The sequence below is a fragment of the Barbus barbus genome, assembly GCF_936440315.1.
Source record: "Barbus barbus genome assembly, chromosome: 11".
Lineage (NCBI taxonomy): Eukaryota > Metazoa > Chordata > Actinopteri > Cypriniformes > Cyprinidae > Barbus > Barbus barbus.
The window spans coordinates 31,465,086-31,537,174 of NC_136739.1; the positions used below are offsets into that span (position 1 = coordinate 31,465,086).

At 35.5% G+C, this 72,089-nt stretch overlaps 4 protein-coding genes and 1 long non-coding RNA gene across 10 annotated transcripts in view; 1 reads left to right on the plus strand and 4 right to left on the minus strand.

Moving 5' to 3' along the window:
• Positions 1-825: 825 nt before the first annotated feature.
• il1rl1 (interleukin 1 receptor-like 1) lies at positions 826-20,999 on the minus strand (the record flags this gene model as incomplete). Its single annotated transcript, XM_079429224.1, has 9 exons — positions 826-2,556; positions 2,652-2,816; positions 11,646-11,783; positions 12,956-13,089; positions 13,259-13,382; positions 14,531-14,753; positions 18,334-18,493; positions 18,699-18,951; positions 20,984-20,999. 9 exons carry the CDS (start codon positions 20,997-20,999, stop codon positions 2,174-2,176), a joined length of 1,596 nt encoding a protein of 531 aa, XP_079285350.1. The 3' UTR covers positions 826-2,173.
• Positions 21,000-21,957: 958 nt separating this feature from the next.
• Positions 21,958-37,608, minus strand: il1rl2 (interleukin 1 receptor-like 2). Of its 2 annotated transcripts, XM_079428672.1 has the most exons (11): positions 37,457-37,608; positions 36,925-37,006; positions 33,428-33,653; positions 32,170-32,332; positions 28,996-29,155; positions 28,166-28,222; positions 26,142-26,259; positions 25,868-26,007; positions 25,640-25,780; positions 24,387-24,545; positions 21,958-23,557 (listed from the first exon to the last, which is right to left on the minus strand). In XM_079428672.1, the coding sequence occupies exons 2-11, from the start codon at positions 36,968-36,970 to the stop codon at positions 23,121-23,123; spliced, it is 1,647 nt and encodes a 548-aa protein (XP_079284798.1). In that variant the 5' UTR covers positions 36,971-37,006; positions 37,457-37,608; the 3' UTR covers positions 21,958-23,120. The 2 variants fall into 2 exon arrangements, with proteins under 2 accessions (XP_079284798.1, XP_079284797.1); XM_079428671.1 differs by lacking the exon at positions 37,457-37,608 and having other exon boundaries at positions 36,925-37,098.
• Positions 37,609-39,904: 2,296 nt separating this feature from the next.
• Positions 39,905-50,695, minus strand: LOC306877137 (interleukin-1 receptor type 1-like). Of its 2 annotated transcripts, XM_079428673.1 has the most exons (6): positions 50,376-50,695; positions 47,403-47,547; positions 44,848-44,993; positions 42,978-43,121; positions 42,613-42,777; positions 39,905-40,739 (listed from the first exon to the last, which is right to left on the minus strand). In XM_079428673.1, the coding sequence occupies exons 2-6, from the start codon at positions 47,492-47,494 to the stop codon at positions 40,348-40,350; spliced, it is 939 nt and encodes a 312-aa protein (XP_079284799.1). In that variant the 5' UTR covers positions 47,495-47,547; positions 50,376-50,695; the 3' UTR covers positions 39,905-40,347. The 2 variants fall into 2 exon arrangements, with proteins under 2 accessions (XP_079284799.1, XP_079284800.1); XM_079428674.1 differs by lacking the exon at positions 50,376-50,695 and having other exon boundaries at positions 47,403-47,575.
• LOC306877140 lies at positions 48,428-49,809 on the plus strand. The gene is made up of 3 exons (XR_013784870.1): positions 48,428-48,560; positions 49,358-49,457; positions 49,683-49,809. It is a non-coding gene; the product is annotated as an uncharacterized lncRNA (long non-coding RNA).
• Positions 50,696-63,131: 12,436 nt separating the features above from the next.
• The window catches only part of LOC306877138 (interleukin-1 receptor type 2-like), an 18,808-nt gene continuing 9,850 nt past the window's right edge, over positions 63,132-72,089 (minus strand). For all 4 annotated transcript variants that reach the window (XM_079428678.1, XM_079428675.1, XM_079428676.1 and 1 more), the window contains 5 exons: positions 67,612-67,864; positions 65,881-66,061; positions 64,495-64,660; positions 63,704-63,766; positions 63,132-63,454 (listed from right to left, as the gene is read on the minus strand). In XM_079428678.1, the coding sequence (XP_079284804.1) occupies positions 63,435-63,454; positions 63,704-63,766; positions 64,495-64,660; positions 65,881-66,061; positions 67,612-67,864 (683 nt within the window). In that variant the 3' untranslated portion in view covers positions 63,132-63,434. The remainder of the gene's footprint in view (positions 63,455-63,703; positions 63,767-64,494; positions 64,661-65,880; positions 66,062-67,611; positions 67,865-72,089) is intronic.

Below are 72,089 nucleotides of genomic sequence, written 5' to 3' on the forward strand. Positions count from 1 at the left end.
CAGCGTTTATCGTTTAAGTTTCTGTGTAGACCTGCTTTGCCTGCTCTTGTTATTTACCTACTCAGTGAGCAAACCGGTGGGCGGGGCTAAACAGGCAGTGATGTAGAATCAGTGGGTGGGGCTAAACAGGCAGTGATGTAGAATCAGTGGGTGGGGCTAAACAGGCAGCGATGTAGAATCAGTGGGTGGGGCTAAACAGGCAGTGATGTAGAATCAGTGGGTGGGGCTAAACAGGCAGTGATGTAGAATCAGTGGGTGGGGCTAAACAGGCAGTGATGTAGAATCGGTGGGCGGGGCTAAACAGGCAGCGATGTAGAATCGGTGGGTGGGGCTAAACAGGCAGTGATGTAGAATCAGTGGGCAGGTGTACATCACAATACAGTGATGTATTATTTTTTTTACTGTAATACAAATATGTATTTTGGAATTATAATTGTTTGGGGGGGGGGAAATATGACAATCACATATCTCACAGAGATTGCACTGTCATAGTGGTCGGGAATATTCATGCATAATTTTAACACAATCACATGATATCAGATATAAAAATGTAATATTTTAGAGAATGCAGCATCATGGTTGTTTGAACCAATGAGAATTAAGCTGTGTCATCAGCAAGTCATTTCCCATCATGCTTTTGTTCAGTGCAGCTGGGGGCAGGGTTTCTACAGATGTGAACAAGTTTAATTTAATAAGACTTTTTAATACCAATTTAATACCACCTTCTATGAAATTTAAGACCTAAACCTGTAATAGAAATACACATTATATTACATACATATATGTAATATTTAATGAGTTTAATGTAAAAAGAAAACAAAATATCACTGTCAAAAATGCTATTTATTATTACGAGATACAGTGAACTTTTCATATCAGCAGACGATATTCCATACAAAATATCCCCACAACAGTATTGCATCAACAAGATTTTTTGGTGGTGTAAACAATTTATTCTGAAACAATATTTTCATCAGTGTTCTATGAGTTTTTCATACTTAAACCTGCATATTTCTATTTACTTTTATTTATTTTTAACCTTTTAAAATGTATATGTATCATCTTTCATATCAAATTATTACAATTTATCAATAAATACAATATACACTATAGGGCTGTTACCAGCAAAATTACAACTGCAATAAATGTTATGAGAATAATGTTTTAAAAACATTTATGAATATACAAAATGTTTGGGGGGGGCATACTTTTCAACATACTAAACCACCAATAGATGGCGGTAAATCAATGAATAAGTGAGTCATTGAATCATTCAACCGATTCGTTCAAAACGCGGAATCATTCAGTAACAAAACACCACGAGATTGTGCAATACTTCTGCTGTGATCTTTGTTTGGAACTATTTTCGTTGGTGAAATGGGACAAAGCAGTAAATATTGTGTCTAAAATGTAAGTAACTTAGTAACTTTGACTACTTAACTACTTGTTTATTGAACTAAAATAATTTGCAATGACAAGAATATTTCGCAAAATAGCTCCCTTGTCATGGTATGCTACTTAACTATATCATGTTATGAGTAAACTAAGCATTTTGAATTTTTACCTCAGCGTGTTTCTTTATGTGTGCTGTTGTTTTGAAGTCTTGTAAAGCGACAGAGAGCCTCAAAAGTGCGACTTTGATACCAGAAATACACTATCCATTATCAATCGCTGTTTATACTGAATGTAATAAAATCAGAAGAATCATTCTGTCTGATGACGCATTAACTACAAACAAAATATATTTTATTGGTAATGTGGCCAAAAATTTAAGACCCATCTTGCTTTTCTCAAACGAGGCTAATGTAGAATCGGTGGGCGGGGCTAAACAGGCAGTGATGTCGAAGCAGGCCTTGATCTTGTTCTGTGGAGGCGGTGCTTATGCACACTATTACATCACAGAGTAGAACATTCCACAAGCTGTCGTTTTGGCAGACTGCCTTCAATATAAGCTGTTTTTGGACTAATGACAAAGTTTTGAATTCTCATACTTATAGGATGTTTTTATAGCACAGTGACCTCTTATATGTCAAAAGATAAAGGGAGGTTTGATTTCTCAGTTCATGACCAATTTAAGAATTGGTCAAGAATCGCACTTCGGAACATTCTTATGAATTTATCTTCAGATGCTTCTCGTGAATCTGGCCCCTGGACCTGAGATGCATCTCTTGCATCAAACGAGTAAACCCTGACACGATGTCGTCAGCGATCTACTCTTCACACGACTCCTCTGATAGGATGACGCAGCAGGCATCCGATATCGCACTCGTTTCCAGAACCTGGAGTTTGGTGAGGATTCACCGTCTCTCCAAAGCAGAGGTGAATTCTTACAGAGAAGATGTTGCAGTCCGAGAGGCAGGTGTGTGTAGTCCTGCATCTGTCCCATCTGGATGAGAATCACACCGGTTTCACCCTGGGCCAGAGCCTGATGGAGCCCTACCTGCAGAGCATACGCTTCAGGAGAATTGTTGCTTTTCTCTGCACTTGCTCCTGGGGTTAAAATGATGATAAGTCTCCGGCTGAGCTGGATCGTAGTCTGGATCAGGTTCATGCAGTCTGGTGAAGATACAGGAAGATACGATGGTGAGGAACAGAGTGAGAAAAATCACGCTACATATTAAAAAGCAATGTTTAAATGTATAGAAGCGTACCTTCCCCGGGCAGGTCATCTCTGCCTTGAATAAACAGTTTAAAGCCATAGTAGCTCTCCAGCACTGTCAGCAGAGATCCACTGACAAAGTCACTTACAGTTTTGCTGGTCATCTCATCCAAGTTGTTTCTTTGGTAAATCACATAAGCGTCATACATTTTCCCATCTGTCCAAATGAGAAACGCAGTAAACAGTATATATAAAGTAAAAAATATGCACACAAAAAAATGCAATACAAAATAATGATTTTCTTACTCCGTATGTTTGACTTTTTTCCAGCACAAATATCTATCAGTTCTTAAAATCAATGTACGTTTACTTGAAAAGCAAAATGACTTATTTTGGGGGGGGGGGGGGGAAATATATCAAAATTAATGAGTTTATGCTTAAAACATGAATACAAATATCTGCCAATAAGGTCACAAAAATAAAAACTTAATTCAAATAAAAGTTTTTTTTTATCTCACTGGTAGATAATTGTTATTGTTTTAAGGAAAAAAATATTAGCTGTTTTTTTTATATAACAATATTACAATATAATAAACTGTACATTTTAATAAGTAACACTAATGTATATAATTATTTATTAGGGCCCAAGCCAGTAAGGCGCAGGGCCCTATTGTTCTTCTAAGGATTATTATTTTTTTTTTTTTTATTTTTTTTTTTATTTTTTATTTCAATCATCCGGGCACTTTTGGGGGCCTTAACGTGCCCGAAAACTCTCGAAAATTGGCACGCACATTGGAACCTGCGGCCATTAGGACGCCGCTGAGGCTGGGACCCGGGCGTGGCACAGGGGCTCTACGGCGCCCCCTGGAAAATTGTCAGAAAACACGATGTATAGCTCACACATACTTGCACGTATTCATATGAAACTCGGTACACATATAGAACTCATTGAGCCGAACAACTTCCGCGCAGCATGTCTTAGGCTCCGCCCAACAGGAAGTCGGCTATTCAGGGCTGTTTAAAAAGCGCATGCTCTGGAATTTGATATACTCCTCTGAGGATTTCCATACGATTGCCACCAAACTCGGTGAACATGATCTCAAGACATTGGGGACGCTAAATTGCGAAGATATTTTTGATATGTCGAACGGTTTGCCCGTGGCGAGGCGATGAAGTTATGGCGAAAAATGAGACCCAGGAAATGCCTAATAACGTCCACATACATTGTATGATGTAGATCAAACTTCAGTGATTTGTTCGTTGTATGATGCCGATCGGATAGATGTGACTATTATGACTGAAAGTTATAGCGCCACCAACTGGCTGCAGGAAGTGTGTCGTTTTCAAAATGCTTTGAATTCAGCATCTTATTTTTACTCGATTTGCTTCAAACTTCACCAGAATAATGTCAAAACACGGCCGATGTAAAACTGTGAAGGGAATATTGATATCTAAAATTATGTTGCCATGGCAACGTGTCAAAGTTGAAAATTCGTTTCTGGTGATTTTGAGGCAGATAACATGTTTAGAATGTCATGAAACTCAACACACATATGAGTATTAATGATAGTTAGACACTGGAAAAAGCTCATAAACGGGCGTGGAAGAGGCACTCTATAGCGCCACCTTTTGTCAAAAATGGGGGGGTTAGTTTTAGCTACAGACACCAAACTCGGTACATAAATTGTTCTTATTAATCCGGACAACTTTCTAATTTACAATCATTAGCTACGACCAACAGGAAGTCGGCTATATTTATTTTAATGTGGGTTTTTTTAAAAAACAGGCTGTAAACAAATTCATACTCCTCCAAACAGAAACACGGAAATCACACCAAACATTTTTTCTCATGATGCCAAAATACTGAAGATGCTAAATTGCGGACGGATTTAGGATATCTTGAACGATGATTTAATGGCAATTTATTAAAGTTACAGTAAAAAAGAGAATTCTTTTTTTTTTTTTTTTTTTTTTTAAGAGCAGCTTCCAAACACTTCATAAAAAATTACATACACAGAACAATACAGTCTGACGATATGTGATTAATTTCATGAATTTACAATACACTATGCAGAGGAGAAAATTTTAAAACTATCAGAGCTGCTTCTGAGTGAGAGCTCCCTGTCACTGCAGCTGAGTGAGGGGTGGGGGTGGGGTGGGCTGTCAGTGACTGTGTGAGTGACTGTGTGGATTGAGCCAGTGGGTGAGAGAGAGAAAGAGAGAGAGAGGGTCTGTTTTTTAAAATCTTAAAAAAATGCTTATAAATCATTAAAGATTTTGATAACACTTTATAATAAGGTCTCATTTCTTAACATTAGGAAATGCATTATTTAACGTGAACTAACAATGAAAAATATATTTTTACAGCATGTTAATTCTTCCATGATAGTATGAACTAACAAAGAACATTTTTTTTTAAAAGCATTTATTAATCTTTTTAATGTTAGAAAAATAGTCATGTTCAAAAGATAAACTTTAAAATTTAATAATATATTAACACATTTTGGAATTAATATTGATCAACATTAAATGGTATATAATTATTAATGTTTATATATATATATATATATATAATGATAGCTACAGACACCAAACTCGGTACATAAATTGTTCTTATTAATCCGGACAACTTTCTAATTTACAGTCATTAGCTACGACCAACAGGAAGTCGGCTATATTTATTTTAATGTGGTTTTTTTTTAAAAACGAGCTGTAAACAAATTCATACTCCTCCAAACAGAAACACGGAAATCACACCAAACATTTTTTCTCATGATGCCAAAATACTGAAGATGCTAAATTGCGGACGGATTTAGGATATCTTTAACAGTGTTTTAATGGCAATTTATTAAAGTTACAGAAAAAAGAGAAAACTTTTTTTTTTTTATCTTTTAAGAGCAGCTTCCAAACACTTCATAAAAAATTACATACACAGAACAATACAGTGTAAGGATATGTGCTTAATTTCATGAATTTACAATACACTATGCTTAGGAGAAAAATTTAAAACTTAGAGATATCCTGTCACTGTACTTCTAATGTGTGCGGTAGGTGACTGGGTGGGTGACTGACTGTGTGAGTTCAGTGAGTGTGGAGGGGGAGAGAGAGAGAGATAGAGAGAGAGAGAGAGAGAGAGAGAGAGAGAGAGAGAGAGTGAGTCTGTTTAAACTTCTCAATAAAATCCTTAAAAAATGCTTATAAAGCATTACAGGTTTTGATAACACTTTATAATGAAGTCTCATTTGTTAACAGTAGGGAATGCATTAATTAACATGAACTAACAATGAAAAATATATTTTTTACAGCATGTTAATTCTTCATTGATAGTATGAACTTACAATGAACTAACAATGAACAAAATATTTTTAATATTAGAAAAATAGTCATGCTCAAAAGATAAAACTTAAATTTTTTTTAATATTGATCACCATTAAATGGTATATAATTATTAATAATGTAAATTAACAACAGTTAAATAATGTTGTTTTTTAACATTGGTTAATTCACAAATAACATTAAATATTAACAATATATTTTTTACTTTATTTATTTGTGTTAGTAAAAATTATTCATGTTTGTTAATGGAAAAATAAATCATTAAAAAATGCTTATAAATCATTAAAAGCTTTGGTAACTAATAATTTCTCATTTGTTAACATTAGTAAATGCATTAACTAACATCAACTACCAATGAAAAATATATTTTGACAGAATTTAAAGTTTTATATGTTGTTCTGTGTGTGTGTGTTTCACTGAGTTGATGGTTTGGATTAACCCTTTAATTGCCGTATCCCTTAAAACCAAACTGCCAGAGGGTTACTGTATTGTGTGTGCTCGCTGGGCACCGTTTTTCGATGCCACCGGGGTGGCGTATGCACTGGCGGCTTGGGCCCGTCATCGCTGCTCGCAGCTATATTATTTTTTTTTTTTTTTTTTTTTTTTTATTATTTTTTATTTCGACTATCCGGGTACTTTTGGGGGCCTTAACGTGCCCGAAAACTCTTGAAAATTTGCACGCACGTTGGAACCTGCGGCCATTAGGACGCCGCTGAGGCTGGGACCCGGGCGTGGCACAGGGGCTCTACGGCGCCCCCTGGAAAATTGTCAGAAAACTTGATGTATAGCTCACACATACTTGCACGTATTCATATGAAACGCGGTACACATATAGAACTCATTGAGCCGAACAACTTCCGTGCAGCATGTCATAGGCTCCGCCCAACAGGAAGTCGGCTATTCAGGGCTGTTTAAAAAGCGCATGTTCTGGAATTTGATATACTCCTCTGAGGATTTCCATACGATTGCCACCAAACTCGGTGAACATGATCTCAAGACATTGGGGACGCTAAATTGCGAAGATATTTTTGATATGTCGAACGGTTTGCCCGTGGCGAGGCGATGAAGTTATGGCGAAAAATGAGACCCAGGAAATGCCTAATAACGTCCACATACATTGTATGATGTAGATCAAACTCCAGTGGTTTGTTCGTTGTATGATGCCGATCGGATAGATGTGACTATTATGACTGAAAGTTATAGCGCCACCAACTGGCTGCAGGAAGTGTGTCATTTTCAAAATGCTTTGAATTCAGCATCTTATTTTTACTCGATTTGCTTCAAACTTCACCAGAATAATGTCAAAACACGGCCGATGTATAACTGTGAAGGGAATATTGATATCTAAAAGTATGTTGCCATGGCAACGTGTCAAAGTTGAAAATTCGTTTCTGGTGATTTTGAGGCAGATAACATGTTTAGAATGTCATGAAACTCAACACACATATCAGTATTAATGATAGTTAGACACTGGAAAAAGCTCATAAACGGGCGTGGAAGAGGCACTCTATAGCGCCACCTTTTGTCAAAAATGGGGGGGTTAGTTTTAGCTACAGACACCAAACTCGGTACATAAATTGTTCTTATTAATCCGGACAACTTTCTAATTTACAGTCATTAGCTACGACCAACAGGAAGTCGGCTATATTTATTTTAATGAGGGTTTTTTTAAAAAACAGGCTGTAAACAAATTCATACTCCTCCAAACAGAAACACGGAAATCACACCAAACATTTTTTCTCATGATGCCAAAATACTGAAGATGCTAAATTGCGGACGGATTTAGGATATCTTGAACGATGATTTAATGGCAATTTATTAAAGTTACAGTAAAAAAGAGAATTCTTTTTTTTTTTTTTTTCTTTAAGAGCAGCTTCCAAACACTTCATAAAAAATTACATACACAGAACAATACAGTCTGACGATATGTGATTAATTTCATGATTTTACAATACACTATGCAGAGGAGAAAATTTTAAAACTATCAGAGCTGCTTCTGAGTGAGAGCTCCCTGTCACTGCTACTGAGTGAGGGGTGGGGGTGGGGTGGGCTGTCAGTGACTGTGTGAGTGACTGTGTGGATTGAGGCAGTGGGTGAGAGAGAGAAAGAGAGAGAGAGGGTCTGTTTTTTAAAATCTTAAAAAAATGCTTATAAATCATTAAAGATTTTGATAACACTTTATAATAAGGTCTCATTTCTTAACATTAGGAAATGCATTAATTAACTGAACTAACAATGAAAAATATATTTTTACAGCATGTTAATTCTTCCATGATAGTATGAACTAACAAAGAACAATTTTTTTAAAGCATTTATTAATCTTTTTAATGTTAGAAAAACAGTCATGTTCAAAAGATAAACTTTAAAATTTAATAATATATTAACACATTTTGGAATTAATATTGATCAACATTAAATGGTATATAATTATTAATGTTTATATATATATATATATATATATATATAATGATAGCTACAGACACCAAACTCTGTACATAAATTGTTCTTATTAAGCCGGACAACTTTCTAATTTACAGTCATTAGCTACGACCAACAGGAAGTCAGCTATATTTATTTTAATGTGGGTTTTTTTTTTAAACAGGCTGTAAACAAATTCATACTCCTCCAATCAGAAACACGGAAATCACACCAAACATTTTTTCTCATGATGCCAAAATACTGAAGATGCTAAATTGCGGACGGATTTAGGATATCTTGAACGATGATTTAATGGCAATTTATTAAAGTTACAGAAAAAAGAGAAAACTTTTTTTTTTATCTTTTAAGAGCAGCTTCCAAACACTTCATAAAAAATTACATACACAGAACAAGACAGTCTGAGATATGCGATTAATTTCATGAATTTACAATACACTATGCAGAGGAGAAAATTTTAAAACTATCAGAGTTCTCCTGTCACTGCTTCTAATGTGTGCGGTAGGTGACTGGGTGGGTGACTGACTGTGTGAGTTCAGTGAGTGTGGAGGGGGAGAGAGAGAGAGAGAGAGGCTCTGTTTAAACTTCTCAATAAAATCCTTAAAAAATGCTTATAAAGCATTAAAGGTTTTGATAACAATTTATAATTAAGTCTCATTTGTTAACAGTAGGGAATGCATTCATTAACATGAACTAACAATGAAAAATATATTTTTTACAGCATGTTAATTCTTCATTGATAGTATGAACTTACAATGAACTAACAATGAACAAAATATTTTTAATATTAGAAAAATAGTCATGTTCAAAAGATAAAACTTTAAAATGTAATAATATATTAACACATTTTGGAATTGATTTTGATAAACATTAAATGGTATATATTTATTAATTATGTAAATTAACAACAGTTAAATAATGTTGTTTTTTAACATTGGTTAATTCACAAATAACATTAAATATTAACAATATATTTTTTACTTTATTAATTTGTGTTAGAAAAAAATTATTCATGTTAGTTAATGGAAAAATAAATCATTAAAAAATGCTTATAAATCATTAAAACCTTTGGTAACTATAATAATTTCTCATTTGTTAGCATTAGTAAATGCATTAACTAACATCAACTACCAATGAAAAATATATTTTCACAGAATTTAAAGTTTTATATGTTGTTCTGTGTGTGTGTTTCACAGAGTTGATGGTTTGGATTAACCCTTTAATTGCCGTATCCCTTAAAACCAAACTGCCAGAGGGTTACTGTGATGCTTGTGCTCGCTGGGCACCGTTTTTTTATCTTTTAAGAGCAGCTTCCAAACACTTCATAAAAAAGTACATACACAGAACAATACAGTCTGAGGATATGTGATTAATTTCATGAATTTACAATACACTATGCTTAGGAGAAAATTTAAAAACTATCAGAGAGCTGTTAGACTGCTGTGTGAGAGCTCCCTGTCAGCCTGCAGCTGAGTGAGGGGGTGGGGTGGGGTGGGCTGTGAGTGACTGTGTGAGTGACTGTGTGGATTGAGGAGCTGGGTGAGAGAGAGAAAGAGAGAGAGGGTCTGTTTTTTAAAATCTTAAAAAAATGCTTATAAAGCATTAAAGATTTTGATAACACTTTATAATAAGGTCTCATTTCTTAACATTAGGAAATGCATTATTTAACGTGAACTAACAATGAAAAATATATTTTTACAGCATGTTAATTCTTCCATGATAGTACGAACTAACAAAGAACATTTTTTTTAAAAGCATTTATTAATCTTTTTAATGTTAGAAAAATAGTCATGTTTAAAAGATAAACTTTAAAATTTAATAATATATTAACACATTTTGGAATTAATATTGAAAAACATTAAATGGTATATAATTATTAATGATTATATATATATAATGATAGCTACAGACACCAAACTAGGTACATAAATTGTTCTTATTAATCCGGACAACTTTCTAATTTACAGTCATTAGCTACGACCAACAGGAAGTCTGCTATATTTGTTTTAATGTGTTTTTTTTTTTTAAACGGGCTGTAGACAAATTAATACTCCTCCAAACAGAAACACGGAAATGACACCAAACATTTTTTCTCATGATGCCAAAATACTGAAGATGCTAAATTGCGGACGGATTTAGGATATCTTGAACGGTGTTTTAATGGCAATTTATTAAAGTTACAGAAAAAAGAGAAAACTTTTTTTTTTTTATCTTTTAAGAGCAGCTTCCAAATACTTCATAAAAATTACATACACAGAACAATACAGTGTGAGGATATGTGCTTAATTTCATGAATTTACAATACTCTATGCGGAGGAGAAAAATTTTAAACTTAGAGATCTCCTGTCACTGTGCTTCTAATGTGTGCGGTAGGTGACTGGGTGGGTGACTGACTGTGTGAGTTCAGTGAGTGTGGAGGGGGAGAGAAAGAGAGAGAGAGAGAGAGGGTCTGTTTAAACTTCTCAATAAAATCCTTAAAAAATGCTTATAAAGCATTAAAGGTTTTGATAACACTTTATAATTAAGTCTCATTTGTTAACAGAAGGGAATGCATTAATTAACATGAACTAACAATGAAAAATATATATTTTACAGCATGTTAATTCTTCATTGATAGTATGAACTTACAACGAACTAACAATGAACAAAATATTTTTAATATTAGAAAAATAGTCATGTTCAAAAGATAAAACTTTAAAATTTAATAATATATTAACACATTTTGGAATTGATTTTGATCAACATTAAATGGTATATATTTATTAATGATGTAAATTAACAACAGTTAAATAATGTTGTTTTTTAACATTGGTTAATTCACAAATAACATTAAATATTAACAATATATTTTTTACTTTATTCATTTGTGTTAGAAAAAATTATTCATGTTAGTTAATGGAAAATAAATCATTAAAACCTTTGGTAACTATAATAATTTCTCATTTGTTAGCATTAGTAAATGCATTAACTAACATCAACTACCAATGAAAAATATATTTTCACAGAATTTAAAGTTTTATATGTTGTTCTGTGTGTGTGTGTGTTTCACAGAGTTGATGGTTTGGATTAACCCTTTAATTGCCGTATCCCTTAACTGCCAAACTGCCAGAGGGTTACTGTGATGTGTGTGCTCGCTGGGCACCGTTTTATCGATGCCACCGGGGTGGCGTATGCTGACGGCTTGGGCCCGTCATCGCTGCTCGCAGCTATATTTTAAATTGTATTTATTATTTATTAAAATGTATTAAAATATTTATAAAATATTATTCTTTACCCTCTTTACTGTAGAGCTTGACAAAAATTTCCCTTAAGAACAGCACTAGATCCAATGAAAACCACTTCAGTAGTCCACCGACCAGCAGGAAAACAAGAAATGTGCAAATGCATGCCAGAATCACAGGGAGCACTGATGCTAAAATAAAACAAAGAAATACAATCCGAGAATAAAACAGCACAAGAAAATAAAGCTTCGATTTCTTGCATCTTATGACTTATTTCGAATAAGTGTTTATATTTTGAAATAAATTATATATATATATATATATATATATATATACTGAACAAAATTATAAACGCAACACTTTTGTTTTTGCCCCCATTTTTCATGAGCTGAGCTCAAAGATCTAAGACTTTTTCTATGTACACAAAAGGCCTATTTCGCTCAAATATTGTTCACAAATCTGTCTAAATCTGTGTTAGTGAGCACTTCTCTTTTGCCGAGATAATCCATCCACCTCACAGGTGTGGCATATCAAGATGCTGATTAGACAGCATGATTATTGCACAGGTGTGCCTTTGGTCTTTTATTGTGGCCAGCCTCTCTAAAATGTGCAGTTTTACTGTATTGGGGTGGTCCAGGGGGGTCCAAAAACTAGTCAGTATCTGGTGTGACCACCATTTGCCTCACGCAGTGCAACACATCCCCTTCGCATAGAGTTGATCAGGTTGTTGATTGTGGAATGTTGGTCTACTCCTCTTCAATGGCTGTGCGAAGTTGCTGGATATTGGCAGGAACTGGAACACGCTGTCATATACGCCGATCCAGAGCATCCCAAACATGCTCAATGGGTGAGGGTGAGTATGCTGGCCATGCAAGAACTGGGATGTTTTCAGCTTCCAGGAATTGTGTACAGATCCTTGCAACATGGGGTCGTGCATTATCATGCTGCAACATGAGGTGATGGTGGTGGATGAATGGCACAACAATGCTCCCTCAAAACTTGCGACATCTGTGGCATTGTGCTGTGTGATAAAACTGCACATTTTAGAGTGGCCTTTTATTGTGGCCAGCCTGAGGCACGCCTGTGCAATAATCATACTGTCTAATCAGCATCTTGATATGCCACACCTATGAGGTGGATGGATTATCTCGGCAAAGGAGAAGTGCTCACTAACACAGATTTAGACAGATTTGTGAACAATATTTGAGAGAAATAGGCCTCAGCTCATGAAAAATGGGGGCAAAAACAAAAGTGTTGCGTTTATAATTTTGTTCAGTGTACATAGCATACACATATTTTGAGTAAAATAATGCATTTGTAATCCAATTGAACTATATTCATAAATAAGATTAAAAGATCTCACCTCTACTGTTCAAAGTGACTGACACAAAAATCACTTTAACTGAGTCTTTAGCCTTGCAGCGAAACTCTGAATGGAGGTCCGACTTAGAAACTTTATTGATGGTCAAAACTGACTGAATGGTGCCATCTGTCTCTCTGGAGAAAAACAGAAGATCTTCATCACAGCGTTTCTATTCATATTAGAGATACTACAAGAACTAGAGCAGAAGATCAGCTGTGTTTAGTGCAAAAAATTATTTTGTGCCCTTCTGAAAATGTAGCTCAGCTACAGTTTAATTATATAGTTGTAGTTTGTGGTTCCCACCTGTATTTCGACTTGTATCCATCGAACCCATCCAACAAGTTCCCATTCCTCTCCCAGTGAATAGAGCACTGATCACACACAGTCAGTCCAAAGAAGACCGAACAACTGAGGATCACTTCTGAACCTGAGAAACAAGAGCAATCAAGGCTTTCAGACAAAAATACTGGTTAACCTAGGATGCTTTTCTTGAAATTGTGTGTCTATTTCTCGTGAACATGCTTGCAAAGTTTTGACACTCTGAAGTGTTGTGGGCACGAGGGTATTTACATTTTTATTTATGCATTTGGCAGATGCTTTTATTTGAAGAAATGTACACTGTGTAACTTTTTATCAAATAATGCATGCTAATTTTACTAATAGTCTTGGTGTTGCGAGCGCCATACTCTGTTTGAGCTTCAGGAAAATACACACACACACAAAAAAGTAAAAAAATAATAAAAATATATATATAATTAAAAAAATAAAAAAATAAAAATGTACAATTTTTTTTTTTTTTAACTACATTCTCATTATTTGTAATGTGTCATAAATATTAATGTTACATGTTTACTGTTTTTAACTCTGTTTTATTTTTGAAGATTTTTATAAATTCACGCATGTGGATTTGGCTGGGAATTGAACCCATGATCTTGGTGTTGTGCCAAGTATTACTTTGTGGGCTTCAGGAAAGTACACAAATTTTTGTATATGTATTTTTTTTTTTTATAATTCAATAGTATTTTAAATTCTATTTATAATATTGCCATTTTGTGAAAAAAAACGAACAATTGTTTTAAAAACAGATAAATAGTTTTCAAAATCATAGGTTCTCATGCTTATTTCTTAGAAATGTGTGAGAAGTATTAATGTTAATGGTTTATTGTTTTTAACTGATTTATTCAGTTTTTAATGGTGTTATTTTTGTGATTAATAATGGTGTTATTAATTGTGTTAATAGCAAAAATAAAATTTAAAAATAAAAGCATAAAACAAAAATAAAAAAAATAAAATCATAAAACACAAAAAAAAACAACAACAAAAAACAAATCTACATTTAAGAAATATTCAAAGTACTGTTTATAATATTCACATTTTGTGCAGAACATAAAATCGTGTTCATGTTATTTATTAAAAAAAAAATTTAACATGGGAGAAGTATAAGTATTAATGTTAAAAGTACAAAAATTGTACAAAATCCAATTCAGGTGGTACAGAGAATTTTAACATAGCAGGGTTAAGAGAGAAAGATAAAGCAGCGTTATGATGATAATTGATCTGAATGTGTTTCCTCACCCACATCAACGATCACAATGGAGTTATTGATGGGCAGCAGAAACTTTGGAGGAGTGTTGATGGTCTGTGGTTTGATGCTCAGGCTGCGGGATCCAGAGGAGTTGTGCTTTATCCCGTGATGCTCCCAGGTGCACACGCAGGTGTAAATGCCTTCGCTTTCTTTTGAAGAGTTTTGAATTCGTAAAACATTTCCTGGCTCTTGGTTTGGAATAAGAGAGAAATTCTACCACAAAAGAAAGCAACCTTTGATCAGCAGATGTAAACATCACAGTGTAATCCACACTTTACACGATTAGTTCATTGCAGCAGCTGTAAACAATCGTGTTTCAATAGTTTCACATGAATAATGCTTATTTCATAAGCAGAGATGTTAGACAATCACAGCAGTGGGCATTTATGTTCACGTCTTAAAGGAGACAAGCCCCTTTAAACAGATCAAAAACAGGATAGAAAATGATTAAATTATGGCTAAATTGGCTAAATAATAAAAATGTATAAATTATGACTGATTTTCATGTATAAAATCTTATCAGCATTATTTGTGGACTATTTTAGTATGGAAGGTCGTTTCTGCACAAGGCAATGACTGAAATTAGCTACAACTTTTAGAGTTTTTTTTTTCACCATGGAATAAAATACCTGATAAAACAGTTTTTTTTTCTTAACAATATATCAATTCAGGTTTTTTCCATTGAATAAAAAAACTAAATAGGTATTTTTGACTTTTTAATTCCAAATTTTTTCTTGCAATTTGCAAGTGTATATCTCACAATTCTGTTTTTTCCCCCCACCTGAATAAAAAAATAAATAAGGGTATATGCAACTTTTTTATTATAATTGTGTTTATATACAATTAAGTTTTTTTTTGTTATTTTTAGTTTGTGTTTGTCTAGCAATTATGAATTTTTTTACTCAGAATTACGAGGCATAAACTCAAAATCGCGTGATGAAAAAAAACTGAATTATGAGATAAAAATTGCAATTACCTTTTGTATTTTTTAGCTTCCATACACATTAGGAAATACATTTACATACATAAACATACATACATACATACATACACAAATAAATAAATAAATAAATAAATAAAGGAATTTATGACCCTTTTAAATACATTGGGGGAAAATGTGGTGTAGGATTTAATTTGAAACGTTTTCACAAATATTTTTCAAATTTTTTCCCCCACTTTTTCACAAATATTTTATAGAAAATTACAAAGTTACACATCGATTAACCTTGAAAGCAGAAAGCGCTATAGCATTTTATTTCTAGTGTATATGAAATAAACCTAGTGAAAATTTTTATTATACATTTTTTATTATATAATTATGTAATTTGAAGTACATTTTTAGCAATATGAGTGAACATTTATATACACATTAATTACACTATATATATATATAGTATCCTCCAAAAGTATTTGAACAGTGAGGCCAATTCCTTTATTTTTGCTGTAAACTGTAAACATTTGGGTTTGACATCAAAAGATGAATATGAGATGAGAGATTAATATTTCAGCTTTTATTTACAGGTATTTTGAATGAATGAATGAATGAATGATGCATTTATATAGCGCTTTATTGTGTATTGCTGTACACCCAAAGCGCTTTACAATCATGTGGGGGGGGTCTCTCCTCAACCACCACCAGTGTGCAGCATCCACTTGGATGATGCGACGGCAGCCACAGCACAATGGCGCCAGTGCGCTCACCACACACCAGCTACAGGTGGAGAGGAGAGAGTCATAGAGCCAATCAAGTGTATGGGGATTATTAGGAGGCCATGATTGATAAGGGCCAGTAGAGGGAATTTGGCCAGGACACCGGGGTTACACCCCTACTCTTTACGAGAAGTGCCATGGGATTTTTTAATGACCACAGAGAGTCAGGACCTCGGTTTAACGTCTCATCCGAAAGACAGTGCTTTTTGACAGTATAGTGTCCCCGTCACTATACCGGGGCGTTAGGACCCACACAGAGGGGTGAGCACCCCCTGCTGGCCTCACTAACACCTCTTCCAACAGCAACCTAGTTTTCACCAGAGGTCTCCCATCCAGGTACTGACCAGGCTCAACCCTGCTTAGCTTCAGTGGGCAACCGGTCTTGGGCTGCAGGTTGATATGGCTGTGACTCTTTCATCTGGATCTGACACACAACTTAGAAGATAGCACCTTTTGTTTTGAACCCACCCATTTTTCATGTTACCAAAAGTATTGGAACAGATCGAATTAACATAGATTAAAGTGAAAGACAATATTTATTTGTAAATCCTTTGCTTTCAATAACTGCATCAAGCCTGTGACCCACTGACATCACCAAACTTTTGCATTCTTCCTTTGTGATGCTTTTCCAGGCTTTCACCGCAGCCTCTTTCAGTTTTGGGGGGTTACTCCCTTCAGTCTCTTCTTTAGCAGGTAAAATGCATACTCTACAGGGTTTAAGTGTGGAGACTGACTTGGCCAGTGTAAAACCGTCCACTTCTTGCCCCTGATGAACTCCTTTGTTGTTTTGGCACTATGTTTTGGGTCATTATCTTGCTGCATGATGAAGGATCTCACAATCAGTTTGGTTGCATCTTTCTGTAAATTATCAGACAAAATATTTCTGTAGACTTCTGAATTAATTTTGCTGCTGCCATCATGTGTTACATCATTAATGAAGATTAATGAGCCTGTCCCAGAAGAAGCGATGGAAGCCCAAGCCATTACATTACTTGTGTAATGTGTACTATAATGTACACCTGTGTACACTGTGTTTCAGATGAGCTTGTATGTTTGGGATCATGAGCAGATCCTTTCTTTCTCCAAACTTTAGCCTTTCCATCACTTTGGTCCATAAAATCAGTCCATAAAACCTTGTCCCAGAATTTTTGAGTCTCGTCTCCTATTCTTCTTGCTAATGAGTAGTTTGCATCTTCTGGTGTAGCCTCTGTACTTTTGTTCATGAAGTCTTCTGCGAACAGTAGATTGTGATACCTTCACTCCTGCCCTCTGGAGGTTGTTGCTGATGTCACTAACAGTTGTTTTAGGGTCTTTCTTTACAGCTGTCACAATGTTTCTGTCATCAACTGCAGATGTTTTCCTTGATCTACCCGTTTGAGGTGTGTTAGTACACCAGTGGTTTCTTTCTTCCTCAGGAGAGTTGTACAAATGGTTGTACTTGCTATTGCCAGTGTTTCTGCAAGGGTTTGATTGATTTTTCATCTTCTCTCAGCTTCACAATTGCTCGTTTTTCACCCATAGACACCTCTCTGGTTTTCATGTTGGTTACACGTCTAACTAACTATAAATGCAGTCTGCACGGATCTGAAACTGAGCGCAGACATTCAGTGCTATTTATTGTTTGAATAATCAATTAATAGGAAACACCAGGGCAACAAAACACACCTGTCAGTCACATGTTCCAATACTTTTGGTAACATGAAAAATGGGTGGGTTCAAACAAAAGGTGCTATCTTCTAAGGAAATACCTGTAAATAAAAGCTGAAATGTTAATCTCTCATCTCATATTCATCTTTTGATGTCAAACCCAAATGTTTTCAGTCTACAGCAAAAATAAAGGAATTGGCCTCACTGTTCAAATACTTTTGGAGGGCACTGTATACACACACACACACACACACACACATATCTATATTTGATACATTGCCCGTTTGCTTTAGTCAATGTAAAATTCTACTTCATGTTTCCAAGTAAACAGGATATTCTTCTTGTGTAACATCACCGATCAGATCAAATGAAGAGTGATCAGCGCCTCTCACTCTCTTTTCTGACTCACACACTGCAAACATCCACCCAAACAGACCTTATACCAGACGATCGAGCCCTGCACATCTTCACACACGGGGCATTGGATTCTTGACGCCACCTGCTCTGACAATGTATGGTACAAGAGATCCGTGCTGAACTCCTCATAAACCACAACATCTGTTTCATATTCAGCACATCGACCCTTTTCATACCACCTACAGGAAAACACACACATTCATATCAGGCTCCATTGATATTACCACACATATAGTGATATGCATTACTTCATGCTGGTTATTTGCATTTTTGATGCATGGAAAGTTGTGTTTTCTAAATAATACCTTCCATATTTAATAAATGTCAGACAGGTTTGGAACAACATGGATGTGCATTGAGAGCTGAATGGATGTGTGTGATCACCAGTGTGTGATGTATCGTCCCGTGTCGTTCCGGTTTAACCAGAGGATGTATAGGACAGACTGATGGTAATGGACGCGCTCGCTCTCCTCCGTCCCGATCCGCTCGACCTGCTTTGTTGTGTTGAGGTTTCTGAACCAAACATACGAGCTGTTTACAGTCTCTTCAAAGCACTGGAGATTCGGACAGGGCAGATATAAAGATTCTCCAGCTCTCACTGCCTGTGTCTTCCTTGCATCGTCTCTTTCACACCGAACTGAGAAAAAAAGAGACACATGGGTTTCAATCCAGCTGTTGTGGTGATATCTGAATGACTTACAAGTGGTTATGGACCAAATTATAACCAAATATGCCAAAAAGAAAATTTCCAGTAAAGTTTAATGCATATGAAAAGGCCAACAGATTCAGTCAGGAGCAAAATGATCTGAATGCTTATGAATATTCAGTTCAGTAAAAATAATTATATATATATATATATTTTTTTTTTCCAGACTAAAAAGTATCTCAGAATCTACTCTTGACGAGAAAATCTGTCCGTTCATCAAGAACCCAAATATACATTTTTATAACAAATATGCTAATATGAAGTTAGCTGATGAAGACATCAGATCAGATTCAGTCAAGAGCTAATATTATGCATATTAAGATTCAGTTCAACAATCCTTAAAAAAATCAAATAACTTTATTTTTGGACAAAAATATTTTTCTTTGTTCAAAAGCATTTCAGAATTTTACTGAAAAATCTGTTCACTTGTCAACAATAATATCTATTAAAAAAGTGCAAATAAATAAATAAATAAATAAAGAGGTCAACCAGTTTATTGTTTGAGAAAATCATTTTTCTTTGCCGACCAATAACATATAAGCATGTCGTTTTAACTTAAAATCTGTCAATTTGTCAACAACACAAATATCTATTTTTTAAACAAATGAAATAGATCAATCAATCTTAACATTTTTATAACAAATATGCTCGTATGAAGATACCTGTGGGGTTTAATCCATATGAAGAGACCAGAACAGATTTAGTCAGGAGCAAAATTATTTGTAACATCATCTTCATCATCATCATCATCATCATCCCTGTAAAGCAATTCATCTCAAAGTTTAAAGGGTAAAACTTCAGTTTATAACTATTTAACCATAATTCAGCACCATGTTAGTGACTGTACAGGAAAAGAAAGAGAGGTACCTTTATGCCAGCATGTGTAACGGGCTCCGGATGAGTTCAAGTGAAGCTGGCGTTATTTCAGTTATTTTCAACTAGCGTTGAGCAGATGAAAGAGGATGTATCGCAATTTACTCAACTCTTCTATCAGATAATCTTGCACTTTATCTCTCATTCTTGGCCTTTTACCTTAGAAAACAGACAGGATATCATAAGAAGAGATTAAAGGGATCAAACTAGTTTTAACTGGTTTAAAGTACATAAAATGTTAAAAAGGTACATTTTGAGCCTTTTGGAGAAAGATCAATAAACACTTTATTACATTAATATCTGTGCATGTGGCAGATGCTTTTATTCAAGATGACATTGCATTCAATACAGGCTTCAAATTCAATAATCCCTTAAAATAATAAATAAATAAATACAAATGCAATTTACAATTTAATGAAAAAACATAAAAATGTATAAAAAATATATTTAAAAAAATGTATACAAACACATAAATGTATAAATAAATCTTAATAAATAAAAATAAGCAGAACATTATTAAATCAAAATATTTAAAAATAATAATAAATACATAAATGTATTAAATAAATAATGCAAGCATCACTGTATTATCGCTCATAATTACAAGGTTAGTGGTCAGAACAAACCCTTAACCTTAACTTACAGCATAACTCATCACAAAATATTAGCTCCACTGACATGAATGACTCAAATCATGTGCTTTAGTGAGGAGAGTGTGTTATTTAGACATTGTAGAAAACACTTTCTATTAGACGTATGTGTCATTTGCATTCATTGTTTGAGTTCAGGCGGCTGACTGCCATTTGATGACATGTTCAGAGCTCACGCGTATGAACTTATGTGGAAATGAAGCAATATAAGAAAAATCCACCAACATACAGTAGCCTAAAGCCACAAGCAGCGCAAGAACTTCCTGTTTTCTCTTCAGTGCTGAGTAAAGTGATCTACAGCCAGTTACAGCAATCTTTGACAATGGTGTGCAGAGGAAACCCCCTAAATGATGAAAATCACTCAAATCTGCCTTAGCTGCTCTCAAAACATGAAATAGCTACATTTATCAATAATAATAATTGCAATAACCTGTTCTTACCTTGTTCTTTTACCATTTAAGTTGCAAGCAACCATAGATAGATAACATAGGCTACAGTAGCCTAGTCAACATTTGAAGTGGATACAAAAAAAGTTAATCGAAGTTGTCATAAGACTTTAATGCATTTTGGTTTTAGGACAACTTTGCTGAAAGGTTTTGATCCACTTCAGATGTTGACTAGTGCAGATATAGATGAGTTGATGTTGGCTTGACAAAGCCTTGTTTGAAAGTTTTCAAGAACTTAAAGCTTTAAGTTTGAAGATTTTACTTGAAGTCAATAAAATGTTCTAACGTGCTAAAATGCTTAAGTTACTAACTTAATTTAACATGTTGCTAATATGTTTTAACACATTGTTAGTATGTTTGAACAAGTTGCTAACACGAATTAAGAGTTTGCTAGCATGTTTTTACATGTTGTTATGATAATCAGCACATTGCTAACATGATTTAACATGTTGCTAACATGAATTAGCATGTTGCTTGTTTGATTTAACAAATTTACATGATGGTAGGATGATTTAACACATTGCTAGCATGTGTTTGCATGTTGCTAACATGAATTAGCAAATTGTTAACAAGTTTCGACGCTGTTAGCATGATTTAACACATTGCTAGCAAGAGTTACCATGTTGTTAACATGATTTATCATGTTGCTAGCTTGATTTAGTATATATTAACATGTCGCTAGTATGATTTAGCACATCTCTAGCATGATTTAATACACTGCTTACATGATTAAGCACATTGTCCTAATATAGTCATTAAGCTTTGCTGGCCATAGACAGCTTAAATACACAATGTGTTGTTTTGGCAGTTTCTTTGTAATTAATGGTGAAATTTCTAATCTTTTTTTCAGTGTATAATATTTATTATTTATGAGAGTGACATATTTGACAAATATTTATTAGATGCACTGTAATAAATAATTATTTTAGGCTATGAGATGAATCAATGAAACATCACTGAATGTTTTTATAATAATATTAATGCATTTTATTTGATGGCGCCTGTCAAAACACCTAAGGTCACCTCACAAGCAAACAAACAAACAAACAAACAAATACAAAATACAAAATACAAAATCACTGCACAAGATTATTTTTTTTTTTATTAGTTTCTTCTAAAAAACATTAACAATATTTTATCTGACATGAACTGTAGTCACAATGCCACTTCTAAAAGCTTGAAGTATTTTTTTAGATATTAAATAATTCTGGAAAAAATAGGAATAATAATAATTCATAACAAATAATAAAAAACAAACATATAAAAAAGTAGAAACTCCTGTCTCAATTGTAAACACAAACTACCTAACTGTATATGCACTAGTTCAACATGCTGCATTAACAAATGAATATAAAAATAATTCAGGAAATTTATTAAACAAATAGAGTTCTATTGAAAAAACCCTTCTATATACATATATTTGATGTTTATTGTTAACTTTCATCACCTGTCTTTCTTTTGTAGTTTTTCATCACAGTTACAAGATACTTGGCAAAGGTTCTTCACACAAATGCAACAAACCTTCTCTACACAAATACACAAACTCATGCATCGTAAACTGGGCCATTCACACAGAATGCGTCTTTGCATCTAAAAACGCAAGACAAAGTGCTCAGGAATGGTTTTAAAGGTCCACTGAAGTGCTAGATGGTTATATCTAGTAAATGCAAATTGTGGATCACGCTAACTTAGCGATAACGTTAAGGCTAACATATTCATAATAAAAGCCAAAAAACTTCAATTTTGATTTCATGGGGACTTTAAAAAGCATAGCGCAGAATTCCTCCTCTGCCATGTTCCAACACAGCTGCCATGCCAACATGCTAGTGTAAACAAACCCTTGCAAAGCTTGCCCCGCCTCCGGGGTCTTCTGATTGGTCCACTGTTTTGGAACTGAAATTGATGAGCGGCGCTGCGTGTAAAAGTTGAAACTTTAAAAAGCAGCGCTCTACAGTCATATCACGTTTACATAGAAAGACAATGGAAAAGTAGCGCATTGGAATGTAAAAACGCATTCTGTGTGAACGGCCCCTAAGTGTGCATTCTTGTAGCACACTTGAGTCATGTATCTATAAACACTTCATAACGATTTCATGTACTTGTGTAGAGTGTTTCTGGGGTCAAAGAGATCTCAAAGCACTGTCAGCTCTTGGCTCTTCCGCCGCTTCGCTGGAGGCATTTGATAGCGCATGTGTTTCCAGAAGCTTCTGTTCCCCCGATTACTGGAGCTTTGCCTCCATTTGAGGATGCCTTTGGTGCGGCTGATGTAACGCAAAGATTCGGGCAGCAGAGCCTCTTCAACACCGTCCTCCACCTGCACCAGGATGACTTTCAGACCCTGCTTCACTAAAGCGTCATACAGACCCACCCGCTGCTCGTAAGCGGCCCATATTTGGTCAGAGGAAGTATTTGTTGCTTTCAGTTGCACATCACGGTCTAATATGGGGAGTTTATCAGGTAAAAGGCTCTTGGTGGCGTCAGTATGAGGCGACACACAGCTCTGTGATGTAAGAACAATGATCAGCCTTCTGCTTCGGCTCATTCTGTCAGCAATGACTTCATGCACCGCTGAAAAAGAGAGTCGATTAATGTAAAACGCTTGTTTTGAAGTATGATTGTGCTACAATAAACAGCCAAGGAAATATTTAGGCCTGAAGATTGAGGAATTTGAATTGCATTTAAAATGTCCATCCATTTGGATTAGACCGGGGTAATTATAGTTAACTAAAACTGAAATATCATTTATTATTTTACAATGAAATTCAATGAATTTTAAAAACAAAAAAATACTAAAACTTTAAAATTACAATGAAAATGGAAAATAAAAACTGATTCTAAATATGAATAAAAACTATAAGAGTACCTCAAAGATACTAAAATAACACTGGATTACAGAGTTTTAACAAACTAATATGATGCATATTTGTCAAACATAGATGTAATATTTCTGCATTCGAAATCATGGCATAGTTTATTACTAACATTATTAGCATCTATTTGATTTTATTTAAATAATCATTTTCAAAATGCATTAATTTAAACTGGTTAAACTCATCATAAATCTGTTCACGGTGAAAAAAAACAAACAAACATTTATTCCGTTAAAAAGTATGGAAATTACTACTACAGAAACCATTTATGCATGACTGACAAATTTGCATCACATTAAGTTTATTAGTTTATGTTAAAACTGTGTAATCCAAATGCAATTCAAATAGATAAATATTAATTTTAAATGTAAATATTTTTGGAGTGTTATGTTGCATAGACAATATACATTTTTACCATTAAGATTTTTCAGTGATTTAATTCAAACATGCCTTTTAATATTTTTTTACAGGTTTTTACTGTGTGTCATTAGAGCTGTGTTGGTGTGATCATGTGACAGGATGTTTACCTTCCCCAGGAAGTTCATCACGACCACTGATGAAGAGTTTATAACCATAAAGATCCTCCAGCACCACAGGAAGGAAATCCAATGCAAATGTCATCGCAGAAGTTGAGCTGAGCTGATCACCATGCAGGTAACTCACATACGCATCGTACGACTTGCCATCTTAAATAAAGCATGAGGAAAATCCACACTTACAAAAATAAAATAACAATAAAAATATAACAAGAATTATCACAATTTAAATATTTTTTATTAAATTATAAATAAATGTAAATATATATATATATATATAAAAAGAAATTCTATATAATCATGAAAATAAATTGGTAGTTGACGTATCAATGTGTCCTATGGTGTGACGAAAAAAAAAAAAAAAAAAACCTAAAAAAAACTCTCTCTCATGCTATTTGTAACTCTAAGAGTGAAGATACATTTTTCTCATGTTAGTTTTATGCAATTTTTTTTTCCCCCAACATTTTTGCTATGTCACACCATAGGACACAGTCCAATTTTTATTTGTCAACTGCCCAAATACTGATGATCAAGCTATGCTGTTTGGTGCACTCATTATTATTATTTATTTTTTGTATTATAAGGTAAAATCTAGACATGTTTAGGTAGTGTTTCTCAGCTTTGATACATATTTGTAATTGGTTTCTTGAAAAACATCACAATATTGGAATAGATGATACATGTTTGTCTCATAAAACGATGCAGGTTTGCAGTCAATATTATACTCTAAAATAATCTCCTCTAATGTGTTGATTTAGTAAAGAATGACAAATATCTATTAAAGCTGGGAAACATTGCCCAAACATGTCAAGTCATATTTTACAAAAATTAAGATTTTTGCATTGCAACATTATTTTCAGTTCATTTTATTCTCATAATATATATAAAACTCATAATCTCATAATTAATTGAAATGGTAACATACATTATGGTAGTATTTTTTTTACTATGTTTAATTTGGGCTGACTTAAAACAAAACTACTATATTTCAAATTACAAATAAAAAACCATTCAGATACCTTACTATAATGGAAATTTAATTTAATTTAATACAAATAAATAAATAATATATATTGTGATGTTTTTGTGAAATTGAAATTGTTTTGTGAAAGGCTAAGTATTTATAGGCACTTATAATCACTTAAAACTAAACTAATGACATGGTCATTGAAGTCAATCTACTTGAAAGCATCTCTACAGAGAACAGTCAATAAAATAAATGAATCTGAGATAAAAATACGTACCACTGCTTATGGCAGCAGACGAGCAAACAGCCCTGTAAGCCAGAACCAGATCGACTCTAAAGAGAAACGCAACAGCACACAGTAATAGGAGCAGAGCCACCAGACCAAGACCGATCCAGTAATAGCGCTCATTCTGACTCGCTGGAGAGAGAAAGACGAGAAAGCAGGTTAGAAAAGAGGAGACTTTAACTAATATTGTACAAGAGTACAAGATGAACTAGAGCCCACCTGGAATAAGAAAGACTTTTCCAAAATCTGAACCTGCTGCGTGTATAACCCAACAGGTGAGATTAGTGTATAAATATTCTTCTGTGACTTCTTGGATGTATAAAACAGAAAGCAAGTAATTCCGGTCACCCTCATTCACACTGATAAAAGGAAACACGCAAAAGCAAAGTGGTTAGTCACATCATTTATAAAGCACTCTCTTTCTCTTTCTATTATAGCCTATATATATATATATATAATGCATAAAATATTCATGCATTTCCTTTGTCCTTACATGCTTGAGCTGAAGTTCAGATCAAGAGATTCAGAGTCACTATACCAGAAAATAAAAGTTTCTTCTTCTCTGTTGTTCTTCCCAAGAAGAGCTTTGCAGTTCAGAGTGTAACTTTCACCTGTGGTGACATTATAACACAACGTTATTGCACTTTTCAAACACATACTTATGTAGGCCTAAACCAGGCTAGATCAGAATTGAAATTCCAATTCATTTCTTGAGCTTAACGGACAGTTCAGTCAAAACTTTTAAAAATTTAAAGAAATGAGGCCTTAAAACATATTGGGCAGTATATTTATTTGCAACAAAGCAAGAGAAACAGTATAAAATTGTCCATCGCTTGCATTGCACCCCATACATTATTAACCAAATTAAAAGTGTATATATATATATATATACACACAGTGCCCTCCAAAAGTATTGGAACAATAAAGACAAAATTGCTCTGTTGGCTGTGGAGTCAAGACATTTGCAAATATGATTAAAAGATGAATATGAGACAAAACTACAGAATGTCACATTTTATTATTGGGTGATTGAACATATATATGTTTTACCAAATAAAAAGAGCAGCACTTTTAGTGTTTCATCCCTCTATCTGATGTGAGCATAAGTATTGGAGCAGTTGCCTCACAGGTCTTTCTAAGTGATCAGCTGTGTCCTGTTGCATTAATTCTTCAGATATTAAAAGCAGGGAATGTGTCGTATCAGTTATATCCATTACTTCTGTATTCTGAATCTTGCATTCGATGATGACACACACAGACCAGGATGAAGATGAGGGAGCTGACTTTGAGAGAAAAGCAAGCAATTTGTATGCTAAAAGAAAAGAGGAAGTCAATTAGAGCTCTAGCAAAAACAAAGGGCATGGAGAAATCAAGAGTTTGGAAACCACCAGCGACACCAACAACCAACAACGACCTGATCGGCTGAGAAAACAACATTAGCTGATGACAGACAAATCATAAAAGCTGTGAAAATGAATCCTAAAAGACGTGTCTGTAAAATCACCAACAACTTCCAGAAAGCTGGGGTGATGCTCTGACAATCTACTGTCCTCAGGAGACTTTGACACAGAATTACAGATGCTACACAGCAAGATGCAAACCTCTGACCAGCACCAAAAATAGAAAGGCAAGATTAGAGTTGGCAAAAAAGCACAAAGGTGAGCCAGAAGAGTTTTGGAACTGTGTTTATGGACCGATGAGACAAAGATGAACCTTTATCTAAGTGATGGGAAAGCAAAAATGTGGAGAAAAAAGGGAACTGCAATGATCCCAAGCATACAGCCTCATCTGTAAAGCATGGTGGAGGTGGTGTCATGGCATGGGCATGCATGGCTGCCTCTGGAACAGGCCCTCTCAACTTTACTGATGACTTAATGTATGATGACAGTAGCAGAATGAATTTGGAAGGGTACAAAACCATCTTGCCTACCAATATTCAAGAAAATGCCACCAGATTCATTGGAAAGTACTTCATATTGCATCAGGACAATGACCCAAAACACCCTGCCAGTTCAGTCAAGGAATTTATAAGAGCAAAGAAATGGAAAGTCTTAGATTTCCCAAGTCAATCTTTTTAAATCTGATTGAACATGAGTTTCAGCAGCTGAAGAGGAGAGTAAAGGCAGAAACTCCCCAAAACAAGCAACAATTGGAATTGACTGCATTAAAGGCTGGGAAAAGTCTTTCAAAGAGTCTGGTGATGTCTATGGGTCACAGACTCACTGCTGTGATTGTGTGCAAGGGTATCTTTTAATCATATTTGCAAATGTCTTGACTCCACAGTCAACAGAGCAATTTCTTTACTGTTCCAATACTTATGGAGGGAACTGTATACACACACACACACACACACACATATACACAAACAAACTCATCTACGTCTTTGATATTGTGAGCATAAGGAGAATGTTGGCAAATTTTCATTTTTGAATGAACTATTCCTATAAAACACAAACTAACACTAATGTACATATAAAGCAGCAGAAGAGGAGTTAAAATATCCTCATTATCACTCACCAAGTGTTACTTTTTTTGTTTCATCTTTTGGATAGATGATTTCAGGCTGTGTCACCACTGTTAACAAAACACATTTATCACAATATCGATCAAGCCACAGAAACTCTGAACATTTTCACTTTAGCTCTACTGCCATCTCTTGCTCCAAAGTGGATTTATTTATTTTCTAAAGCATTTATTTCTTTTTAAAAACCATATCTTTATTGCAAAATTATATTAGTTAATTTCTTAATAGGACAGACTTGCAAAACACAATATTTATTTGAATTGTCTTCATAGTGCTAAAATGTAGTTCACTAGATGTTGGATCCTCAATGGATTCCAAGCAGTGTTATTTTAGTATAACTGAGACATTATTATAATTTTATTAATATTTAGAATTAGTTTTTATATTTTTCGTTTTCATTTCAGTTAAAATTGTAATAATTTTGTGGTGTGGTTTTTGTTATTTTTATTAGTTTTGTTTTTTTTAGCATGTCTGTAATTTATTTATTTATTTTTTCCAGTTTTCAGTTTTCCTTATTTAGAACACCAAGTTAAACTAAACGAAAAGAGGAAAAGCTGAAATAAAATAAGTTTGTTTATATACACTATTTAACATTTTAAGTGCACTGGATCAAAACCTTTAATCAAAGTTGTGCTAAAACCTAAAACAATCATGTAAGTAACGTACAAAGATGTATCTTTTTAGCTTTTGTGCCATAGGGTATTGCCCAAGTAATGGCCTTGTCCTTTTTGTTCCCCTAGAGTATAATAATAATAGACTGTAATAGTAGTTATGCAGCTCTATAGGCCTCTGGAGTCCTTCCAGATTTTGAATAGTCACTTACCGTAATCCTCAGGGTGACTGTAGATTTCTGTAGTCTGGGCAGCAGAGTAATTTTGCCCTCTAAATGTAAAGCTCACAAAGCATGTATACTTTCCAACCATGTCTCGGGATCTGTTTATTGGGAAAACCTTACTGTTTGTCACATTGAGTGGGTGGCAGTTCTAAAGAGAGAAAAACAAACTGTTTAGCAGACAAAACAATTACAGTGTACACGTACAGACATGCACAGATTTAGGAGTAACAATGTTTAAATGTGAAAGTGAATGCTTTAAGTTATAATTGCATGCATGTAAGGAACTCCAAAACCTTGACATATTGATGACTTTAGCAATGTTTAGGTGTCTTGCAGAAGAACAAAACTTGTCTGATGTTTGCCATTTTTATGAAAGTAATGTTAACCACAGGATAAGCATTAAAGGAAGAGTTTACCCAAAAATGAAAATTTATGGTAATACTCATTCTCAGGCCATCCAAGATGTGATTTTGTTTGTTCATCATTTTTGGAGAAATGTAGCATTGTAGCATCACATCACTTGCTCACCAATCCTCAGCAGTGAATGGGTGCCGTCAGAATGAGAATCCAAACAGCTGATAAAAACATCACAATAATCCACAAGTAATCCACACCACTCCAGTCCATCAGTTAACATCTACTGAAGCCAAAAGTGCATATTCAGTTATCAGACACGACTGGAACTTCAAATGGGACTGGCTTCTATGGTCAGATGAAAGTAAAAAATGAGCTTTTTAGCAGCAAACACTCAAGATGGGTTTGGTGGACACAGGGATGAAAAGTACCCCATGTGTACAATGAAATATACTGCTGTATTTGTGATGTTGTGGGCCTATATTTCTGCTGGAGGTCCTGGACATCTTGTTTAGACACATGGCATCATGGATTCTATCAAATACCAACAGATAAAAATCAATAAGTGACTGACTCTGTTAGAAATCTGATAATGGGCCATGTTTGGATCTTCCAACCGGACAATAATCCAAACACAAACCTCAAAAACAACACAAAAATGGGTCACTGAGCACAAAACCAAGCTTCTGCTGGCCATTCCAGTCCTCTGACCTGAACCCTGTAGAAAATGAGTGAGGTGAACTGAAGAGAAGAAGCACCGTCATGGAGCTGAGAATCTGAAGGATCTGGAGTGATTCTGGATGAAGGAATGGTCTCTGATCTCTTGTCAGGTGTTCTCTAACCTCATCAGGCATTATAGGAGATAATTTAGAGCTGTTAAACTGACAAATGCTGGTTTCAAAGAGTATTGAATAAAAGGGTGATGTTAATTGTGGCCAATGTGTATTAGAGAAAAACATTTATTTCATAATGATATTTCCCCCCATTCTAAATTCTTATTATCCAATGAAAGGTTAGATTTTTGTGAATTGTTTAAATAAAAAATCAAAAGGATTAACAATGCAGATTAATTTTCGAAGCCTTCTTTGATCATATTTATCAAGGGTGCCAATAATTCTGACCACAACTGTATATATATATAATATCCACAGCAGACCACTTTATTAACTCCATAAAAAGCCTATTTTTATGTGCTAAGACCATCAACATGCCTAAAAGCGCTTGTAAATATGAGGATATGGCAACACTGCAAGACAGCACTCTCTAAAGCAGCCTATCAGGCCTATCAGGAAAGGGAAAGGGAAGTGGTGTGTGGCCAAGTATGGTGACCCATACTCGGAATTTGTGCTCTGCATTTAACCCATCCAACGTGCACACACACAGCAGTGAACATACACTACTGTATGTGGGCACTGCGGCGCCCGGGGAGCAGTTGGGGGTTTGGTGCCTTGCTCAAGGGTCTCACCTCAGTCGTGGTATTGAGGGTGGAGAGAGTGTTGGTTATTCACTCCCCCCACCTACAATCCCTGCCGGACCTGAGACTCGAACCCACAACCTTCAGGTTACAAGTCCAACTCTCTATACCACGACTGCCCTGTGGTAGTTTAGTTAAAATCGACAGACATAAAGAGTCCTTAGCCCAAAAAACGGCAGATACCAAATGGCTAAATTCTTCTTCACTCCTGCAAGATGGCAAAATGTTGCTATAGTTACAAATGTGGGAGTGTCTGCTGTTCTGTACACACATGGAACGATAATTTATGGGACTCACTCGCGCATTTAAATGTTGTTGTCACTCCTGAAACTTGTAGTGTGTACAGTATGTGGCCAAAGGGATTTAGGTTACACTGACAAAATTTGGTGTTGATCTAAATAAATTTCTAGGAGGAGTTTGTTTAAATAACGCCTGAACATGGCAAAAACGGCACAAAACTTACTTAGAAAATTAAAAATAACAGACTTCCTGTTGGGTTTTGGACTTCGTACCGGGGGACTTTTTGTAGGTATTGGTGTGTTACATGTGTCTACCGAATTTTGTACATGTATCTGAAACATAGCTCGAGGGGCACTTCGTTGAAATTTTATAGGTGGCGCTATTGAGCCATTTTGCCATGAGTTTGTCATGAGTCATGTCATGTCATGAGTTTTCGAGCATGTCTAGGCCCTCAAAAATGCGATTCATTTTGGAGAAGAAGAAGAAACTGAGCAATTCCAATAGGGTCCTCGCACCACTAGGGCCCCAATCAAGATGCTTTTAGATTTAAACTGTCGCTTACAGCTCCTGTTGTCTCTCACATCAAAATGGTACCCGCATATTGGTTTAGAGCTGTTTTGGCTTGCAAACAGTGCTGGATCTGTGCAGATTTCTCTCCTGAGGAAGCATTATTATGGATTATGGACTCATAGTTTAACCAGAAGCAATGGTTTGAAGTTAAAGACGTCTTAATGATGGATTTGTTTCTTACAAACATGCAGCTTTTGTCTTCTCCAGATGTTAACTGATGGACTGGAGTGGTGTGGATTATTGAGATGTTTTTATCAGCTGTTTGGACTCTCATTCTGACGGCACCCATTCACTGCAGAGCATCCATTGGTGAGCAAGTGATGCAATGCTACATTTCAACAAATCTGATGAAGAAACAAACTCATCTACATCTTGGATGGTCTGAGGGTGAGAACATTTCCAGCAAATTTTCATTGTTTTGCATGAACTATTCCTTTAAAGTCAGTAAATTGTTTAGTCATTTTTAGCATGTCGGTCTTGTGCAGTAGTTGTTGAGTTCAGTTCTGTTTACGATTGTGTCTTACATTTCTCCAGGTCACTTGAGCCTGAGGGTCTACCTCAAAGATATGAGGAAGCAAACAAGTGATTTCCTTTGTGCTCATTACTTCGTCTTTTCTGTTCACACAGGGGCATGTTTTATTCTCAACGGAGACGTCAAATACTGTTTCCCAGGTTGCATTACCTTTTCTGCCATATAGAACAACAATTGGGATGAAAGACCGGCAATGAGGGAATACTGAACACAAAACATACAATACAAAGGTGCATTTCGTAACATTTTTCTTGAAGCCTTTATATTTATAAAGGTATTCATGTATGCATTAGATATTTACATAAATTATTGTAACCAAAGATGAATTCATTAAAATATTGAGGAGTTCTTGTAACATGTTTTAATGCATTATATTTGCTGAAAGTGCAATAATGAATAGATAAGTATTATAATTGTGGTTACAACTAGCAATGAGATCATGCAATGTATTATAACTACAGTGCAAAACTAATGCATTAAAAATACTTTTATAGTGCATTACATATAAAGCACAGTGTTACCGTGATTTTAATTTATGTTTGCATCCTTATGCTCTACACCTCATTTTGCATATTTTGATCTGAAGTAGCTTGCATTTCACAACATTTTTTTCACAATAAGTATCCAAAAATTATCCAAAGTATTTCAGAAATGAAATTTCCTTTAGAAATAAAGCAACATTGTACAATGAATCATACTGAAGCTTCAGAACTTCCTTCCTAGTGAAAACTAAACTGCATAAACAGCTTGTTCTCTAGGCATGTAACGATGTATTCGTACCGAAAATTTCCGGTATGGGTCTTTCGGTCGGTACGCATGTGTATGCAATAGTATTATAGTAATGTAAAAGGGCTTGATCAGAAGTTGAGGATTTTTTCCTCCTGCTATACCAAAACCGTGACGTCAAAACCGAGGTAGTACCGAACCGTCATGTTTGTGTACTGTTACACCCCTATTCTGAACAGATTGTTTAATCGTTTAACCATCTGAACTTAAACATCAACGCCAACTATTCAGTGTCAACATTAGAAACAAGATTTGTTTTGAACAAGAATACTGATAATTGTGGTTATTTAATTTCAGACTCGTTAATGCTGTGTTAAAAATACATTCCATTTTGAATGACCAAATAAGCATTTTCAACATTCTAGGTGGACCACAGCGGGACAAAAAGATACTTGAACATGATTTGAATATATGAACTTGAACATATGTGTCAAAACTAAACAACTTTGTGAATTGCATCATACCTGCTGAGACAGGAGTAGGATGCGCTGTGGGAGAGGTTAGCAGGTAGAAACCATAGCGCGTTTCCATGAATGTCTATTCCGCTGATGCTTTCCAGACTCTGATCAGGAACAAGACTCCAGCTCACGCTCACATTCTGCATTTCATGGTCTTCATTGCACTCAAGCTTAAATGCAAGACCAGCACCGATGGCATATGATCTGCGATTTATGATGCGCATCTCACTCCCTTGAAGAGGAAACATTTAAATACATTTAGCTAGTATGGAACTAATTACTGTTTCAAAGTTTCTCTTTTACACTTTGTCATTAAATTTGACCTGTTTAGTGACAACTGTCATTTAAAAAAATAAAATAAATCAGGGTAAGAGCAAATGTACCTAAATAATGCATTCAACAACATTTAAGAGGCAGGTTCTACACTGAATACAATACTCTTAAAGTATGTAATTTCAGACACAGCTATTATTTTGCATTTGATACAGAAAAGACAGTGCATCTTTAAACAAGTTTTTTTTTTAACAAAATGTTTTTGCATTTTGTAAATACATAAAACAGTGCTTTTATATGCGCGATTTATGTGCACCGATTATACCCAATAATACGCGAGCGAATGATCTCCGGTTACTGTTGCATCCTGGGTGAACGCGACTCGTATTCGCAAGTGTCTGAGCATACCCTGATATATAGCTTCTAAATCGTTTGCACACTGCACCTTTAACGCATTTAAAAAAAATGGTTTCTATATATATTTCTATAGACAGTGCGTTTACATGCGATTTTGCACCGATTATGAAAAATACGTGCGATCAATCCGGTTGCTATTGTTAACGTGACGTGTTTTTTTTTTTTATCAAATCTGACCTTTGTAGCTTCTAAAACGTTGAAAAACACATTTGAAAGGAAAGTATTATTAACGACGCATTATTGTGCCATCCCAAAGAGGCACAAAATCACTTTCACAGACTTTTTCATTAACTGTTCCCTCCTGGTGGAATGACCTGCACAACTCAATCCCAGCAGCTGAATCCTTAGCCATCTTCAAGAAATGGCTAAAAAAACACATCTCTTCCATATTTATTTGACCCTAGCTCTAACTCTAACACTCTCTATTCTAATTCTATTTTATCTATCTGTCTTCTTTTTATAAAAAATTTTTTTCTCAGAATTCTTACTTTTTTCTCAGAATTCTGACTTTTTTTCAGAATTCTTACTTTTTTTTCTCAGAATTCTTACTTTTTTCAGAATTCTTTTTTCTCAGAATTCTTACTTTTTTTTCAGAATTCTTACTTTTTTTCCTCAGAATTCTGAGATTCTATTTTCAGTTCAGTGTTCAGTATTAGAATTAAAGCTATTCATGAATCTTGTGGTACATGTTTTGATAGACCTGTACCGTTTCCCAGATGGCAACAGTTCAAATAAGTTATGTGCAGGGTGAGACAAGTGAGACAAATAAACAAAAATGAGTCATTTTTATGTTTGTTCAAAAATCATATTCGGACGCAACATTCATCTAGTTCAATATATAGTTCATCTATAGCAAACTGAACAAAGCACTGCAAAGCTTTACACGGAGAGTGGTTTAATGGTGCGAGAAAGTCACAGTTGTGAGATATAAACTCGCAATTGCGAGAATTTTTTTTTTTACGAACAAAAATCATAAAAATGACTCATTATTGTTTATTTCTGTGTTTTGCGCTCGTGTTGGACAGTACCATTACCGCCAGGCTTTCAGACACAACATGCTTCATTTCTTTATAGTTCTGAGTTTGAGGCAGCTTCTATCGTGTTATTTTAATAACAGCTGTCAAGTAAAGCGCGTATATTGTAACTCGAGAGTGGATATATATGAATTTCCTTCACTCTCGCACGCGCGCTTTCATCTCTATGTTCTTCCTATAGAATTATCTCATCTCCTGTATTTAATGTAAGATATCGACCAAGGAAGACATCCCCGATGAAAATTATAAATAAAGGATTCATTATTTTTAAATAAGTTTTTATTATTATTATTATTTAGTCAATTATATATGAAGAGTTCAGATGCAAAAGCCTCTAAGTGCCATCTGAAATTTTCTTCTAAAATTAGCATTTTTCGTTTATGTTCAGTTATTTCACTTTAATGACAATGAAAAGAGCCTGTACCTGAGAAAAATGCTCATTTTAGAAGAAAATTTCAGATGGCACTTGCATCTGAACTCTTCATATATAGGTCTATATAATATATATATATACTTCTGTGATTAAATATTGTTGCTATAGACAATAATAATGTAAGTTGGTCTCGTTCTGGTTGCAGTTCTGGCTGTAAACTAGTGTAAAATCTAAGAAGCATATTCAGGAAAACGTTTATGAAAATATCCAAACACAGGAAGCCTATATTCCAGATAAATGCCATCTAATTCAGGGGTGCAAAATTCAGTTCCGACCACAGGACCACAGCCCTGCAGAGTTTAGTTCCAACCCTGCTCAATAACACTGTTGTTGTTTGTTTTTTTATTCAGATTTATAGCTGAACCGTGTGCATTTGGGTTGATGCTAAACTTTGCAATATAAAACGAGTTAGGCTATTATTATAGTATTATAGGACTGTTATGGCTAGATGAAATAAAGCATGAGCAGGCCTAGTGATGGTATAATCAGTAACAACATCTACTCGTAAATCACTCAGAAAAGTTCTGGGATAGTCAGATTCTGCTGTATCAGCACATAAAGGGATTTCTGGAAATAAAGCTGCCGATGAGCTATCAATAATAGTGTTACAATAACTTACTTTTACTTTTACTTTTAGTCATTTAGCAGACGCTTTTGTCCAAAGCGACTTACAAATAAGAAAAACTCAAACTAAAAGTTACAACTCTATAAATACTATATACCCACATATTTAAGAAAATAAAGAAATGAAATAAAATTGACATTAATACACTCTTGACAGCTGTTATTAAGATAACGCGATAGAAGCTGCCTCAAACGCAGAACTGTAAAGAAATGAAGCATGTTGTGTCTGAAAGCCCGGCGGTAATGGTACTGTCCAACACGAGCACAAAACACAGAAATAAACAATAATGAGTCATGTTTGTTCAAAAATCATATTCGGACGCAACATTCATCTAGTTCAATATATAGTTCATCTATAGCAAACTGAACAAAGCACTGCAAAGCTTTACACGCAGAGTGGTTTAATGGAGCGAGAAAGTCACAGTTGTGAGATATAAACTCGCAATTACCTTGTTTTATTTTTTATTCATTGGCGGAAACGGGCTTCCATACATATGAACTCAGTGACCAGTGATAAAAAAACATATTTATGCTCAGTTTTTCACTTTTGAAAAAGCATCACCTTTATTAGGCGAATTCTTTCCCGTTGTTTGAACGCTATAGAGCGACCATAAACGTTTCACAGCCTATATATAGATAAATACAAGTTATTTCCTCATGTCACCAACATAACAATAGACAAAGCCAAGACAACAATCAGCGACGTGGAAATGATCTCTTACCTGCAATCCAAAGAGCTGAGAGTAAAATCCATCGAAAATAAATCATCTCGGGTGATCGCGACAGCAGGTCTAAAGCGCTTTCCTGGAAACGACATGAAACACTCATCATCATTTTCTTCATAAGCTATAAAAGAGCGTCAAACAAAAACGCACCCAGACTTCATTCCTCGTGACAGACTGGGATACGAAACAAAACAACTCATATTTCCCGTTTTCATAGAGAAACGTGTCGAAGCAAGGTCGCTTATCATTTGGCACGCAACAATTTCTGTGCAAGTATAAGTTTTTTAAGCTTAAACTTCAAATTGATGCTTACATGACGTATTATCGGGTATTCCACACTAAAATGTTGTGGGCAGATGTTAATTAATGGTCCTTCAAGCAAAGCATGACGGGTTTTCCCCAAAGAAAATCGGTTGTGTGGAACAAGTTAGAAGTTATAATATTAAAGAAACACAAATATATTTGCTTACTAGGAATAAAACAAAATAACTCAAATGCGGTGACCACAGTAGCAGAAGAGCAGTCTTACCTCGTGAAGATGGGCAAGCAGTATGATTTCAACACTTCTGTGTCGCCTTCTCGGAATTTCTAAGACAGACTAAAAGACAACACACTGCCTTTCATGTGAACACTGCGGTTTCGTCTTAATGCTGCTCTTGAAGGGAACAGCATTCCACCCACTGACTGATGACATCAGTGGATCCACAAGGTAGTGTCCCCATCAGAATGTACAGAAGCTGTCACTGGGACAGTACCACTGATATATATATATATATAGGCTATATAGATCATTGTAAGTAGCCTACTCTATCAAAAGGTGCACCTTTGTAGCATATTTACATGTGAAGGGTGCATTTTAGAATCTTAAAAAGTGTACTGCTCCAGTCAGCTATTGATCCTTTTTTTTCTGAGCTGGATGAGATACTAAAATCACCATTTAAAATAACTTATAAATATATTCTGATTGGTTTGTCTCTTCAACAATGAGATTCATCTTCATGACATTTTTGGTTAAAAACAAAAGGACAAACAAAGGTTTTGTATGTCAGTTTCAAATATTTCTGAAATATTATTATACTTATAAAATATTATAAGTGCAGTATTAATTTTAAACCAAACATCTTTGGTTTCGTTCTTTGTTTTGTAATTAATCATCAGTTTATAGGCTGAGTCCTCAATTTCACTTCTATGTTACTTTGGTAAAAGATTGATCTTTATGACATTTTTGGTGGGAAACAAAAGAACAAACTGAGGTTTTGTATGTTGATTTCAAAACATCTTTAAAACTTTTTGAAATTGTATTTTTTTGTAAATTCAGTCTTGTAATATCTGTTGGGCAACAAGTGTAATTTTTGGTGTATGTGTAATTTTAAATATCAAATCTCAACCAAGTAATCAAAAGGGTAAATGCATATACAAAATTGGTGATATGACCACAAATATTTGAAGAGTTCATTTTAAATAGGCCTTGTTTTTATGACCTTTTATTACCTGCAACATTTATAAGTGGGGGTTAGTTACTGTTGCTAAGTCTGACAAGCCATGCTGCTCTCACGCCACACATCGTGTTCTCATGCAGTGTAAAATACAACTGGAAACTGACAGACAAGACAGACCAGGTTACTTTTGGTATGAAACAAAGTCTCAGCTTTCAAATTTGGTCATTTCTTAAGAAATTCAAACACAAAATACCATTTTGTGGCTCTTTATGTGCTGTGACAGATCGCCTAGCACCTCATTTCAAGCAGCACATAAACCGATCATCTATTCCTCTTACTAGTTATAGCATGAAATAAACACGAATGAACATCAGAAGTTATCTTGTTTCAAACGCGGAAAGACATCAATACACACCATTTTTTAAAGTTCAAGTCCACCAACATTTATCTACTCTTCTGTCTGGTTTGTTTGTCAGACAGAAGTGGCAGATTCAGCATTATGACTGGTCAGATTGCCTGCCAATCAAACTTCCTTTCTTCAATTTGAATTTTATTTTGTTCTGAAATGTTTAATAATTTAAAAGTGCCTTTAAAGTTGTTAACTTTGTCTTTAAATGAAACTTTTAAGAAGTCATCCATCCATTCATTCCATTTTCCAAACTGTGTTGTCCTTATAGGGTCAAAGAAGCTGGATCCTGAGCCAGGAGACCCATTTTTTTGGAAAGCGACTGTTCCCAAGCATGCACCACAGCCTGAAATTTATGTACATATTTAAGTTGGACCCATCACTGTCATGCACTCACTTAAACACACCGCAAGTAAAAACTGGCCCAACTCACCCCACTCTCTATGGCAACAATCAACATTAAAAGCTTTGCATTTTTCCCCCACATTCACTCATTAATAAAAAGCTGCTGATCAGATACAATATGGTTTTAGATTCAAAATATTAAGTTATGATTGTTTTATAAAGCAAGGATTTCTCAAGTCCAAACATGTTAATGTAAAAATCATATATCATAAACAGATCCCCCCTCATAATTTGTTTATTAATCTGAGATTTTATATTAATATATACATTGTCTATTATAGACAGTCCTACATACATACAGTGCATGCATAATGACAAATGAACAGTATGTATCCCACAACAAAATCATAAGAAATCTGTTTTTATATACATAATTAATGCCATTTTTTCATATTTTATTTACAGCTGCTTTTTTCTGCCCACAGAATGGTTGATGTGCAAGAATTGTCTTCATCTCATTCTCAGCACACTCTGACGTACCTCTCGTGTAAACCAGAAAATATCATAAACCACATCAGCTCTGGTTTCATGTTCAAGCCACAAACAGGCCTTAGGATTCATCTCTGCGCCTCATGAAGAGTTATGTGGGTGATATTTTGAGGTTGCAATCAGAGAAACAGTTGTAGAAGTAAAAATCCAAAAAAAATAAACAACTCTCTCTCTCTTATATATATATATATATAAAAATCAATTAATGATATTAAATATATTTCTTTTTCTTTTTTTTGAAAGATGACTCTTCTGCTCACCAAGGCTGCATTTATTTGATCAAAAATACTCTAAAAACTGTAAAAATTGTGAAACATTGTTGAAAACATAACATAATACCTAATAACAATGTTGAAAACAGTTGTGCTGCTTCATATTTTTTGTGGAAACTGATTGATTTAATTTTTCAGGATTTTTTTGATGAATAGAAAGTTCAAAGGAATAGCATTTATTTGAAATACAAATCATTTGTCACATTATAAATGTCTTTACTGTCACTTTTGATCAATTTAATGCATCCATGATGAATAAAAGTATTAATTTTTATTTTTTTTGGCCTTGTTTTTCTCCTCGGCAACAAAAACAAAAAAAAGAAAGAGAGGAAAGACTGAAAGACTGCATTGTTATGATTCATCCGGGAACTTTACAACATGACCCTGAGCATTCACATTTAGTGTTCATCTAGAAACTAAACCAGTTTCTCTGTTTAGCTTTGCCTCTGATGGGCATATGGTAGCGCACCTCCCTCCAGAAGCGTGCCGAGGGCTCCAGAGAGGTCACACGCTCCTCTGACTTCCCGTCCCAGAACGCCCACCTCTTCCTTCTCTTCCAGGCCTGCAAAGCTCCCTGTTTGTCCTTGAGGCGGCGCACGGTGTGAGGCAGGCGCAGCGGATCGCGGATTTCCTCCAGCTCCAGCAGCACCACGCTCATGGAGTCCTCCACCAGCGCACGGTACAGACCCGTCTGCTGCTCGGCCCACTCCTGCGCCTCCGGGCTGCAGAGCGATGTCGCTGTGTAGAGCAGCAGCAGTCTGCGACAGCGGCTCAGACCATCTTGCACCACATCCACCACAGCTGGAAAACACCAGGAAATGAGCCAGATAAAGCTCTGTCTGAAGAATACAGTGATGGAAACTACAGATATGTGACCATGGACCACAAAACCAGTCATAAGGGTACATTTTGGAACTTGAGATTTATACATCATCTGAATAAATAAGCTCTCCATTGATGTATGGTTTGTTAGGATAGGAGCCGCATGGGGCTCTTTCATCCCTTTGCGGTGGCTCCCTGCAGTGTTGTCGTAATAAACGCAGAGGATGTGTCCTCTCGACATTTAATAAAACCTTAACTCTACCCCTGGACTTTTTTTGGGCAAGTATGTTCACAGAGAGTTTTTTTTAAGGGCCAGTGTGAATAAATCTAGATTTAAATTAAAAGAGAAGAGATCTTTTTGGATACGTTTTATTTGTATTTAAAACGATGTGAACATTATGGAGCGTTGAACACTCTTGCGGTGTATGTTTCATTCACGCAGAAAGTCCAAAACGGACTCATATGAGGAGTAATAATAACTTTTGACATGCCAGGAAACCCCTAATATGGACAAAGGCATCCCGCTATCGCTGTAGCTAAGCTGAATAACAAGCATACACCTGAAACGTAAAGATAATAAACGATTGCAACAATATATGGTTTGTTTTTCAAGCCTTCTCCAGGTAATAAATAAAGTATATGAATGATACAGTGCTAACAGACATAGCATTTATTACAGTACAGAAGCTATAAAATGTATTTTCTGCCTTATTCTGTGATACAAATAGAAAAAGTGTTTTTAGTATTATAAACCAATAATTATAAAATTGTCATTAGGAAAACGTATATCAAAAGTGTATTTGACTTCTTAGCCAATTAAGTAAGAAATAAGAAGTTTGTCTTTTATATAAATATTATTATTATTACTACATTTGACATTTCTGTTCCCCTTCTGAAATGATTGCCCCGTCCTGTAACACAACTGAGTGTAAAACTTAAGCTATATGCAGTGTTATCTTCCTTTTAGGGATCAAATAGGTTTTGTGGCTCCACATGAAATTTATTTGGTGGGAAAGGGGCCAAAATAGCTCTTTAGATGTTGACGGTGGCAGACCCCTGGGTTAGGACAATATTTGGCTTAAAGCTGCACGATTAAATCGAATGTGATTTCCATGCGCATTCTGTCAGTAAAGCCGGTTCTGTAATCAGCAGTAAATCTCCATCACTCATAAGAGCATCCTCTGGGCTTCAGATGAAGATTTACTACTGATCACAGAACCGTGCTTCACTGAAAGACATGCATGACAAATTGCAGCTTCTGTCTAATCGCGATTGCGATTTCATTTCGATTTATCATGCAGCTCTAATTTGGCTGAGATACAAATATTTGAAAATCTAGAATCTGAGGGTGCAAAAAAATCTAAATATTGAGAAAATCACTTTAACGTTGTCCAAGAAAAGCAGATTACTGATCAAAAATTGATGTATTTACAATAGAAAATTTACAAACTATCTTAATGTGATTTTCCAAAAGTACAGGCTGTGATTTAATTAAATATATAAATTAAATTAATCCTCCTAAATCCTAATTAAATAAATTAAATAAATACTACTGGTTTTGTTGGTTTAATGTTTGAAAAACAAGAAATTAAGAGCTGAATATTTAGTATTGTAATTATACAGTTTTATAATATTACATTTTTTCATTCTTATTTAAAAAAAGAAAGAAAAGTTTTTTATACAGTAAAATATTTTTACAGTAAAAAAACCCCCCAAAAAACAAAACACAAATTAGATTTTTTTCCCCAAATCCTGCTGCTACGTTCAGTGTCGGATCACCATTTGATGTCTTATATGAAATCCCAACAAACTGTTTATATGACAGTGCTTTGTTTTGTTGCAAATGCTTTACCTTCCCCAGGCAGGCCATCCCGGCCCAGGATGAACAGCTTATAACCGTATTGGCCCTCCAAAACCTGTGGCAAAGTGCTCATCGCAAAAATCTCAGCCTTTTCGCTTGAGCCCTCGAGGACTCTGGGATAGGCGATGTATGCATCATACTGTTTACCATCACCATCTAGAAAACACAACCAAACAGCACAGAACATGCTAAATAAATGCATTAAAGGCAATTATTATTATGTATTTTTCAGCATGTCCTGCAGTGCTGCGATTGCACTGAAAGGTGTTAATTCTAGTTTACGTAAACAGCATAATGTTCCAGTAACTGCACGACACTGTTAAAGTGCAAAAGTGTATTTCCTGTTTATTGACTACCTGTGGTTTTGTAGAGGAACGGAAACACAGTCCTGATCCACAAGGCCAGCTCCACCTTGAATATGGTGCACAAAAGCACACCCGTCACGAAGAGCAATGCCACCGAGCCCAGGAGAAGACCAATAAGCAAGAAAAGGTTCGGATCTGGTGATAAAGGGACAGGACAAACAAACAAAAAATAGTTATGTTTTCCTAGTGAACATGTGAAAGCAGATCATGTTTGCTTTTTGAAAAATTATTTTGCACTTCAGATGCACTTACAAGCAATATAAACTTTCAAAATGTCATTCTGCAAACACAGTATGCAGGGAATTAAATAAGTTAAATAAGATCTGTTATAAAAACAATTTGTTTAGTAAAAACATTAATTTGCTCATAAATAAAAGTAAACGTATATAAACTATTTATTAAAATACAGAAAGGGGCTTTCAAGATGTTATGTTTTCAAAATTTAAATATTCATATATATATATATATATATATATATATATATATATATATATATATATATAAAAAACATTATGTTAAACATTTTACAATTTAAATATTAAAGTCATATAAATAGAAATTTATATTTTTTATTATTAATATGAATTAACACAATCAATATAAATTCAACATTTAAATTAGGGATGTAAGTTAAATTAAAAAAACAAGTAATTAGAATTTTCGTAATTTCACAGCTGTCCTACAGTTTATTCATTATTCAAAATTGATGTAGTTAAATAAATATATTAACACATCAGTTCCCCAGATCATTATGTAGATCAACATAAATGAGGTATAATCATTTATTTAATGCTCAATAATAAATTTTTTTAATTGAAAGTGATTATTTACATTATTTAAATGATAGTTAACCCATAAAACTTCATACAACCCAATCAATTCTGGGCAATAGATTTGTTGATGGTCTGTGCTTTCTCTTGTTTTGCGTGCAGGAAAATCTCAGCGGCTCTGACTACACGAGAAACGCTCACTTAACCAGCAGCCAAGTTTCCAACAACTAGTTGTTGCCACTTGCCCATCTTTAAAATACATATAGAAATGCATATAAAATTTTAAACATGTTGCTCTGCAAACACAGAATGCATGGAACAATGCCATCAACAGTTAAGTAAATACATTAATATTTTAATAAATAAAAGTAAATAAATTAGTTAATAAAATTAAGGGGCATTCAATATGTTATTAAATAATTTAGGATTGTAAATAAAAAAAAAAGAAAATTATTAACATTTAATTTAGACAGCATCAATATTAGTATTGTAATTTTACATTGGTAGCGTAAAATAAAATTATTATATGATATCTTAAATACTTAATTTTTTTATTTTACAGTGAAATATTAAAATAGTAATATTTCTTATTTTGTTTACTTTTTTAGAAATAAGAATAATATTTTCTTTTTATTTATTTAGTCATAAAATATTCAAATTATGAAAATTGAGCTCTACAAACAAGCACAACAAACCTGGATTAAATTTTTTAATGGCATTTTAAATTTTCATCTGAAAAAAACCCCACTTTTTTTGACAAAGATTCAATTTGAAGCTGAATTTAAAAATACACAAAAATAAACAAAAAAGGTGCAGATTTGTTGATAGTTTTGTATTTTCTCTTGTTGTACATGCAGGAAAATCTCAGCAGCTCTGACTGCATGAGAAACACCCACTGATCGCTGAACCAGCAGCCGAGTTTCCAACAACTAGTCATTTGCTGTCGACACTGAAACTGAAAACGCTCTGCCACAAAATGATATCTGATGTACAGTTATGAGTGGCAGGATTTTAAACCAATAAAAATGTACATATTTAATTGGCTAATAGAGAATTAAAGTAGTTTTTATTGAGGCATTGCAGTAACGCACCTGCAGGGACGAGTGTGATCTGACCGGTGGGTTGTCCTCGGGTGCTGGACACCATACAGGTGAAGTTTAAATAGAAATCCTCCTCCGATACGGCAGACAGCAAGAGCGTTCGCACGATAAGATAGCCATCCTCCGTTCGGATTTCACTTTAAGAGGAAAGGACATGGGTTACATTTACATTTATTCATTTAGCTGACGCTTTTATCCAAAGCGACTTACAATTGCTATATATGTCAGAGGTCGCACGCCTCTGGAGCAACTAGGGGTTAAGTGTCTTGCTCAGGGACACATTGGTGTCTCACAGTGGATTCGAACCCGGGTCTCTCACACCAAAGGCATGTGTCTTATCCACTGCGCCATCACCACCCCATACAGGTTACACTTCAACTGAAGGAAAAATATACGACTCACCAATATAAGCATATATATATATATATACACTAATACACAGAAATATTCACCTTCCAAAACTGTGGTAAAATCCCACACAGAGACCATGAACATGTGCTTTGTGTCAGCCTGTGTTATTCTCTCTTTTCCTTTTCTCTTCAATGCATGCATGACAAAGTCTATAATAAAATCTTATCACAGTAAGGATATACACTCACTGGCCACTTTATTAGGTACACCTTGCTAGTACCGGGTTGGACCCCCTTTTGCCTTCAGAACTGCCTTAATTCTTCGTGGCATAGATTCAACGAGGTGTTAGAAACATTCCTCAGAGATTTTGGTCCATATTGACATGATAGCATCACGCAGTTGCTGCAGATTTGTCGGCTGCACATCCATGAACCACATCCCAAAGGTGCTCTATTGGATTGAGATCTGGTGACTGTGGAGGCCATTTGAGTAAAGTGAACTCATTGTCATGTTCAAGAAACCAGTCCGAGATGATCTGAGCTTTGTGACATGGTGCATTATCCTGCTGGAAGTAGCCATCAGAAGATGGGTACACTGTAGTCATAAAGGGATGGACATGGTCAGCAATAATACTCAGGTAGGCTGTGGAGTTTAAACGATGCTCAATTGGTACTAAGGTTCTTTACACCAAATTCTGACTCTACCATCTGAATGCAGCAGCAGAAATCGAGACTCATCAGACCAGGCAATCTTCTAGTGTCCAATTTTGGTGAGCCTGTGCGAATTGTAGTCTCCGTTTCCTGTTTTTAGCTGACAGGAGCGGCACCGGTGTGGTCTTCTGCTGCTGTAGCCCATCTGCTTCAGGGTTCGACGTGTTGTGCGTTCAGAGATAGTATTCTGCATACCTTGGTTGTAACGAGTGGTTGTTTGAGTTACTGTTGGCTTTCTATCATCTCTAACCAGTCTGCCCATTCTCCTCTGACCTCTGACATCAACAAGGCATTTTCGTCACACAACTGCCGCTCACTGGATATTTTCTCTTTTTCGGACCATTCTCTGTAAACCCTAGAGATGGTTGTGCGTGAAAATCCCAGTAGATCAGCAGTTTTTGAAATACTCAGACCAGCTCGTCTGGCACCAACAACCATTCCACGTTCAAAGTCACTTAAATCCCCTTTCTTCCCCCTTTATTCTGATGCTCGGTTTGAACTTCAGAAAGTCGTTTTCACCACATCTAGATGCTCAAATGCATTGAGTTGCTGCCATGTGATTGGCTGATTAGCAATTTGTGTTACCAAGCAATTGAACAGGTGTCCCTAATAAAGTGGCCTGTGAGTGTGTATCAAGTTATTTTTCATTTCTTTTTACAAAAAATCTATGAAAATATTTTTATTTTTTTATATTATATTGTACAATTAATTACTATACTAAATAATAATGTGGCAACAGTTATTTCTGTATTATCCAATGAATGAACTACTTTAAAAATGAAAGATGCTTCATCTTATTTTTTCTTCTTAGCAGAAAATTTATAGATGCAAATCAATAGATTATCTATAATATAATATACATAAATCTAGTCAATATGGTTTCAAACAAGGATAAATAATCCAAATCTTATAATGACATTGATGACATATATAATAATATAGTTGTTTTTGTCTCATCAAAATGTGTATTATATTCAATAATCAAGTAGTAAGGGCTTTTTTTAGTATTAACCAATTAATTAAATACTTCGCAAATGAACAGTGCTTCAAATTTGAGTATTATCTCTATTTAGTATGAATTTTTATAGATGCAAGTCTCCTCTATATGGACTCAAAAGATAATTAATTCACAATAATGACATTCATCACAATACAGCTGCTTTTATTTGAAAAGAAAATGTTTTAAATATATAATAATAATAAAGTGGTAAAGGCAATTTTAGTATTATCCAGTGAATTAAATACTTCACAAATTAAAGGCGCTTCATCTTTTTTGAGTGTTTTCTAACTTTATAATGTATAAAAATAAATATTCATGATAAATGCATGACACGTCTAGTCTCTATATGGTTTCAAAGCATAATTGAATTTAATAAACCTAAAATCAAATTTGAATTAAATAAGACAGTCCACACCAAAACTGACCAAACTGAAGTCTTAACCTAGCTTCATCTTATCTGAAACACAGCTAACTTCAGTACGCACTTCATGGGTTCCTGATGAACACGATGTAATGTGTCTTGGGAGATGAACTCCTCTTCAGACTCCAGCAGGACTTTCCAGATCACATCAACCATGGGAATGCCTTTGCCCCGAACTTCAACGATGCAGTCCTTCCTGAAGGATGAACCTTATGAACAAACAAACAAACTCAGGTGAGTCTGTAGTACTCTCCCAGGCCACTGTAAGACATTAATCCTACAAAATTATATTTATTTTATTATTTAGCTTTTAGGGAATCACTCTTAAGAGTTGATCTTCATATGATTAATTGTTATCAATCATAATGTACAACTTATGCCTTGTTAACGACTTGTCCAGCAAGCATTAATAACGGCAAGTTGTCTTTAACACGTTGTTTATTTCATTCGTGGCCAACGATTAAAATAAATCAAATAGTTAAATTGAGTCAACTTAGTTAGCTCCTGAGCGTAGGTAAAACGCGATCTTTTTGGCAAATAGTTACGACATGTTAAATCACATAACACAGACAAAGATTTCTTAATAAAGTCAAAGTTTTATTCACTATTCTAACACAACTACGAACTCGGTTTTTTTACGATAAGTGCAAAAGACACTAAAAATGCTCTGTTGATTTTGGTCACACAAATAAGTGTTATACATCAATCGAAACTGTTAAGTGTCTACTATTTTTTTCAGTACACTCACGATTACAACAAAACTTTGTGGTTTTGGGGAAAAAAGAAAACAAACAGGATGTGCTCTCTGTCTTCTCCTTCTCCGCGATATGTTTATAGTAACGCGTCACTAAAATGAAGTGTAACTCAGCGAATACTCAACACAGAAACATGAGAGTTATATCTATAGAAAGCCTAAAGTGTCTGCTTTCAACTGAAGTAAGTGTTGCCGAAAACAAATGTTCTGTGATAAAGTAATCCGTATGAAACCGACACGATGTCCAGTCTATCTCATTATTTCTAATGTGATCCCGCCCCCTCGTGTTCACATGTAAATAACCACGTGACGCGCGCGCGCTTGGAGACGCCCAACAACAAACACACGAGACTCCGTTCATATCTGCTGCTGTTAGTTTCTGGAAGAAGACGCGCTGAGTAAAGGCTGGATTTACCTCAGAATGAGAGGAGAGTTACAGAGTCCAGAATACATCGATCGATCTGATAAGTAAGTAAATGCTTCTTTTTTTTGCATTAGTTAGCGTGTTATTGTGACAAACCTGAACGCGTTTAGTTGGGTTTTCCCCCAAACGACAACATGATGAATGCTATACGCATCTAAGAATGTTTAATGTTCACAAATATATTTAATATCGTCCTAAACAATAACAATTAGTTTCTCAGATATAAAATATCCTTTTTTAATGGTACAAAGTACATCCTTTTGTAGTTCACAGCATACGTGAGTCTATGGCTGCAGAATCATAACAGCTTCTATAAAATCATACATACTAGACTATATGACTGCAAAATCATAGTTGTTTTTCTCCCAAACTGTAAAACTGTAATATGATGGACAATTCATTGTATTTAAATTTCTTACGGCACGATGTTGTTTTCATGCCCTATATAAAACAATAATATGAGAGTATATTGTAACATGATGAATGCTACGAGTCTAATATGTTTACAACATGTTTATTATTAATAGTCTTCTCTGTTCAAAAATAGATTTAAATAAAGTGCTAAACAATAATAAATAGTTTCTCAGATATAATTTTTTTTTATAGTACAAAGTACATCCTTTTGTGGTTCACAGCATACTTGAGTCTAGTGCTGCAGAATCACAACAGCTGCTATAAAATCATGCATACTAGGCTGTATGACTACAAAATCATAGTTGTTTTTTTCCCCCAAACTGTTGTTTCTCAGATATAACATGTCTTTTTTTGTGTACGATAGTACAAAGCATGCATGAGTCTATGCTCACAAATGTTTTTGGTTGTTTGTATTTTATTGAATCAGGTACCTGAACCACAGATGAATCCTGATGACTTTCTTCAAACTGTTTTCCTCTGAGAGCGCTGTACCAACATCAGATGGTCAACTACACTGATATTCTATGGTAAAACAAGATCCTTGACTACTGATTATGTTTTTTTCTTCTTGAATCCATGGAAATAAGTAAATGTTGTTGAACAGAATCTGTTGCAGGAATGACTCGAAGTCTGTTCACATCTCTGTGGTTAGATCAGTGCACAATAATGTGTCTTTGACCTTCATTATGTATGTTTTGATTATACTGTGTTGTAAATAAAATACAAATAATTTAAAAACCCCATTTTTTCAGTCTCCTCACACTCTCTGTCTTACCTGCCTCAGTCACAGTCACACTGATGGCCCATTAGCAGCTTTAGGGGAGGGCCCTTTGTCTCTCAGGTGAGAATCACTTAATATTCAAGCCCATTAACACTCCCTCGCATATACGCTTTCTATCACAAAACATGTCTTTAAAAATTTAAATCAATATATTGTTTTCTGTGAATGAGTAAGCTGAATGATTTTCACATATTTGTGAAGTAAATATTCTAGCCTAGAAGACTGATTACACAAAAGTCTTATTCAGGACGATCTAGTATGGCTTTTATGCCTTATTTCAGCTACATTTTTTTCCCCAAAACTTACTGACCACGCATAATATTTTTTTTTATAACAAATGCAAACATGTACATCCACCTTGGTCACATATTATTGTAACACAGTTTGTGCTGAATATAAAAAAAATACATGTTAGTCAATAGTATATTATAAGTAGCTGAAATAAGCACAAATATCAGGGCATGTCAACACATCTCAAGGGCCCCAAAATTACCTCAGACCCCAGAGGGTTAACTGACTAGACAACACAAACAGACATAACACAGAGTGGGTTAGGTTTCAATGCTCGTTTAGCCTGAGGGAAACTCATACGCAAGAACTCTATCTTTACTTCTTAAAAGATAAATATCACCAGTTGCAGGCAGATTCAAGAGAATTGTCTTACTGTGCCTTTCGTTGTTTCCGATCTCAGTCTTTCCTTCGGTTCAAATTCAGGCTTTTTCCTCAGGTGAATTCAGTTCTTTGCGGGCCGCGTTCGGATTGGCTGTTCGGTCGGTCGTGTGACCAAAATACTCTTCAGGGATTGGAGGGTCTCGTTCTGACGTGATGAAGCTTTCAGGAAGTCTTTGTCAGCTCTTAGAAGTTTAACTTTGATCGCTGTGCAATGCCTTCGCCGTGATGTTAGAGGCCAGAAGCGCTTTGCAGCGTGAGCAGAACGAGAGACGAGCGAGGCGTGGCTGAGCCTTCCTTGAGTTTTTCTCCAACAACTTTTTTCTGTTGTGCATCTGGTTTTAAGCGAGCTGATTTGGGATCTGCCTCCGGGCTTGGGCCAATCGGATGCTTTCCTGTTGGGCGTTTGGGCCAATCGCAAGTGTAGCTGTGGGCGGAGCCCCGCCCTGTACAGTTGCGTGTTTTGCATACATTATCTGCGCAAGTATTTATCACATAAAAACTTATAACAGCAAACTTCTATTCGTCTCATTAATGAAAAACAGATAAGATTTCATTCATACCACAATATTATTATCCATAAACTCAGCTTTCATCCGAAACCAAACAGTACATAATTTTGCATAACCAAAACACATATCGATTCTATATCCAATTTCGCAGTTAAGGCATTGATTAAATGCTCCTGAGTTCTACATAATCACATCGGGCATGTAAAAGAACTCACAACTAGTGATCAGGAGTATTATACATTGTGGAAAAAGATTACATAAGTTTTTAGGAATGTGCTGCTATGCAAGGTCGTAAAAGTCAGTTCTTGGGGAGCTCTGGAATTTGTCCGTTGTCAGAGTTACTCGTAAAAACATCGTCCTTTGCGATATCGTCCTTGGATTTACTGTGACTTAATGGAGTTAGCAGTTAGGGAGGGTTTTCTGTGGAGTTTCTCCAAATGACAAGGGCTCTTAAAAATCCAAAATATATGTTTTCCTGGTCCCTGGAGATTTAAGCGAGTCCATCCCAGCAGACGCCAAGCTGTCTGTGGTTACATGTGTGCGTAAGCTGAAGAGTTGTTCCTACACCACGTACTAACTGAGGTTGTGTTGCATTTCGTTATAATTCTGTGTACTGCAGCCTGATAGCTTGCCCGCTGGATGTGTTTATGCAAGGAGTCTGTGTTTGGAGGCAAGTCTCTCTCAGAACATTTACCTGATTTGAACCGTTTAGCCCTTGCAATATTGACATCTTGGCAGTCCTTCTGATCATATAGATCACACGTGTAAGCTTCCAGAGCCTCACATAGTTCTGGTGATGGGGTGAAACTTGTTCCTAGTTCTCTAAACATTGTGATGTATTCTGTTTTTGAACTTAGTTTTTTGTATGCTTTTGCTTTCCCAACCTTATGCAGAGCGCTCACTGTGTCACATCCAGAAAAGGCATGCAGACCTACAAGGGCATCACATTTGTCTTCGCCAAGATGGGCATGTAGCTTGGTAATGTCAGTAATGTGTGTGTTTCTCCCCTTGGCTGTATGGAAATGGAGGTGGCCATCAATGTGGCTGCAGAAAGCTAGAGCCAGCACAAAGACATCGGTGTCTGTGCTCTTGATTACCAGGTCATGGCTGTGTTTGGCTGCATGGGCTGCATGCAGTATCATTCTGGTGTCTGCCTCCTCTTGACTTGTCTCTAGGTCTTTGAGTTCCACTATCTCAAGGTCAGTATAGCTCACATTCATCTTAATTGCGTGACACTTGCTTCCATGTGCAACAATGACGGTTATATTGTCAATTATGTTCTTTGCAGATGAGCTCCAATGTTGGAAGAAATACTCCAGTAAGTTTTCTTTATTTTGGCCACATGCCAGGAATTTTTTCCACTGCTTTGGGGTTTTTTGGTCATCTCCATATATTTAGATTTTTTGGTAGCCCTGTTCTGCGCGCCGACTATGCTCAGCATTTTTGATACTCAGGTCGCTGTATGTGTCGCATACAAAATGAAGCTCTGTTGACTTGGTTGCCTTAGCTGAGTGAACTAATGTCCTCAGTACATGATCAGCATACAACCCAAATGTTGGCTGTGGCTTTAGTTGTTGCACCAGAGCCATAGCATCCCAAATCCAAACTGAGCCATCAGGAATGTTACTCACTGTTGCAGGTGGGTTGATCTCATCGAGCAAGATGTGCATCAGCTTAGCTTTGTTGGTTTTGACCAGAGAGCCATCAAAGTTGGAAATTGACTGTGGAAAAGGACCCAAACTGTAAGTGAGCATTTCATCGATGTTAATTTGCCTAACGCTGCCCACAACAATTAGCCTTGCAAACAAATTGCGATGTGATGTTAGGGTGATTTCTTTTCCTCAAATTTTTGTGACTGTACTTTGTCCAGTGTCCTTGAATGTTTTTATTTTCATTTTCTTTATAGGGTCATGGAATGATGCTTCGCCATTGACTATCCTTTTTTCACAGAATTCAGTGAGTGTCTTAACACCTCTTTGTTTAGCCCCTAGTAAGTCTGTGGCAACATTTTCTGATGCCTGTTGGCCAGAAGAGATGTGACACAAATACTCTCCATCCAGCAATGGGTCAAAAGGGTTAACCATATTTTGGATAGTGGCCACAATGTTCATCACATCAGCCTGATCTCTCTGCATTCTGGTGTTGTCTAGCTCCGAGTTTAGATGTCCTACCGGGCACTTTCCTGCCATTGTTTTGCATTCAAAAGTGATTGCTGCCCGCTCATGTTGCGTTAGGGTCCAGCGGTGAACTGCACCCTTGTTCAGAGAGAATCCACTGATGCCTCCCTTTGTCTTTGAGTCACGATTGGCTGTTTGCTCAATGACTTGATCACATGCAGTGCCGGCAAAACCATGACTTTGATGTCTTTGTGCCACAAAGTCACCTGAAAGAAGCTGCTGGTGTGCTGAAGGGTGTGTGTCTTCCAGGTTGGTCATTTCAGCCCAATATGCCGTCAAATACCTGGCATAATTTACTTTGTCACAGGCAAAAAACCAGGGCAGCATACTTTGCACAGTGGACAAATGGAGAGCCCAGTTCCCCTCTCTTGTTGCCCTGATGAAAAGAAGCAAATCTTCCATCATGTCAAGGTATGTGCTCCAAAATGCGAATGTGTGGTTACAGTTGTTTTTCACCACAAATTCTTCATAACCTTGCAGTAACTGCTGAAATGTGTCTGATGTTAGCATGACCTTGAACTCTTCAGAGGGAAAACACTCCTGCAGATCTGTTGCCACTTTTAAAGCAGCTGCATTTTGTTCTTGTGTGAGTGTGTCCAAGTATGCCCACCAGCGCAGTTTCTGGAGTGCTTCCATCAGGAGTTTGTGAGCCCGTATGCTCCTGTTGTAGTGATGGCCGGAGATCACTCCATCGATTGAGCCTGCGGCCACCAGGTCAGACTCAATAAAGATGTCCTGAAAGCCAGCATCACCATACAACTTTCCTATGCATGACAGATATGCCATTGCTGTGTGGAACTCTCCCATCCTCACTACAATTCTCTCAGAGTAAGAATTTGTTTGCCAACGGATCTCTTGGGCCTTGGCATATATGGCTTGATCCATAACTAAAACAACTTCTTTTTGTTCTAAGCTGTCAGCAATGGCAATGGAGCGGCTCAGGATGGTGTGGACAGTGTTGAGATCAGTCGGACTGGCGTCAATCACTGGTAGGTAGCCAACATGTGTAGATGGTAGTACTGTGTCTTCCTTCAACATGATATTAAACCCTGTCCATCCAGGGAGGACTTTGGCCTGGGCCTCAGGTACTTTCAGTAAAAAGAATGCAGCATCAATTCTTCTACCGGTAGTTTGGGCATATTTGTATTGGTCCTGCTGGAGATCTATCTTCAATGCAAAATTCTGTGGACCAGACCGCTTTCCTCTTGTGTATGTTGAAAGATTCAGTGGAGGAGGATGAACGGACCGCTCTCGTGTTCTCTGTCTGGGTAATGTGTCTGGTAAGGATGCTGTATAACTGTTTATGGCCCTCTGAATTATTATACCATTGGTGTTATGTGTTGTCCCTTTACCTGAAAGAGTCTCCTCTCCAAAGTCATTATTATCCCAGACAAGAGTCACAGGCACTTCAGCACTGATTTTTTCAGGGATGTATATTTCTCCTCTCTCCATTTGTAGGTGAGCAAGGGCAGTATCATGCTCAAGGACCTGGGAATTGGATGAGCAGTGACCCAGACCATTTAACAACCCTATAAGCTGTGCAGAGCCAGTCATATGCCGAAATGCCATTGCAAGTGAGCACTGTTTTGGCATGAGCCATCGTCCTCTGGTTGCCAGGGTAATAATGTCCTGACAAGTGGACACTATCTTTCTGCTGTCCTCTGAAGTGACATCAACACGTTCATCTGATGGTTGTGATGACATTCCTGATATCCATGCAATGAAGTTAAAAAGTTGGTGAGGCACTACACTCATGGCATTTTCCAGTGTGAGGTCACCTGCTGTGGGAGGCCATGGAATCTTTGGGGGTCTTTTTGATGTCTTTTGGATGATTTCTTTAAGTGTCATTGCTGCATGATATAACACCCGAGAATCATCCGTGTTGATGGTGGCGTTTTCAATATCTTCTTGACTTGTCATTTCTCCTTCACTTTCTTCAGATTAGGAGGAAGCAGAGGAGACGGCAACTTCATGCACAATCTCGTCAGCTGACAGATTGTCCACATATACAAGATAGGTTGTGGATGCCTTCAGGAATTTCAAGAAGGGATGAGACTTGTGAAGTCTTGCCTTTAGTGAGTGTGCCTTATAAGCTGCAATGTTCACTCCCTCTGTTTCTTGCACAGTTTTTTTGAAAAGCAAATTCAGCTTTGACAGTCGAAGCACTTCACGTTGTTTTAACAGCCTCTCCTCAATGACTGTTTTGCAGAAGTGCTTGTATCCATTTTCATATATGTTTGTTTCTGTTCTCTCAATTTTGTGTGTGGTCAGGTATCGGGTATAATCTCGATAGCAGGTGAAGTGATACCGTGCTTCACTAGCCACCAAGTCCCTGTCTTGGATATGGAGAAGGAGAGACTCATCCCTTCTCCCTTCAGCGGCGAGTAGCAATTTCCCGGCATGGAGTGTTTCACACTGTGTTAGCTTTTCTTTTACCCTTTTCCTGCTGTGTGTCTGAACCTTGTACTTCTCATGTTTGCAAATAATGCATTGTACTGGAAGCAGGTGTGGGGCCCGCTTGGACGTGTAGAGATCACGGGCGTAAGATCTCAGAGCCAGTGTTTTAACTGGAGTTGCCTCACCATCCTCTGCCTCTACCACTAAAAGTGCAAAACAATAGATTTAGGTTCTGCACCCTTCCTCACATCACTGATTAAAGAAAAATGGTTTGTAACTTTCAGCAGGGGAAAACTTATGCTCCATATATTGGTTCCACCTATTCCCTTAACATGGGTAATAAACCAGTTTCACAGCATTCAGGTGTCTGGCCTTGTTAATGATGCCATAATTGGAAGGGTAAATTTTTGCAGGGTGTTTTTATTATTAATTAATTAATTGTATTTATCTATATTAAGTTGGCTTGAAGTTTCTATATCTTTTCTAACTGGTTGGACTTAGTTTTCCTAAAAATGACGACTAAAACTCTGGAAAATCCCATTGACTTTCATTGCAGAATGTTCAAATTGAGCCAAGGCTACAGTGTCCCAGTAGTGCCCAACACAAACTCAAATCTAAACTCCCTGAAGTCTTAGACTCAATTAAACTTCCTTCCTTCATATCTATCTTTTTTCTATCTATTTCTTTCTAACCTTTTTTTTTTTTTTTTTGATCTATCTATCGAACTGTATTGCCTTAACTTTCGGGCTAGGCCTTTTCAAGCCAACTTAAAAGTTTGCCAACAAATTTCATCTAGGTTTTTGTACTAATCTTATATTGTTACTGCAACTACACTGCACATATCTGTATATGTTGTTCATACTGTATATCTATTCTGTTCTTATAATACATTTAATTTATATTACTGCAAACTATACTACTTTCTTAACTGTATACTACTGTCCATACTGCACTGTACAGTACAGGTCAAAAGTTTGGAAACATTACTATTTTAAATGTTTTTGAAAGAAGTCTCTTCTGCTCATCAAGCCTGCATTTATTTGATCAAAAAACAGTAATATTGTGAAATATTATTACAACTTAAAATAATGGTTTTCTATTTTTATAATATAAAAATAAAATATTTAAAATATCATTTATTTCTGTGATGCAAAGCTGAATTTTCAGCATCATTACTCCAGTCTTCAGTGTCACATGTGACATCCAGTCTATCACATGATCCTTTAGAAATCATTCTAATATTCTGATTTATTGTGAGTGTTGGAAACAGTTCTGCTGCCTAATATATTTGATGAATAAAAGGTTAAAAAGAACTGCATTTGTTCAAAATAAAATATTTTCTTATTATATAAATCTTCTTTCTTTTTTTATCAATTTAACACATCCTTGCTGAATAAAAATATTGATTTTATTTAAAAAAAGAAAGAAAAAAAAATACTGACCAGTAGTGTATATTGTAGTTACAAGATATTTCTATTTTAAAAACACCGCTTCTTTTTTTTTTTTTTACTTTTTATTCATCAAAGTATCCTAAAAAAGTATCACGTTATGAAAAAATATTAAGCAGCAGAACTGTTTCCAACTTTGATAATGAATCATATTAGAATGATTTCTAAATGATCATGTGATAATGATCCTAAAAATTCAGCTTTGCGTCACAGAAATAAATAATTTAAAGTATGAATTGAAAATCAATTATTTTAAATTGTAACAATATATAACAATATTAAATTTTTTCTGTATTTTTGATCAATTATAAAATTTTATTAAAAATAGTAATGTTTCCAAACTTTTGACCTGTACTGTATGTCTAATACTATGGAAGCCCGTTTCCGCCTATGAATAAAAAATAAAACAAGGTAATTGCGACTTTTTATCTCACAATTCTGACTTTATAACTCGCAATTCTGACTTTATAACTCGCAATTCTGAGATATAAACTCGCAATTCTGACTTTATAACTCGCAATTCTGACTTTATAACTCGCAATTCTGACTTTATAACTCGCAATTCTGACTTTATAACTCGCAATTCTGACTTTATAACTCGCAATTCTGAGATATAAACTCGCAATTCTGACTTTATAACTCGCAATTCTGACTTTATAACTCGCAATTCTGACTTTATAACTCGCAATTCTGAGATATAAACTCGCAATTCTGACTTTATAACTCGCAATTCTGACTTTATAACTCGCAATTCTGAGATATAAACTCGCAATTCTGACTTTATAACTCGCAATTCTGAGATATAAACTCGCAATTCTGACTTTATAACTCGCAATTCTGACTTTATAACTCGCAATTCTGACTTTATAACTCGCAATTCTGACTTTATAACTCGCAATTCTGACTTTATAACTCGCAATTCTGAGATATAAACTCACAATTCTGACTTTATAACTCGCAATTCTGACTTTATAACTCGCAATTCTGACTTTATAACTCGCAATTCTGAGATATAAACTCGCAATTCTGACTTTATAACTCGCAATTCTGACTTTATAACTCGCAATTCTGAGATATAAACTCGCAATTCTGACTTTATAACTCGCAATTCTGACTTTATAACTCGCAATTCTGACTTTATAACTCGCAATTCTGAGATATAAACTCGCAATTCTGACTTTATAACTCGCAATTCTGACTTTATAACTCGCAATTCTGAGATATAAACTCGCAATTCTGACTTTATAACTCGCAATTCTGAGATATAAACTCGCAATTCTGACTTTATAACTCGCAATTCTGACTTTATAACTCGCAATTCTGACTTTATAACTCGAAATTCTGAGATATAAACTCGCAATTCTGACTTTATAACTCGCAATTCTGAGATATAAACTCGCAATTCTGACTTTATAACTCGCAATTCTGACTTTATAACTCGCAATTCTGAGATATAAACTCGCAATTCTGAGATATAAACTCGCAATTCTGAGATATAAACTCGCAATTCTGACTTTATAACTCGCAATTCTGAGATATAAACTCGCAATTCTGACTTTATAACTCGCAATTCTGAGATATAAACTCGCAATTCTGACTTTATAACTCGCAATTCTGAGATATAAACTCGCAATTCTGACTTTATAACTCGCAATTCTGACTTTATAACTCGCAATTCTGACTTTATAACTCGAAATTCTGAGATATAAACTCGCAATTCTGACTTTATAACTCGCAATTCTGAGATATAAACTCGCAATTCTGACTTTATAACTCGCAATTCTGACTTTATAACTCGCAATTCTGAGATATAAACTCGCAATTCTGAGATATAAACTCGCAATTCTGAGATATAAACTCGCAATTCTGACTTTATAACTCGCAATTCTGAGATATAAACTCGCAATTCTGACTTTATAACTCGCAATTCTGACTTTATAACTCGCAATTCTGACTTTATAACTCGCAATTCTGAGATATAAACTCGCAATTCTGACTTTATAACTCGCAATTCTGAGATATAAACTCGCAATTCTGAGATATAAACTCGCAATTCTGACTTTAAAACTCGCAATTCTGACTTTAAAACTCGCAATTCTGACTTTATAACTCGCAATTCTGAGATATAAACTCGCAATTCTGACTTTAAAACTCGCAATTCTGAGATATAAACTCGCAATTCTGACTTTATAACTCGCAATTCTGACTTTATAACTCGCAATTCTGACTTTATAACTCGCAATTCTGAGATATAAACTCGCAATTCTGAGATATAAACTCGCAATTCTGACTTTAAAACTCGCAATTCTGACTTTATAACTCGCAATTCTGACTTTATAACTCGCAATTCTGAGATATAAACTCGCAATTCTGACTTTAAAACTCGCAATTCTGACTTTATAACTCGCAATTCTGACTTTATAACTCGCAATTCTGAGATATAAACTCGCAATTCTGACTTTATATCTCGCAATTCTGACTTTATAACTCGCAATTCTGAGATATAAACTCGCAATTCTGACTTTATAACTCGCAATTCTGACTTTATAACTCGCAATTCTGAGATATAAACTCGCAATTCTGACTTTATAACTCGCAATTCTGAGATATAAACTCGCAATTCTGACTTTATAACTCGCAATTCTGACTTTATAACTCGCAATTCTGAGATATAAACTCGCAATTCTGACTTTATAACTCGCAATTCTGACTTTATAACTCGCAATTCTGAGATATAAACTCGCAATTCTGACTTTATAACTCGCAATTCTGAGATATAAACTCGCAATTCTGAGATATAAACTCGCAATTCTGACTTTAAAACTCGCAATTCTGACTTTAAAACTCGCAATTCTGACTTTATAACTCGCAATTCTGAGATATAAACTCGCAATTCTGACTTTAAAACTCGCAATTCTGAGATATAAACTCGCAATTCTGAGATATAAACTCGCAATTCTGAGATATAAACTCGCAATTCTGACTTTATAACTCGCAATTCTGACTTTATAACTCGCAATTCTGAGATATAAACTCGCAATTCTGACTTTAAAACTCGCAATTCTGACTTTATAACTCGCAATTCTGACTTTATAACTCGCAATTCTGACTTTATAACTCGCAATTCTGACTTTTTTTTCTCAGAATTCTGACTTTTTTTCTCGCAATTCTGAATCTTATCTCCTGTATTTAATGTTGTAAGATATCGACCAAGCAAGACATCCCCAATGAAAATTATAAATAAATTAAGGATTCATTAATTTGAAATAAGTTTTTTTTATTATTATTATTATTTAGTCAATTATATATGAAGAGTTCAGATGCAAAAGCCTCTAAGTGCCATCTGAAATGTTCTTCTAAAATTAGCATTTTTCTCAGGTACAGGTTCTTTTCATTGTCATTAAAGTAAAATAACTGAATATAAACGAAAAATACAAATTTTAGAAGAAAATTTCAGATGGCATTTAAGCTTTTGCATATGAACTCTTCATATATAATTGACCAAATAATAATAATAAAATTAATGAATCCTTAATTTATTTATAATTTTCATTGGGGATGCCTTGCTTGGTCGATATCTTACAACATTAAATACAGGAGATAAGATAATTCTATAGCAAGAACAGAGATGAAAGCGGGCTTTATGGGGAGTGAAGGAAATCCACCTGCGTGCATTCATATATATCCACTCTCGTGTTACAATAATACGCGCTTTACTTGACAGCTGTTATTAAAATAACGTGATAGAAGCTGCCTCAAACTCAGAACTATAAAGAAATGAAGAATGTTGTGTCTGAAAGCCCGGCGGTAATGGTACTGTCCAACACGAGCGCAAAACACAGAAATAAAGAAGAATGAGTCATTTTTATGTTTGTTCAAAAATCATATTCGGAGCAACATTCATCCAGTTCAATATATAGTTCATCTATAGCAAACTGAACAAAGTACTGCAAAGCCTTACAGGGAGAGTGGTTTGCTATGGTGCGAGAAAGTCAGAGTTGTGAGATATAAACTCGCAATTGTGAGAAAAAAAGTCAGAATTGTGAGAAAAAAAGTCAGAATTGCGAGTTTATATCTCAGAATTGCGAGTTATAAAGTCAGAATTGCGAGTTTATATCTCAGAATTGCGAGTTATAAAGTCAGAATTGCGAGTTATAAAGTCAGAATTGCGAGTTTATATCTCAGAATTGCGAGTTATAAAGTCAGAATTGCGAGTTATAAAGTCAGAATTGCGAGTTTATATCTCAGAATTGCGAGATATAAAGTCAGAATTGCGAGTTATAAAGTCAGAATTGCGAGTTATAAAGTCAGAATTGCGAGTTATAAAGTCAGAATTGCGAGTTATAAAGTCAGAATTGCGAGATATAAAGTCAGAATTGCGAGTTATAAAGTCAGAATTGCGAGATATAAAGTCAGAATTGCGAGTTATAAAGTCAGAATTGCGAGATATAAAGTCAGAATTGCGAGTTATAAAGTCAGAATTGCGAGTTATAAAGTCAGAATTGCGAGTTATAAAGTCAGAATTGCGAGTTTATATCTCAGAATTGCGAGATATAAAGTCAGAATTGCGAGTTTATATCTCAGAATTGCGAGTTATAAAGTCAGAATTGCGAGTTTATATCTCAGAATTGCGAGTTATAAAGTCAGAATTGCGAGTTATAAAGTCAGAATTGCGAGTTATAAAGTCAGAATTGCGAGATATAAAGTCAGAATTGCGAGTTTATATCTCAGAATTGCGAGTTATAAAGTCAGAATTGCGAGATATAAAGTCAGAATTGCGAGATATAAAGTCAGAATTGCGAGTTTATATCTCAGAATTGCGAGTTATAAAGTCAGAATTGCGAGTTTATATCTCAGAATTGCGAGTTATAAAGTCAGAATTGCGAGTTATAAAGTCAGAATTGCGAGTTATAAAGTCAGAATTGCGAGTTTATATCTCAGAATTGCGAGTTATAAAGTCAGAATTGCGAGATATAAAGTCAGAATTGCGAGTTTATATCTCAGAATTGCGAGTTATAAAGTCAGAATTGCGAGTTATAAAGTCAGAATTGCGAGTTTATATCTCAGAATTGCGAGTTTATATCTCAGAATTGCGAGTTATAAAGTCAGAATTGCGAGTTATAAAGTCAGAATTGCGAGTTATAAAGTCAGAATTGCGAGATATAAAGTCAGAATTGCGAGTTATAAAGTCAGAATTGCGAGATATAAAGTCAGAATTGCGAGTTTATATCTCAGAATTGCGAGTTATAAAGTCAGAATTGCGAGTTTATATCTCAGAATTGCGAGTTATAAAGTCAGAATTGCGAGTTATAAAGTCAGAATTGCGAGTTATAAAGTCAGAATTGCGAGTTTATATCTCAGAATTGCGAGTTATAAAGTCAGAATTGCGAGTTTATATCTCAGAATTGCGAGTTATAAAGTCAGAATTGCGAGTTATAAAGTCAGAATTGCGAGTTATAAAGTCAGAATTGCGAGTTTATATCTCAGAATTGCGAGTTTATATCTCAGAATTGCGAGTTATAAAGTCAGAATTGCGAGTTTATATCTCAGAATTGCGAGTTATAAAGTCAGAATTGCGAGTTTATATCTCAGAATTGCGAGTTATAAAGTCAGAATTGCGAGTTATAAAGTCAGAATTGCGAGTTATAAAGTCAGAATTGCGAGTTATAAAGTCAGAATTGCGAGTTATAAAGTCAGAATTGCGAGATAAAAAGTCGCAATTACCTTGTTTTATTTTTTATTCATTGGCGGAAACGGGCTTCCATACTAATACTGCACCGCCTGTCTATACAATATAATACCAACCTTCCTTTGCAGTTTCTTCAACTAATACTGCCTTCTCTCTTCTCCTTTGTGCTCGTTTTATCTTCGTGATATTTGTGAAATGGCTGTAGCACTCCCTGTGGTAGCCAGTGTTAGCTGGTTTGACTAACTGGTTTGTAGGTTCCTGGCATTGTAACTTGTATGCCTGTACTGCCTCTTCTGCAATGATACCTTCTCTGCCCTCAAGGTCTTTCCACAGAAACACTGATTTAAAAAATTTCTCCCAACTTATGTCTGTGAAGGGAATGGTGGGTCCACCACTTCCCTCAAATATATGCATACAGCACTTCATGTTTTGCCATTTCTTCCAAGTAAACATGGGCGGGAAAAAGAGTTGTCTGTCTCGTTTTTTCATGACGTTGTGTTTCCAAGCAATACCATTATGTCAAATGTGTTAAATCAGAAGGGTGTATTTATTAAAGATTACAAAGAAATGACAGGACATCGTATGACAAAAGGTGGTTACATAAAATGAAAACAGTACAAATGGATAACGTTACCTCTACATTCTCATTTAGTCAAACTGAATATGTAGCAAAATTAGGTAAAATAGTTATTCTAAATAGAATAATCTTAAATCCTGGGCGCGAAGCGCGCCAGTGTGTCGCGTCACCAACACCGACACTTTCCACGCACGCTATTGGATGAAGGCAACAAATACGTCATGCAGGTCGGACCCCGCACATAGCTGCTTGCTCTATTCGCCGGGAAAATAACCTGGAAAAAGTTACCGATATTATAGTAATGGACAAGGTGTGTGAGTGGCAACAATTTTTATTTGCTTTGTTGAAAAGCGTAGCGGTTGCATATAAAAAACTGGGTTATCCCTCACCACAGATCATTTGAAAACACGAAATCTCCCCTCGGCCCACCGTCTATAATAACTGAACTTCATGTGTACAGAACACAAAACCCAGAGAGAAATAAACGATTATACAGAAGAAATAAATTAAATGTGCTGCTCACCCCGCTCCAATTTGATGATCTCATTAACAGGCTCGATCACTTGTGGTTTCATTAAATACTCATCTGCAAGAATAATAATAATAAAATAAATTAAAAAAGCTAATTAATTATAAATATTCACATACCAGTAATAAAAAGCAACATTTTCCTTGAGAGTCCAAACAGCTGATAAAAACATCACAATAATCCACACCACTCCAGTCCATCAGTTAACATCTGGAGAAGATAAAAGCTGAAACAAATCCAGCATTAAGATGTTTTTAACTTCAAACCATTGCTAAAATATGAGGCCAAAAATCCATAATAACGCTTCCTCCAGTGAAAAAGTGTTCTGGTCTGAATCAGGAGAGACATTTGCACAGATCAAGCAGCGTTTACAAACCAAAACAGCTCTAAACTAATATGTGGCTGGATTTTGATGTGAAAGACAACAGAAGATGCACTTTTTCACTGGAGGAAGCGTTATTATAGATTATGGAAGCAATGGTTTGCAAGTTAAAATATCTTAATGATGGATTAGTTTCAGCTTTTGTCTTCTCCAGATGTTAACTGATGGACTGGAGTGGTGTGGATTATTGTGATGTTTTTATCAGCTGTTTGGACTCTCATTCTGACGGCACCCATTCACTGCAGAGCATCCATTGCTGAGACACTGATGTAATGCTACATTTCTCCAAATCTGATGAAGAAACAAACTCATCCACATCTTGGATGGCCTGGGAGTGAATGAATTTTCAGCAAATTGTTGTTATGTTCACACACAAGTTTTTCATTGTGCAGTAAATGCTTACCGTTCACTTCACACTCTATAGTTTCGGCCATTTCATGGATGACCCCAGCTAAACGAAAGGTCATTTTGCAGGTGTAAAATCCGGTGTCATCGAGATGTACTTTACGTATGTTGAGCATATCTTTATTTGGGGCAAACTTCTCATCTTCTTGAAGGCGATCACAGTTCTGAGAGGAAAGCAGACACAGTAGAGACAAAGACAAAGAGTTTACATCAACTGAAATGTAAGGGTCAAACTGAATGAATGAAGGTGCACAGATCAAAAATAAAACAAAATATATAGTCATGTCAGTTTCTCAATTACCCTCTGAGAGTATAGACACTGAATTTATGCTTTTCGTAGACACTATAATTAGAAGAAGCATGCTCTGCATTAAAGGCATACGTTTTTATCAGTTCATGCATGTGAATTTTGCTGGCAATCGAACCCATGATTTACTGTTTGAGCTTCAGAAAAAAATAAAAAAAATAAATTTAAAATAAAAAAAATATTTCTAAATAATATTCACTTTGTGAAAGTCATATGATTAAAAATAATGTTTACTTTTTTGTAATGTTTAAAAAATATTAATGTTTAAGGTTTCTTGTTTTTACCATTTTTCCCTTTTTTAATATTGTGAATTTTAGTGAATTGAATTCAAGTAGGGTTCATTTGTTCCTTAAACATCTGCCATTTTTATTTAAGAATCAATATCCCCACACTCAAAAAATTAGGCCTGAATTTAATATTTACATATTTGAATTGCATATACAATTTCCATCTATTTAGATTTCAATGTTTTAACAAACTAATAAACTTAACGTGATGCATATTAGTCAGTCATACATAAAGAAACAACTAAAAAAATCATGGATTTACCATATGGATCTATTTGACTTAATCATATAAATTGCTTAGAATCAGCATAAACGTGTTCCCTGTGAAAATTTAATTTATTTATCAGTTAAAATGTATGAGACTGAAACAAATTGGATTTATTGATGATAAATATATAAACATGTTCACTGTAAATTTAAAATATATTCAGTTTATTAGTACTATTACAGAAACCCGACCCGTTTTATTTATGCATGACTGACAAATAGATGAATATAAAACGGTGTCATCCAAATGCATGGCAATATTATATGCAATTCTCATACATTCACCTTAAATTTAGACATAACGTGATTCCTTGACTTGGAGAAGCCATGGAAACTAGTGCAATTTAAAAAAAGTTTCTAAAACGAATATGCATTTTGTTCAACAGAAAATAGATTTGGAAAGCCATTAGGAAGGAGTAAATAATAGCAGTACTTTAATGTTTTTTAAATGCACATTTTAAATTGCTTCAAGGCCTCTCAGACAAACGTCATCAGATATGGGGATAAACAATGCATTCTCTACCTTGTACCATTGGATGGACGGACTGTCCACAATCTCTAAATATCTCCTCAGAGGGCAGACGAGGAGATCACTGACATGAGCGCTGATACGCTGGAGTCCCCTCTGCGGTCTCACACAGCTTTCCGACATCATTTCGGTCACCACCAGCACCGTCGCCTGTTTGTAGCACTCATTTACAGTCCTGATGACATGAAACACAGACGTGTTGCATGACAAAGACATAATACATGCTATTTTAAAGCAATTTCTTAAAAATCTAATTTATTCCAGTATTCTGCATTCAGCTGTCATATTTCTCACACAGCAGTGGCATGGAAAGAGTAAGATATTATGGGGACACACAACACATATGGATGCAAAGGACTAATGCTGCCCTCTGCTGACGGTTTAAGCATTGTCCATTAATGTAGATCAATATTTATCAGTCTTTTTTGTCCTATGTTCCTCAGAACCAGTGTTAATTTTGGCAGGCATTTTTGATTTAGTCTTAGTCCGAAAATGCTTGATAGTCTTAGTCACATTTTAGTCATTTGAGTAATTATTTAGTAACTAATTACACCCAACACTGATCAGCACGACTGCAAATGTGATACTGATTTTATTTATTACGGATTAGACTTACACTACCGGTCCAATCTTTGGAATAATATTTTATAAGCACAAAGTTTTTCAGCCTGGTTCTCATATGCGCTTCCGGTTTTAGTGCTGCCCATTGAAGAGCGTCAGTAAAAAAATGTCACAGTTTTGCATTGTGCTTTGAAAACGGCAGCGGTTTGAATCGAAATCTTATACATTACAGTTTGTCGATCTAAAATGGTAATTGTGCATTTACAGCTGTCAACCACGTCTGTACACAAATAGGCAGTCTGAACTTATTTACACGGCACATTTTATTTTATTTTGGTTGCATATGCACCCTTTATATAAGTTTTTGTTTTGTTTTTGAAGTCTCTTCTGTTCACTGAGGCTGAAATCATGATCAAAAATACAGTAAAAACTGTAAAAATAAAATTAAAAAAGGAAAATATTTTTACAATTCAAGTTAACTGTGTTCTATGTGAATATATGTTAAAATGTAATTTATTTCTTTGATGTAAAGTTGAATTTTCAGCATCATTACTCCAGTCTTCAGTGTCCCATGATCCTTCAGAAATCATTATAATATGCTGATTTGCTGCTCAAGAAACATTTCTGATTATGAGCAATGTTGAAAACAGTCATATTTTTGTGGAAACGTGATGCATACCATTCAAAAGTTTGGGGTGAGCAAGTTATTTATTTATTAATAATGCTTATATTCTGCAAGGATGCATTAAATTGTTCAAAAGTGACATTAAAGACATTTATAATGTAAAGACATTATTCAAAATAAATGCTTTTGAACTTTCTATATCTCAAAACATTTATGAAAATAAAAATGTATCGAGGTTTCCACAAAAATATGAAGCAGCAAAGATTATTTATAATAATAAGAAACAACAAGCTGATAATAACTATTACACAATACTATCATCACAACGCTATGACAATATCCCAAATGTTTGAGAAATAATAATGAACAAATAATATTGCATTTTTGTGTCACATTTCTAATTTTTACTTTGAGCAAAAACACTTAATGCCTGAGTGAAGTGGCTTGGTGCATCCCATGATCCATTGCTTCGGACAGATTCTTATTGATAAACATACAGAATTATTTTTAAAACTCAAAAGGAGAGAGTCCGTTCATACCTGACCACACATGTGTATTTTCCTTGCTGCTGCAGGGTGACGTTGAGGAACCACACTTGTGTTTTCTTGAGCACGACGCTCTGCTCCAGCTCTGTGATCTCAGAGCCCGTTCTCTCATCGTACCATGTGACGTTGTACGGCATTTCTACAGGATTAAAGAAATAATGGATCTGCAGTGGGCACTCCAGTATCGCCACTTCACCGGGGATCGAGAACGTCCGCTCAAACGTCTGTCCGAAATCCCTGCAGGAACCTGTTCACACACATGCATGATGAAGTTAGTAACCAAGACAAAGCAATGCTAGAGAATGATAAAGCATAATACAAGAGCATGAGGACAAAATTAATTAGGTACAAAAATTAAACAATGCTACTATTTTTTTTCATGCATTCCCTACCTGAGAAAGGTTATCGTTAACTAAAACCATTAAAAAAAGCTGCATTCCGTAAGTTTAGCCTCTTTCTCGCCATCTCTGTTGAAAACGTGGTATTGCAGCGAGCTACGAAATTATCTTTATTACGTGGGCTGTACTCTGGCACGGCTTCAGCGCGGATGAATCTAATGTTTTGAGGTAAATGTGTAGCTGTCAGTCACCGCATCGGTGTGAATCAACACTTAGTAATCACAGATTCTAGCCTACGTCTTGGAATATATGACCCAAATCAGAATTTTCACCGTATATTGTCATCTGAACAAGTAACAAGTCTGCCACGTTTGTTCAGATGTGTTTCTGAATCCGCCATCAAAATGATAAATTAAATTTTTCTAGCTGCTGTGAGAAAAGGCTATAAATGAGCCGCCACCTGCAGGATCCTCACATGCGATAGCCTACTAACGGGGACAACTTCTTCATATTTACAGACGTGACGTAATGACGCAGTGTCATGCTCGAAAACCTACCCGTACCACTCAAATTAGAAAACATTATTATTAACTAACTGTTGAGAATCGGGCTGAAGTAAGGCCATAGTTTTGAACACTGGCTGGATATGTACTTGATCAAATATTGATTTCGGATAAGTTTTAACCAAAAAAAAGTTATGGACTGCAGCTTTAAAGTAAAATGTCACATCAAACATTAAAGGGGTCCTATTATGCTTTTTCACTTTATGACTTGTAGTCAGTGTGTAGTGTGTATGTTTGGGCATAAAAAGATCTACAAAGTTACAAATCTCAAAGTTCACTCCAAAGGGAGATATTTTGTTTTTAAAAAAATCCCTTTTCAACAACTACAACGAATGGTTCGTTTGGACTACAAAGTTGTTTTCCGGTGTTTGTGATGTCACAAAGTGGTCCATTAGAATATCATTAAAATAAATCCCACCTACAGAAATTTGAATGGTTGGCGGGTGGGGAGAACGCTTGGTTGAGCTCTGTACGTTTCAAACTCGAAACCTGGGGCTGGTGTTTTTATATCACTGTATTTCTGAAGGAAACCGACTGTCTTCATAAAATTTTGGATGTCATTTTCATTTCATCTTGCATATAATGTCTGATAAAGCAGCGTTTGTGAGCGGAGCTCTGTTTTGTGTACAGCATTATCGGGGAAACCTCACTCTCTCCCGCTCCAACAGCGCCTCCTGCTGGCAGAGAATGAATTTGCATATATATGCCGCCACAAATAGTGTAACTCTGTGGGACTATGATATAAATAAATTCAACTGAATAACAGTTTCACTGCAATTCATGTTATAATGTTAGAATTAAAGAACAATAAACATAATACATATTACCGTTGCACTTATCTGTACATAGTAAATGCAGTTATGTTTAAGCCGTTGTTGACATTACGTGATTTGGCCCAAAAAAACAACAACAATAACGTTACCACTTTAATATGTCTTGCAATATCAGTGCGTGCAAAGGTTCTGTGCGATCCTCAATATTGATCAAGCAATATAGACGAACTTGCTGTTTTAGCAAGGGGGGGGGGCAGTACTGAAACACCGTCTAAGCTGTTCTTCAATCACAACACATTTCGTTTTTTGGAAGGCGGGCCTTCATCAAACCCGGAACTAATCGAGTCGTTTGTGTCAAGCTGGGGAGAGAGGTATTGTAATAATGTAAATTATGTGAAAATAATGTGATTTTCGAACCACCAAGCATGAGAGCATGTTCTAGTACACCCCCAAAACAAAATCAAGACTTTGTAAAAAAACATCATAGGACCCTTTAACAAAATAAAATGCGATATAAAAAAATAATTTCCACTACTTCTCATTTTCATTTTGTTTGAAGTTTTAAAATTACTAAAATAAGCTAAAACTTTGTTAAAACTACATAGACATGTTAAAATAATAATAATAATAAAATGACAAAATACAATTACTAAAACTTAAAATAAATATATTTTTTATTTTTTTCAAAATATTAACAAAAACGATAATATTACTGTATATCAGTGATATTAAAATAACACTGGGGTCAAATATGGTGAAATCTCATATTTAGTGTTTCAAACAGTATATAAAAAAAAAATAAGGTGATTATTTTTTTCCACAACCTTTTTCCGAAATTGTTGTAGTACATAGTACTAAAGTTTGATATATTCAATTCAAAAATATTCAGGAGATAGAGATATTATATATATATATATATAGTGCCCTCCAAAAGTATTGGAACAGAATGTCACATTTTATTATTGGGTGATTCAACACATAGATGTTTTACCAGCTAAGAAGTTCAGCACTTTTAGAGTTTCATCCCTGTATCTGATGTGAGCATAAGTATTGGAGCAGTTGCCTCACAGGTCTTTCTAAGTGATCAGCTGTGTCCTGTTGCATTAATTCTTCAGATATTAAAAGCAGGGAATGTGTTGTATCAGTTATAGCCATTAGATTAGATTAGATTAGATTCAACTTTATTGTCATTATGCAGAGTACAAGTACAGAGCTAATGAAATACAGAAGTGCAAGAATATAGTGTTTTATATACATATAAGTGCAGAGTAAGTGAAGATATGATTTACAGAATGTACAGTGGAATTGCTATATACAGGATTGAGCAGAGTATATACAGAATATAAATAGGAATGCAGTGTAGGGATTGTATGTACATTATGAACAGAGCAATGTAGATTATATAGATTACAGATTATATATACACATTATGAACAGCAGAAACGTGAGAACAGTGGTAATAAATAAATACAGCTGGATGAGTGTGCAAAATATTGATAGAACAATGTATTCTATGCAAAATAGCAGTAGTGCAATATTTTATAGAAATAGTTTACTGTGCTTTGTACAGTAACAACTTTAGACAGTTTATAGTGTAATAACTTTAACAATGTGCAGTCTGTGCAAAATATGAGTAGTGCAAATGCATGTGTGTAAAGTACTGTGACCAGTGCAGTAATAAGCAGGTGCAGGTTAGATTGGTGGTGTGGCGTTCAGAAGTGTCACAGCTTCGGGGAAGAAGCTCTTCCTGAGCCTACTAGTGCAAGAGCGTAGGCACCTGTAACGCCTGCCGGATGGAAGGAGGGTGAAGAGTCCATGGTTAGGGTGAGAGGCATCATTGATGATGTTTCTTGCCTTGCCCAGACAGCGCTTATAATAAATGATCTCAATGGAAGTTAACTGGGTGCCGGTGATCCGTTGAGCAGTTTTCACCACCCGCTGGAGTGCTTTGCGGTCAGATGCGGAGCAATTGCTGTACCATACTGAGATGCAGTTCGTGAGTATGCTCTCAATGGTACAGCGGTAGAATTCCACAAGGATCCTGGGATTCAGGTGAACTTTCTTAAGGCTCCTTAAGAAGTAAAGGCGCTGCTGTGCCTTTTTGACCAGAGTGGAGGTGTTATGGGACCAGGTGAGGTCATCAGAGATGTGGATGCCAAGGAACTTGAAACTCGACACACGCTCCACTACAGCTCCGTTGATGTAGATGGGTGTGTGTGCATGACTCCTAGTCCGCCTGAAATCCACAATGATCTCCTTTGTCTTCTGGGTGTTTAGTTGTAGATTATTGGTGGCACACCACACAGCCAGGTGCTGCACCTCATCCCTGTAGGCTGATTCATCGTCATCCTTGATCAGACCTACCACCGCGGTGTCATCTGCAAATTTGATTATGGTGTTGGAGCCATAAACAGGAACACAGTCATGGGTGAAGAGGGAGTACAGGAGAGGGCTCAGTACGCAGCCCTGTGGCACGCCGGTGTTCAGGGTGATGATGGAGGAGGAGAGGTTATCTAACTTAACAGACTGAGGTCTGTTAGTCAGAAAATCTAGAATCCAATTGCAGATGGGTGTGCTGATTCCAAGCTGGCTGAGCTTGGAGATCAGCTTGGAGGGGATTACAGTATTAAATGCAGAACTGAAATCTATGAACAGCATTCTCACATGTGTGTTTTGACTGTCCAGGTGGGTGAGGGCAGAGTGAAGTGCTGTTGAGATGGCATCCTCTGTTGACCTATTGTGGCGATAGGCAAATTGGAATGGTCTAGTGTAGCAGGGAGACAGGATTTTAAGTGGGA

Coding starts and splice junctions, on each gene's coding strand:
- il1rl2 (XM_079428671.1), bottom strand. CDS start 37,045: ATGAAGAAAATGATGATGAGTGTTTCATGTCGTTTCCAGGAAAGCGCT. Junction 33,654..36,924: donor CTCAGCTCTTTGGATTGCAG/GTAAGAGATCAT, acceptor TTCCTCTTCAAG/GGAGTGAGATGCGCATCATA. Junction 23,558..24,386: donor TGATGAACTTCCTGGGGAAG/GTAAACATCCTG, acceptor TCTCTTTTTCAG/CGGTGCATGAAGTCATTGCT.
- LOC306877137 (XM_079428673.1), bottom strand. CDS start 47,494: ATGGTTGATGTGATCTGGAAAGTCCTGCTGGAGTCTGAAGAGGAGTTC. Junction 44,994..47,402: donor GTTCATCAGGAACCCATGAA/GTGCGTACTGAA, acceptor TTCCTCTTAAAG/TGAAATCCGAACGGAGGATG. Junction 43,122..44,847: donor GATCACACTCGTCCCTGCAG/GTGCGTTACTGC, acceptor CTTTATCACCAG/ATCCGAACCTTTTCTTGCTT.